The sequence below is a fragment of the Haliotis rufescens genome, unplaced genomic scaffold (genome assembly GCF_023055435.1).
Source record: "Haliotis rufescens isolate VD_foot unplaced genomic scaffold, xgHalRufe1.0.p SCAF_9, whole genome shotgun sequence".
Classification (NCBI taxonomy): domain Eukaryota; kingdom Metazoa; phylum Mollusca; class Gastropoda; order Lepetellida; family Haliotidae; genus Haliotis; species Haliotis rufescens.
The window spans coordinates 44,216,491-44,285,259 of NW_025964383.1; the positions used below are offsets into that span (position 1 = coordinate 44,216,491).

The 68,769-nt window shown below is 41.3% G+C and overlaps 4 protein-coding genes across 9 annotated transcripts; 2 read left to right on the forward strand and 2 right to left on the reverse strand.

Annotated features, from left to right (window-relative positions):
* The first annotated feature begins 2,569 nt into the window (after window positions 1–2,569).
* Window positions 2,570–6,426, forward strand: LOC124145125. The gene is made up of 3 exons (XM_046514805.2): window positions 2,570–2,686; window positions 4,680–4,824; window positions 6,177–6,426. The coding sequence occupies exons 1-3, from the start codon at window positions 2,645–2,647 to the stop codon at window positions 6,359–6,361; spliced, it is 372 nt and encodes a 123-aa protein (XP_046370761.2). The 5' UTR covers window positions 2,570–2,644; the 3' UTR covers window positions 6,362–6,426.
* Window positions 6,427–8,949: 2,523 nt separating this feature from the next.
* Window positions 8,950–20,763, reverse strand: LOC124145148 (telomerase Cajal body protein 1-like). 6 transcript variants are annotated; one of them, XM_046514837.2, is made up of 13 exons: window positions 20,668–20,763; window positions 19,735–20,016; window positions 18,357–19,008; window positions 17,368–17,466; window positions 15,999–16,107; window positions 15,028–15,116; window positions 14,423–14,513; window positions 12,890–13,022; window positions 12,684–12,773; window positions 12,094–12,212; window positions 10,822–10,925; window positions 10,210–10,362; window positions 8,950–9,176 (listed from the first exon to the last, which is right to left on the reverse strand). In XM_046514837.2, exons 2-13 carry the CDS (start codon window positions 19,943–19,945, stop codon window positions 8,999–9,001), a joined length of 2,028 nt encoding a protein of 675 aa, XP_046370793.2. In that variant the 5' UTR covers window positions 19,946–20,016; window positions 20,668–20,763; the 3' UTR covers window positions 8,950–8,998. The 6 variants fall into 6 exon arrangements, with proteins under 6 accessions (XP_046370793.2, XP_046370791.2, XP_048247129.1 ...); XM_046514835.2 differs by having other exon boundaries at window positions 20,551–20,758; XM_048391172.1 differs by having other exon boundaries at window positions 20,595–20,756.
* A 28-nt stretch (window positions 20,764–20,791) lies between these two features.
* On the forward strand, window positions 20,792–38,808 carry LOC124145147 (proline-, glutamic acid- and leucine-rich protein 1-like). The gene is made up of 16 exons (XM_046514834.2): window positions 20,792–20,945; window positions 21,795–21,859; window positions 22,821–22,926; window positions 24,146–24,295; window positions 24,708–24,779; window positions 26,033–26,231; window positions 27,375–27,495; window positions 29,037–29,124; window positions 29,490–29,584; window positions 30,454–30,561; window positions 31,766–31,904; window positions 32,733–32,880; window positions 33,269–33,324; window positions 33,956–34,162; window positions 36,586–37,245; window positions 38,706–38,808. Exons 1-16 carry the CDS (start codon window positions 20,820–20,822, stop codon window positions 38,763–38,765), a joined length of 2,400 nt encoding a protein of 799 aa, XP_046370790.2. The 5' UTR covers window positions 20,792–20,819; the 3' UTR covers window positions 38,766–38,808.
* A 5,398-nt stretch (window positions 38,809–44,206) lies between these two features.
* On the reverse strand, window positions 44,207–59,665 carry LOC124145146 (serine/arginine repetitive matrix protein 2-like). The gene is made up of 4 exons (XM_046514833.2): window positions 59,309–59,665; window positions 50,962–51,035; window positions 49,676–49,849; window positions 44,207–49,016 (listed from the first exon to the last, which is right to left on the reverse strand). The coding sequence occupies exons 1-4, from the start codon at window positions 59,619–59,621 to the stop codon at window positions 45,891–45,893; spliced, it is 3,687 nt and encodes a 1,228-aa protein (XP_046370789.2). The 5' UTR covers window positions 59,622–59,665; the 3' UTR covers window positions 44,207–45,890.
* Window positions 59,666–68,769: the final 9,104 nt, after the last annotated feature.

Below are 68,769 nucleotides of genomic sequence, written 5' to 3' on the forward strand. Positions count from 1 at the left end.
CCTGTTAATGCTGTGATCATTAATCCTGTGTTTTATTCATGTTAATGCTGTTATCATCAACCCTGTGTTTTATTCCTGTTAATACTGTTATCATTAACCCTGTGTTTTATTCCCGTTAATTTTGTCATCATTAACCCTGTTTTATTTCTGTTAATTTTGTTATCATTAATCCTGTGTTTTATTCCTGTTAATGCTGTGATTATTAATCATGTGTTATATTCCTGCTAATGTTGTGATCATTAACCCTGTGTTTTATTCCTGTTAATGTTGTTATCATTAACCCTGTGTTTTATTCCTGTTAATGCTGTTATCATTAACCCTGTGTTTTATTCCTGTTAATTTTGTTATCATTAGCCCTGTGTTTAATTCCTGTTAATTTTGATATCACTAACCCTGTGTTTTATTCCTGTTAATTTTGTTATCATTAACCCTGTTTTATTCCTGTTAATTTTATTATGATTAACCCTGTTTTATTCCTGTTAATTTTGTTATCATCAACCCAGTTTTATTCCTGTTAATTTTGTTATCATTAGCACTGTTTTATTCCTGTTAATTTTGTTATCATTAATCCTGTGTTTTATTCCTGTTAATGCTGTGATTATTAATCATGTGTTATATTCCTGTTAATGTTGTGATCATTAACCCTGTGTTTTATTCCTGTTAATGTTGTTATCATTAACCCTGTGCTTTATTCCTGTTAATGCTGTTATCATTAACCCTGTGTTTTATTCCTGTTAATTTTGTTATCATTAGCCCTGTGTTTAATTCCTGTTAATTTTGATATCACTAACCCTGTGTTTTATTCCTGTTAATTTTGTTATCATTAACCCTGTGTTTTATTCCTGTTAATTTTATTATCATTAACCCTGTTTTATTCCTGTTAATTTTGTTATCATCAACCCAGTTTTATTCCTGTTAATTTTGTTATCATTTACCCTGTGTTTTATTCCTGTTAATTTTATTATCATTAACCCTGTTTTATTCCTGTTAATTTTGTTATCATCAACCCAACATTCCCTCGCTCACTTTCGATGCATTTCGAGGTGGGGTAGCCTCGTGGTTAAAGCGTTCGCTCGTCACGCTGAAGGCCCAGGTTCGAATCCCCACATGGGTACAATGTGTAAAGCCAATTCTTATTGTCCCCCGCCGTAATAGCTAGAGTATTGCTAAAAGCGACGTAAGACCACACTTACTCGTTCGTTCACTCAATGAATTGTCGTGAGAGACTTAATGCATCGGATTCTTAGGCTCCGGCCGTTGATTACAATATTAGTCACTGGGTTGTCTGGTGCAGACATGATTATTATTAGGCCACAGTTCTACAGCTGGAATATTGCGTATGGCGTTAAACAACACTCACACCCACACGCATTCACACCATCTTCCCGAGGCAAGGGAGTTAACTGACCCTAAACGTCCAGTTTCCATCCTTGCCGAACTAGGCTGGAGTTTCTGGGCTCGATCGTAGCGGCACCAGTGGCTATTAAGAGTTATGTCCCTTCCAAGTTCCCCCTATGACCAATCAGATTCCAACTCTCATATCACTGGCATTTGATTGGACTTTTACAGTCAGTTAACACCCTTGCACTCACACACACTCACATACACACTCACTCACACACAAACACACTCTCAGTCACACACTCGCATCTCACACACTCACATACACACTCACTCACACACAAACACACTCTCACTCACACACTCGCACATCCACTCACAAAATTAAAACAAATCTTTCATTGCGCTTTAGAATTAGTTCATATTGTTATTGCTTCACACAAGAAACAAACCCTTTGCATATCTGAGTGGTCAAAATGTCGCATTGTCGCGCTATAATAGACACTGTCTGCTGGTTTTTGTAAGGGCAGCACCGCGACAAAGCCCCTATAAAATTTCCATAAGATAGGCCACCCAATATCCTATTCTTACTTGCCCCATATGTCCGGAAGCGCCACCGCTGGATCATTACTGTTTGTTTGTTTCTTCTTCTTTTTTCATTTAGTCGCCTATCACTCGGATCCCCAATTGGGGTGTGTATTGTTAAGATAGTCTAAATCAATAGGCAATACTATACATCCTTGTTTCGTTAATCCGGACATGTGTTACTCCGGACCATTTCACTGGAAACTGTATCACTTCTTTGAGTGGCATTTAGAAGTTGGAATGGTAACTAAGACAAAATTGTTATGGATTAGCAACTTCTTAGTATCCTTGTGTTAATCCCATACCCATCAATCACTGTACATCAACCCTATCTCTTGTATAAACTTGTTTATCATAACTACCTATCAATCAGTGTACATCAACCTTATCTGTTATATAAACATCTATCTATTGTTATGTATATATATCATGCTCATACCTAGTTTGTACATCATTTGCTTGATAACGGTGTTAGAATCTACACCGAAACGTCGCCCAATTGTAATAAAGAAGTTGCTGATCCATAACAATTTTGCCTTAGTTAGGAAACTGTATCGTCTGGATGAACGAGGGTGTATTCTACTTTAACACCTGTTATTGTTAATACGTCACATTTAATCTCAGGACACTTCTCTCAACCTCCAGATAACCCACTTTTACCTATCTCTGACCTATAACCTAGGAACAAGTCAGATTTTTTCCACAGATTTCGGCAAACATGGCTCCAACATATGTATCTGGATTATTGCTAACTCTTCTCGTAAGTTCACCTTCTGAAACTAGATCAATACTAAGTTTGATTAACACAAACAAAGAGCTATTGTAGCCACTGTTTAAATTTCATATTTATTATTATTTTCCCTCATAACCATAATTTGAAGGAACTCGGTCGCAGATAACAATTATCGCCAACCCGAAAGCCCAGATTTATATACATGTACAACTTAAAGAACACCAGACTTTTTTTCTTCTTAATCTGTCATGGCTGGTGGGTATTGCATAATACAACTTTTCAATTGTGGATGTTCTTTAACTTGTTTTGAGTAGTATATATTGAATATTTCGTCACAATGTTTCACATGTACCAGACATGTGTCTGTTGCGCTACCGAATGCTCTTTTAAGTAAGTGAATGAGTGACTTTCTACAGTAGTCCACTTGCATAACGGCGTGCTTACACGCTACGGTGCTTACAAGCTAAGAATCACAATCAGTGCTAATATGGGGCTCCAAACCACGATCATAAGATTCTGACACGCCTAAGGGGCGCAACTCGGAACACGAACTGTGGCGCTTGAGACAACTGGACCACCCGTGTCTCAACTATAAAGTCATCGGTGTCGTCCCGAAGTGTCTCAAATCTAAAATAGAGGTAATTTGGGGATAAGAAACTTCGATGCTATCAAGTATTTTCCCTGGTTCGGGGTCGGTTAAGGACCTTTGCACTAAGTACTTTCGACATTTCGGTGCTGTCTAAAGAAACCAAGACATATACATATACAGTCACCGTTAATTAATTCAGTGTAACAGCCAGCACGAGTGTATGTCTTCTCTGCTTCCACGAAGTGTGTACAGCTGGTTGAAAACGGATAGAATGTTCCGTCGCCGTCAATCACTTCACAACTTACTTGAATGTTCCAATTTCGTGGCAAAGACAAGTGTCCTCTTGCCGTCCCTATCGTCGCCAATCAGACATCATCGCCACAGTTACTTCGCGCCTTCTGGTTCAAATTCAGCTCGGGTCCTAGGAAAGTTCGGAATAGTCTTGTGTCTGACACGGTACATGATTCGAACAGTGGAATGTTCTGAACAGAGCTCCAGGTGACTTTTTTTAGCAATTGGGTTTTTAGGTTATAGGTTATAGGTTATAGGGTTTTCCCCAAAATTAGTGAACATTCAAACTGTCCTGCAGATTTCGGTCGATTGCAGAATTTCTAAAGCATGTGCACGCCAATTCGTTGTTAACAGAAATTTTCCGGATCTTTTCATGTTTTTAATCAAGGTGCTGTCGTGATTTGATGCACTTCGTGATGTAACACTCGTTTTATCGCTATATAGATCTTGATTATCGATCAGTACGTCTTGACTTGGCGTCGCCATTTTGTTTAAAACAAATGCAAGTGATACGAGAGGTGGAATCTGATTGGTCCAAAGGAGAGGCTTAGTTAGGGACACAACTCGTAGTAACTCGAATACCAGCCTGGATGGGAAACTGGACTTCTAAAATCAGTTAACTCTCTTGCCTCGGGAAGATGGTTTTTGTGGATTTTATGTTCAGTTAACTCTCTTGCCTCGGGAAGATGCATGTATGGTTGTTTGTTTGTTGCTTACCGCCGCACTCAGCAATATTCCACTATATGACAGCGGTCTGTAAATAATCGAGTCTGGACCAGATAATCCAGTGATTGATATCATGAGCATCGATCCACGCAATTGAGATACGATGACATGCATCAACCCAGTCAACGAGCCTGACCACCCGATCCTGTTAGTCGCCTCTTTCGACAAGCATTGGTTCTTTAAGACGTATTCTACCCCGGATCTTCACGGGACCCGTAGTATGTATACAGTACATGTGTACCAGGTTGTTATAATTATCAACTCACGTGATTTGATAAAGTGTTGGACACTCTAGTTAAAAATTGTCTTTTTATTCTTTTCTACTGTATGCAAGATCAAAGAGTGTAGTTGACGTGCGTATTTACCCTGATAATGTCATCAACAATATTTCCGTTTCCATTATGTTGGCTTCAGGTGCCGGTGGTAGCATGCAGTGTGTTGAGCCGTCTTCCTGTACAACAGGTGTGTATGGCCGACACTGACTGTGCCCAGAACGAATGCTGTGGGAAACGGACCGGCCCTCTGATTGTAAGCAAACGTCAGCTCAGCTCCATACAGGGTACGTACATAATGGCATGCGTTTACAGCAGATACATCTGTGAAGCCATTCTGGTTAGAGTGAGTGAGTATGGTTTTACGCCGCTTTGAGCAATATTCCAGCAATATCACGGCGGGGGACACCAGAAAGGGGTTCACACATTGTATCCATGTCGGGAATCAAACCAGGGTCTTCGGCGTGACGAGCGAACGCTGCAACCACAAGGCTACCCGACCGCCCCTAGGTTGGTTAGCCCGAAGAGAATAAAGATAAATATTTCAACATCAAAGTGCGACTATGTTCCATTGTCTTCTTAGAATAGGTCTTCAGCAACCCATGCTTGCAATAAGAGGCGACTATGCTTAGCGTAAGAGGCGACTAACGGGATCAGGTGGTCAGGCTGCTCACTTGGTTGATGCATGTTGATACTCATGATGTCAGTCACTGGATTGCCTGGTCCAGACTCGACTATTTACAGGCCGCCGTCATATTGCTGGAATATTGCCGAGTGTAGTGTTAAACAACAAACAAACATACAAACTTGTGTCAGTAGGGAAACAAAGCGATTTGTAAACGACGTGAATGAGACATATTCTTGGCCTGGCAAGTTACCTAAGCAAGTAACTCCCGACACACGCTAAACAATCCACATGGATGCTCTTCGTAAAGCATTTAATGAGTGAGTGAGAATACTTTTAACCGCTAGGCTACCCTATCGCCTCAAGCAATATCACAGTGGGGGACGCCAGAAATGGGCTTCACAAATGTAAATTGTTAATAACATGACATGCTACATTTTTTTAGAGTTTGACGTTTTCTACACGATGAGTGACCCTGTCTACGCTTTTCACCCACGAGTGTCTGTACTACCAATAAGATACATCAAAAATTCATACACGTTTTCTACTTGACCGTTGTTTTTAAATGTATTGAAGGGCAACTGAGCTGCATAAAGGTAAAGGGGGCAGAGGGATTTGACCTTCATAAAGTCCTCTTTAGTGTTCAGACCCGCCGATCGACAGAAAGTCAAAGAATCTGTATAGCAATATTGACCTTCCATACCATTTGGTTAAACACTCATGTTCAAAGGAGTAGCCCTCTGATTTTTGCAGTTTTCCATAAAGTGGTGTGTTTTCATGAATTGAGAATAATCAAAACTCTTGTCACATCTCACGACAATGAGCTGTTGAGAACGTATCACACAGTATTTTAAATTAGAAGACTATTGGTATGCTAAGGCCGCTTCTTGTGGAACTGAAATGGTTAATGTAAGGTTTACGAAAAGCTTGACGAGAGGGTATAAAGACTGACCATTAAATGGCCATGTATAGCGTGTAATAATCCAATAATTATAAACGTGTTGTCTTCCACAGGAACATGCAAGCCGTACTTACACGAAAATGAGTGGTGCTATGGTCAGTGGAAACAAAATGGCGACTGCGGCTGCGCTCCGTCGCAGACGTGCCAGTATTTCCCGCCGACCACACCCACACTCATCCAAGCCATTGGGAAACGCCGACCAGCGCCTGGGGAATACCTCTGTAAACACAAGCAGTGAGATATATAATATATACATATGTAAACTGGGACCCAAAATAAAATGTTTCCGATTATAAATGCCAACGAAGTAGTATTTTGGTAACATGTAATAAGTACATGGCAAGGGCGGATCCAGCATCTCATTGTCGTAAGAGGCGACTAACGGGATCTTGTGGTCAGGCTCACCGACTTGGTGGATGCCTATCATCGTTTCTCAACTGCGTACTTCGATGCTCATGATGCCAATCAATATTTGTCTGGTCCAGACTCGATTATGCACAGGCCGCCATCACATCTGGAGTAGTGCTGGGTGCCGTGTAAAACAACACACGAACGAATATTGCAGTCATTGAACACTGTGTTGTGGGGTGGTCTCAGTCTATTAGTCCGTGGTTTGCCTGGCTCGATTATGTACCGGCTGCCAACGAATTTCAGGTTTGTACGAATAATTACACATTTCAAAGCATACACAAGCTGATAAAATCTGATCTGTTGCTCTGATAGTATACTCCTCTGGTTGACGATTTGAGGATACCACAATTGTAGTCCGGTCGATCTGAACGAAATAAATCAAACACAGAAAAGAAATATATGCTCAATTGCGCCCCTCACTGGGTTTAGATGCCACGTTGGTCAGAAACAACAGGATGCATACAACATCACAACAATGTAACAGCACGGCTTTATTATTTGCATTTGGAACTTGCCAATCATATTCTTGATTATATTGGAGACATAGCAATCACATTTTCGTGTTTGAATGCTTTGCTCACTCGTACGGAGAATTTAGAATCCCGACGTTGATTACCTGATTAGAAAGTTGATCTTATGCTAGCTCTCCTCCCAGCTTCGGGCAGACAGGGACGCATATATGAAGTAAAAGGTCTGATAAGGGAAGTTTGTTAAATGGACTTTGATTTATGCACTCTTGTCAGATAAATAAGGTTGTCTCGATCCTTCATTAAAAAAGTATTTCAGTTATATCATGGGTGTCAGCCAGGTGTAGGGGAAAAGCCTTAAGTTTCCTACACTGTAGTGTGATGAAATCCACAGGCACTGGTATGGTCCTGACAAACCAATAGTCATCAGGCCGAATCTGGGACTCGAACCCAGGATCCCAGGACAGTGGACACCATTGGGACATACACTAGTGATTGAGTTATACTATGGTTTTAGCAATATTCCATCAATATCATGGCAGGGACACCAGAAATGGGCTTCACATGGAACCCCCAATGATACCAAGAATAGGTGAGGTGAAATGGGGTTTAACGTTGTGTCCAAGATTATTGCACTTATATAGCGACCTGCATGCACCTGTGTGCGTCTGTGTGGTTGCTTGTACTAGTTGGGAGACTGATGTCGATTTATAGTGCTACCATGCCGCAGTTTTAACATGAATACCCACTCAGATACAGTTCACTGACTCCGAGACGTCCAGTCCTTGTTTTAGCCCCTTAATGCCAAGCACCAGACATAGTAAAATCAACAAGTACAATCTTTTAACGTTTTTGGTATGACGCGGGCGGGGATCGAACCCCGGCCTTACGTTGTTTACCGCCACAGTCAGCAATATTCCAGCTATATGACGGCGGTCTGTAAATAATCTGGACCAGACAATCCAGTGATTCACATCATGAGCATCGATTCTCGCAATTGGGATACGATGACATGCATCAACCAAGTCAGCGAACCTGACCACCTGATCCCGTTAGTGGCCTCTTACAAGCACAGTCGCCTGGACCTCAAGCATGTGTTGCTGAAGACCTATTCTAACCCGGATTTAAATGTTGAGTTGTATATCTAACACTAGAAGATGAGGTGAGGAGAAATGGGTAAAGAGTGGTGATTAATTTGGTATGATGCGGCTGCGCAACAACCAACGACCTTGTGCCCTGTGTGCAGACGCTCTATCCACTAGACTAAGCGGAGGTTAAAATTCTAGTAGGAACAATATGACGACAGCAGGACCCAAAAGGAAACTTGTGCTGTGAATCACAATCAACGAACGTTGGGCATCTTTACTTGGGGGAGGGGGGGTTGTAACACTGCCAGCAGGGCACCCCTATCTCGGGGAGGGGCAGTGCACATTCAACGTGGTGGAGGAGTCACACAATGCTCGCAGTTCAACTCTTCCGGGTGTGAGATAGACATGTGAAGGCGAAGGCTGAAGATCCGGGGTAGAACAAGTCTTCAGCAACCCATGCTTGTCATAAGAGGCGACTAGCAGGTTCGGATGGTCAGGCTCGCTGACTTGGTTAATGCATGTCATCGTGTCCCAATTGTGTTAATCACTGTGTTGTCTGGTCGAGAATGGATTATTTACAGAGCGCAATCATATAGGTGGAATATTGCCGATTGGGGCGTTAAACAACAAACAAACAAACAAATGCTAATACACACCTGAGCCCAATCCACAAAGCGATCGTAGTGCAATGGCTGTCGTAAGTCTGCAATAAAAGATGGGGAGTTACGTTCTCCTTAGCACTATGATCACTCTGTGGAACAGGACCCAAATGGATAAACGTACCAGTTGATCTGTCACCCTTGCCTGCAGCTAGCTTGGCTTAGGAAATTACAGTCTAAATTAAAACTCAAAGAAACATATCATATTCATATAAGTTTATTCATACAATGTACAATGCATGTGAAGACATCACGAGGAGGGGGCTTGGTCAGTTGACTGAGGGTAATACCATAGACGGAGGCTGTAGTCGATGCTGCTGCTGCTGCTGCTGGGTGCTGTCTCTGTGTCCGAGTCGTCACTGTCGCCAAGTGCGGGGTAGTGCCTCTGTCCAGAGGTGGTGCACATCAAAGGCATCGTCCGGTGAACACTGAAACACAAAACACAATGGAACACAATGGAACACAATGGTACACAATAGAACACAATGGTACAAAAGGTATAATGATTAAACAAGGTCTTACTGTACTGTAACATAATGTAACCAGGCATCACTCACTATGACTGTAACTGGGTACATTTGTCACAAGGTAACCGTGGTAACACAAGGTAACGGTAATATTGTCACAACATAACAATGGTAACAAGATACCAGGGTAATATTGTCACAAAATGTAACCATGGTAACGGTAATATTGTCACACAACATAACCATGGTAACAAGGTACCAGGGTAATATTGTCATACAACGTAACCATGGTAACACAAGGTAACAGTGTAATATTGTTAACAATAGGTAACACTGTAACACAAACTAGAACAGGTAATACTGTCATGGAACATAACACAATAACCTCAGTTACAAAAAGTAACACAAGGTAGCAAAGGTAACACAATGTAACACTGACACATGGTAACTGACAACCATAAAAATTTCCAGTCCCACCCAAATTTTGTCAATCCCAATTTTGAACAAATACATATCGTATGAAAATTACTTGGTCTTAATTCTTTCAACATCAATTTCAATGCAGTTTACTTCATGGCTGACAATCTACACATCATTCACACAAAGTTTAATCACAATTTTCTCTTTTACTCTGAATATTTCACTTTGGTTCAAGACTAAGTCACTAAAATAAAAATATTTTACCTGGAAGCAAAGTGAAAGATTATTTGATTGCACTGAAAATAGACAACAGAAAAACCCTGATGATAACAGACGAGCTGACTCCATTTGAAAGTATACTTTCTTGACTATCGACGATGTTTTGTTCAACAACAAAGCCTTACAAGATACGTCATTTGCCGGTCCACAGGGACTGGCAGTCCCAAGCATTACCGGTCCAAGCCTTATTTTACCGGTTAAAAACTGGTAACCGGTAAGCAGGAACACTGATAAAGTAACACGTTGAGTGAGTGAGGCAGTGGGTGAGTGGGTGAGTGGGTGAGTGAGTGAGTACCTGAGGCCGTTGACCACGTCGGTGTGTGCCTGGTAGTTCAGCACTGGCTTGAGGAGGGGCTCATCATCCGGCATCCCAGTCTCGGGGGGCTGTAGGGTATCCCAGATACTCACAGTGCCGTCATGGTTACCAGAAAATAGGTATCTCCCAGTGCTGAAATAGACAACGGTCTGAGTGACTTGGTTTTGATAGTCTGATGTCGTATAAATGTGAACAAACAAGTCAAGCACTTTCATCAAAATGCACATACGCTGAGCGCCAGACAAGGTAACAACAAGTACCAACTTTTAACATCTTTAGGTATGACGCGGAGGGGGATCAAATCCCTGACCTTCCGCTCTTCGGGAAGACGATCTACCACTAGACCACAGCGGCGGTCGACAAGGGGAGGGAGGCCAGGGATTTTTTCAAGGGAAAACTTAATATTTCCTCAGGTTTACAAAACAAGAATACATGTTCACTAAACATGTAGGATGTCCTGAAAAAGCGTTTTGTAAAAAACAACAATTCTTCAGCTCCCACCATTCCAAAAAATATTGCATGTCTTGGAGCAGTAACTAAAAATATGCTCTCAAAGAAAACCGAAGAATATTCCTGATTTCATCAACCCACCTGTCCAGGTCGAAGTATATTCGCTGGTTAGTCTGTACTTGTCTCATGGCAACAAACAAAATATTTCCCGGCTTTCTCAAATCCCAGCAAACAATTTCAGGATCCTGCAAAGAAAACAAAGTCACTTTTGTTGTTTGTTGTTTTACAACACAAGTATTGCTGTATGACAGCAGCTTAACAATAATTAAGTCAATTGAAACCAGTGATTGATAGCATGAGCAACGTTCAATGTCGTGGGGGTAGGCTGACCTGCAGTCAAGCAAGCCACTGATACTGACCCCCCAATCCGTCTGTGTGAGTGAGTGTTGTATAACACTGTACTCTATATTCCATCGGGGCGGTCGGGTAGCCTAGTGGTTCAAGCGTTCGCTCGTCAAGCCGAAGACCCTTGTTCGATTCCCAACATGAGAACAATGTGTGAAGCCCATTTCTGGTGTCCCCGCCGTGATATTGCTGGAGTATTGCTAAAAACGGCATAAAACGATACTCACTCATTCACTCACTCTATATTCCAGCTGTATAACCGCGGCCAAATAATAATCATGTCTGTACCGGACAATCCAGTGAATGTTGTGATCAACGACCCACGTCGTCCAGGAATGATGACATCCAAGTCCATCCTGAGAATCTGATGCAGTAAGTCTCTTACGACAATTCATCGAGAGTGAGCAAGTGAGTGTGGTTTTTATGTCACTTTTAACAATATTCCAGCAATATTAAAGCAGGGGAAACCAGAAATTGGCTTTACACATTGTACCTATGTGGGGAATCGAACCCGAGCATTCAGCGTGACGAGCAAACGCTTTAACCACTAGGCTGTGTGTGTCTGCGTCCGTGTCTGTATGTGTCTGTGCATGTGTCTTGTTTGTGTGCATGTATGTTTATCTGTGTGTGTCAGTGTGTCTATGTGTCTGTGCATGTGTCTGTGTGCCTGTTTGCAACTGTGCTCAACAACACGCCGGCCAAATGAGTAAACGATCCATGCTGTGCCACCTGATCCATTTATTTGCCATCACATTTTGTTGCAAGTGTTGCAACTCTACACAGTCAATTCCAGTACCTTCAATGACTGCGTCGAACGTGCCCCCTCATGCCTTAACAATCAAGTCCTTGAAGAAACCAATTTGTAATTTTCAATTTGTCATCACAGAAAAGGATTACAGAAATACCTTATGAAATAGATGTACAGCATCAGTATCAGTGTCTACAACCTCACTAAGCTCGGCATCAGACAGAAGTAGGACTATTTATATACACAAAACCATCAGTCACCTTTCTTCCTCCACTATACAGCTTGTTGCCATCAGGGGAAAACATGATGTGAGTTACTCCCCCTTGCTGACCTTGAAACATGCAGGCCATGTCACCTTTTGGTTCATGATACAGAGCAACTGAAAAAGATATTGTCAAACTTTAGAAAATAAATATCCCTCATCTAGATATTAAAGGTATATATCATGTTTTTTTCAAAATTCAAATTTGCCTCTATCATACCTGATATTATAGGACCGAAGAGGCAGGTAATTCTAATATTTTGCAGGTATATTTTACAAGGTTTATTCTTTTATCTTTTTCTGAAAGATATATCATACAAAAAACCCAAATTCATAATTTATATAAGAATAATAACAACAACAACAATAATAGAGATTTTGATACTTAGTTTTATTTTATTTGCATTGAATGCAATCTCAAAATATGGCATTCAAATACTTCTGAATTTAAGAAAAGAAATAACTAAAACAAAACACCTTTTTTTAACAACATGTTTTTTCTGCCAATTTGCCTGCCAGGGGTCACTTAGTTTAGAATGTTGGACAAACCCCTGCCAGATGGTTGAAGTGTGAACCGTATCTACTCACCACTTCTAGAATACGAGCTGGCAGCATACAGGCCCTGCTCTGTGGGGCTCACAGCAATACAAGAGATAATCCCGCACTGGCCTTGTTTAGCTGTGTAAGGGTAAACACATCTTTAGTTTCAACTGTCTCAACATAAGGGCAACAAATAAACATGTTTAAGATCTATATTCCAGCCAGTAACAGTCTTAACATTGATGTACACTTACCATATGTTGGTCTACTGTGGAAGTCCCGTCCCGGGCGAGCTGTGTCGAACACTCGGATCATCTTGTTGAAGCCGGTGTACAGCTTCCTGCCATCCGGACTGAAGGCCAGACTGTGAGCTGCCGTCACCTCATCCTGCAGGACATACGGGTAATATGGAGGTGAAGGTCATACATAACATACAGGTCATATGGAGGTGAAGGTCATACAGAACAAAGAGGTCATATTGGGGTCAAGGTCATACAGATTTAACAGGTCATATGAAGGTGAAGGTCATATTGGGGTAAAGGTAATACATAACATACAGGTCATATGGAGGTGAAGGTCATACAGAACATACAGGTCATATGGAGGTGAAGGTCATATGAGACATGCAGGTCATATAGGGTTTAGATCATACAGAACAAACAGGTGATATGGAGGTGAAGGTCATACAGAACAAAGAGGTCATATTGGGGTCAAGGTCATACAGATTTAACAGGTCATATGAAGGTGAAGGTCATATTGGGGTAAAGGTAATACATAACATACAGGTCATATGGAGGTGAATGTCATACCGAACATACAGGTCATATGGGGTCAAGGTCATACACAACATATAGTCATATGGGGTCAAGGTCATACAGAACAAACAGGTGATATGGAGGTGAAGTCATACAGAACAAACAGGTCATATTGGGGTCAAGGTCATACAGAACAAACAGGTGATATGGAGGTGAAGGTCATACAGAACAAACAGGTCATGTGGAGGTGAAGGTCATACGGGACATACAGGTCATATTGGGGTAAAGGTCATACAGGACATACAGGTCATATGGAGGTGAAGGTCATACAGAACATATAGGTCAAATGGGGGTCAAGGTCATACAGAACAGACAGGTCATGTAGAGGTGAAGGTCAAACAGAATGTACAGGTCATATGGAGGTGAAGGTCATACAGAACATACAGGTCATATAGGGGTGAAGGTCAAACAGAACATACAGGTCATGTGGATGTGAAGGTCATACAGAACATACAGGTATTATGGGGTAAAGGTCATACAGGTCATAAGGAGGTGAAGGTCAGACAGAACATACAAGTACTATTAGGGTGAAGGTCATACAGAACATACAGGTCATATAGGGATGAAGGTCAAACAGAACATACAGGTCATATGAGGGTAAAGGTCATACAAAACATACAGGTCATATGGAGGTGAAAGTCATACAGAACAAACAGGTCATATGGGGGTAAGGATATGGTTTAAAAAACATGAACTGTAATATTTCATGGCTCTCCTCTTATTGTTGTGATAAATTCACCCTCATCCAATCTTCGCAGTATAACTTTTTCATGACGCCCCCATTTTAATAGTGGGAACAACCTTGTGGTAACAGCATTAGACCCCTCTGGGCTTGGGGAACATAAAGGTTGGTATATCAACATCTTGAGGTGGACAACTTGGACATGGACCTCTAGGGACCAAAAGTAATGAACCTGATTCATAAAACAGACAAATAATTAAAAGATTAAAAGACATATTCCAGGTTCTCACCACTTGGTTGAATGCTCGGTATGAGCACCTGAGTTCTCCTGTGAAGGCGTCCCACATGTGTACAGGGGTCTCCCGACTCGTACTCACAAAGCTGAAAGTAATCAGGGTAAACATCATAACAAGGGTGTCAAAGAGTGAGTGAGTGTCTGTGTGAGTGAGTTTTCGGGTGGGAGAGTCTGCGTGATTGCTTAATTGCTTGATTGCTTGCTTGATTGCTTGCGTGCGTGCATGCGTGCGTGAGTGAGTGAGTGAGTGAGACAGTGAGTGAGTGAGTGAAGGGGGGAATCCATTCAAAGCCCTGGATCTGCCACTGATAGTAACCTCTCCATATTCAGCAATGTTCAGAAACACATCAAGCATCTAAAACACATTATGTTCAACGGACAAATCATTCAAATGAATTTTATCTCAATAGAAAGATTCAAAGGTCAAAATGAAGGCTATGAGTCAGTAACTGTAAGAATCAGGTCACAATATGTGAGAACGAAAATGTGTCATCCTACCGGGTACCCATTCACTGCTGGATGAACAGAAGCACATGTTGAACAAAGTCTCTTACCTAAGGAGACACACTGACAGTTACGTGGACAGACTGTATGACTTACCAGCAGGAAGTTGGGTCTGAGGAATGCATCATGGGATACCAGCAGAAGTCATAGATGAGTTCCGATTCTTTCATCTTCAGGGCTGGAACCTGGGCAGAAAGAACAACTTGTTTCAGCCATTCTTTGATTGGTTCTTTGTTGTTTAACGCCACAATCAGCAATATTCCAATTATATTAAAGAAATGGGTGTTTTAAACTTTTTTGAGTAGTATACCGTAAATCCGGACAGTTTTGTGAGCAGGAAAGTACTGTGAAAACTGCGAGTGACACACACACCCAATAGTTTCATGACACAGTTATTATTGCAGACCAACAACAAACAAGAGACATCAGGAGGCGTATTTATTGAATTCACTTCAACAAGTTGTCAAACCAGCCAGTACATGATTAAACAAATACTCCCTCACATCCTGTGTTTCCCTAATGACACGTAGCCACCTCGCGTCCAGTCTTATAGTCAAAGTTCCCTGACCTGCCACATCTCCTCAAGTTGCTGACATGACACCTACTAATCCAGACATACACCGGCCAGGCTATTCTGTTAGATAAACACGCTACTCCGACCCCAATGTCAACTACAACAACACACGCATCTATAATGCCAATCAAATATATAAGTAATGCCCATCCAATAATTGACATGCATCTATAGTTAAAAATCATTGACAGATGCTGAGTCACCATTTCATCATGCCGCTTCCTGCTAATTAAATATAACACCTGCCTTAAGTAGCTTTGATATTTGGTAGTCTTTTCCAAATTCCAAATTTCTCAAAATTAAAAAAAGCAACCCTAACCCCCCCCAGGTGGCCTCACCTTTTGGACACACCCTCCTTGGCTATCTCACTAAATGGCCAGGCGGGCCTGTGTGCGAAACATGCATAATGTCGGAAAGCGCCCATGAAACAATGTTAAATTTCCAATAGTAAGAAGTGAGGAAGTTCTAGATTTACAGCATACAGGTGACTCACCATGTCCTCGGGAATATCCTGGACATCGGTGTACACGCCCTCTGGAAGGTTGAAGAGACGGAGGATGTTGTCGTTGGAGTTGGTCAGGATGCAGGCACCATCAGGGGACCTGGGCATGTGATACACAAGCGAACGTCTCAGTTTGGACAAGATTCTTGTAATTACTAACTGTTTAACATCCAGCATGTAGACTGGAGATGTGTTTGTTTGTTGTTTAACACCACACTCAGCAATATTCCAGCTATTTGACGACAGCCTGTGAATAATCCTGTGATTCAACACAATTTGACGTTCATAGGTTTTTCACGAGACCTTGTTCTTGAAATGATGTAAACACTGACATTCCTGGGGAATCCCCTGAGAATTCCCTAGCATGAATACATACAGAAGCGTTCTTTCTGATCATTTAGACCCTTTAATCTAGCATACATTGAGGAACGTCAGAGAGTTTGACAGCATGATTATTGTCGAATGTCCTCGCTATGACCCATCCTAGTGAACAAAACGAAGAAATGCACATCCAAACTATCGTAGTATCAACTCGTTCATACAGTTTGGCCCTCACTCTATGAAGGTTCATACTCCAATGAAGTTAATTCTTAATTGCAAGTCTTTGGCGTAGAAAGAATGTAAGGCTGTTTGTAAAACTACATTGTTTATGTAGATTGCATGTCAACATGTCAGTGACGTTTCCAGGCTCATAAGCGGCGGTCGGGTAGCCTAGTGGTTAAAGCGTTCACTTGTTACCCGAAGACCCGGGTTCGAATCCCATCATGGGTACAATGTGTAAGGCCCATTTCTGGTGTCGCCCGCCGTGATATTGCTGGAATATTGCTAAAAGTGGCGTAAACCATACTCATTCACTCACTCCAGTCTCATAAGAAATATATATTTAAAGTATCAGTGTTTGATTATCTTCAATCTACCATTGTAATCCCCACAATAAGGCTTCTAAATTCGTGATAAATTCTGAGCATCAGTTAATTTTTCGGAAATCATGTGAAGCATGCCTTAAGTCATCACTACGGGACCCCCATGTACTTGCCTTGGACCCCCAAACAATACTCCTGAGAGTCCATGGAAATAGAGACACCCTGGTAAATCCCCATCTTACACATCAACCTGTGCCAATCTCGTTTCCTTCGACTTTGGTAGTGGACAAACCCCTCCACACAGACAGACAGACTGCTGCTGCCACTTCTTTAACCCATTGTGTTACCTGTTCCTAGTGTAAACCTAATTCTTTTATTTTTCATCGGCCTTGTGTGGTGATTTCCTGATTTCACAGTTTAGTTACATACAAACCAACTTCTGGGTTAACCTCTGTGTGTCCACTTGGAATTCACCTTGAAACAAGATACCAACTTACCACTTGCATCCCCGGAGGTAGTTCTCAGGCTGCTCAAACTGCCCCCAGCTTCCACACACCTGGTACGGAGTCGAGTCAAACACCAGGTCAGCTTCAGCACTGAAACACACAATCACTTAGTCGACAATCTTTACATGCTCAGGCCTAGAGCATCCACTCTCTCAGACAAGTCACCATCGCTCTATGATGTAAGATAATAAATGGATCATAGTTTGATCAGTTGTTAGCCAGAAAATCTTCATAGTAGGTGGGTAAAAAATTAAATTCTCTTGTACAAGTGCCACAACTACTGGAATAACTTGGTTTCAAAATAAGGCATGAAACTTCATGGGTCCTTGTCTTGACGGTAATGTGGAAAAAAACATAATGGGGTGCCTACATTCAAATATTAAACAGCAAACCTCAAGGTTTTCTCTTACTTTCAAACAGCAAAGAATGAGTGAGTGAGTGAGTGAGTTGGGTTTAATGCCGCTTTTAACAGTATTCCAGTTATATCACGATGTGTCAGCTAAATGCAGGAGGAAAGCCCGAAGTGATGCAGCTATCAGACTTTTACCACTTTGGTGAAACCCACAAGCACGGATATGGTGCTGACAAACCTAGAAACATAATCGGGTCGAACCGGGATTCAAACCCACAATCATAGGTTTCTGGCAGCCTGAGATGACTGGGCCATCCCTGCCCCCTAAACAGCAAGAAGAGTATTGCACTGACCATTTGTTCCAAGAACAATGTAGACAATCCAACAATCTATGCCACCTCCTTGGGAACTGGTCATATACTGAAGGGTGGGTGGGCCAGTAGAGGATTGGTTGGCCTGTTTCAACGCCAACCCTCCCAACCTCACCCTCCAGGCTCTATCCCTACGATGCCAAGCCAAAAAAGATTCATTGTGCAAAGATAAGGTATTCACTGCATTTGGTGGCCTCAAAAGTGGCTTAAACTGTTCCAATAAACTTATCTTCACTAGTAACCCTCTATGACTCTACCTTTCACTCGGGATGCTTGTAGCTTCCTTCTCAGCACAATCAAGGGGGATAACTCTGACATCCTCAGGTTTATCGTCTTGCCCATCAGGTTCCTCAGACTGCAGCTTTGCCCTCTTTGCTGATGGCACATCCTCGTGATCCACAGAATCTGACTTTTCTGGAATGTCTTCACTGACTGGCTTTCCAATCTGTTTAGAAGCTTCATGCTCGGATTGTTTTGTATTTCTCATAACTCTCGGCAAAAACATACTGGATGCAAAGCCTTGAGATGAAGGAATAACACTTGGAGAATCTGATTTATCCAATGAGCTGTGTTCTGATGGAGCCTCCTGGTCCATAGCTGAAGGAGGCTCTTGTTCTATGATGGATGGAGTCTCCTGTGAATGTTCTACGCCAAAAGGCTGGGTTCCTTGTGGGACAGAGAAGGTCTCGACCTCTTTGGATGGATACGAACCTCCGATTCCAAGCAAATCTTCTTCAGATGTATTGACTAACTTGGAAGGGTCCACTTTACCAGACAGGGTTATGTTGGATGATGTCTGGGATTCACATTTGGAAGAGTCTTGTGAGGGTAAGGCAGACAGTTCGTCCATCTTGTCTTGTTTGCTGACCACGTCATGTTCCTCAGGTTGACCTACAACTTCCTCACTCCCTAGAACAAACATAAAAAAGTCCATTCTCCTTGGGCATTGATAAGCAGGCAACTCTTTAGGATTAGCACTACATTGTTCGAGATTCTTCGTCAACTGTTGCTGGAACATATTCAGTTACAGTTTTTCCACCAATTCTACTTATTTAGACTGTTTATAATACACCAGAGTCCACTCACTAAGTGAATACTCATGGCGCTACATTATTATTAGACCCATGAAGATCCGAGTAAAATAGGTCTTCAGCAACCCATGCTTGCTGTAAAAGGTGACTATGCTTGTCGTAAGAGGCGACTAACGGGATCAGGTGATCAGGCTCGCTCGGTTGATGCATGTCATCATATCCCAATTGCGTGGATCGATGATCATGATGTCAATCACCGGATTGTCTGGTCCAGGTTTGATTATTTAGAGACCGCCGTCATATAGCTGGAATATTGCGAGTCCGGCGTTAAACAACAAACAAACAAACATTACTATTAATCAAGTCTTTGGATCAGTGTGCATTTCAATTTTATTCTTAGCTTCCTAGGGGTATACAAACCAATTGAAGCTGCCTACAAGGTGCAAGAAGGTCACAGTCACATTACTAATCATCCTACTGGGTACCCATTCACTGCTGGGTGAACATAGACATTATTTTGAACAAAGTCACTTGCCTAAGGAGACACCTCATGGAAAATGCACACATTAGTTTTTTGCATTGGTTTGGTTAATGTAGGACCCACCTTTTGGGGTGTGTTGTACATCTGGGGACTTCATCTCGACAGCATCCCCAGGTGTGGACCTGTTGTTGCCCTCTGACAGGGCTTGGTCAATGCCCTCCATCAGTTGCTGGGAGTTGAGTTCTGGTTGGGACTGACCTGTACTTGATTTCACTATGTCGTCTATGTCACATATCAGGGCTTGTGTGCTGGGCTGACTACTTTCCTCAGACATGACACTGGGTCTCAATGCTGTCTTCAGGCATTACAAACGGATCCTGTGGGTGTCTTCTTGTGGTTAAATTCCTGAAAACAAAGTGAATAAGTTTCAGCATGTCCTGTTAGTGAGTGAATGTTCTCAGTGTCTTAGACTGCAATATTCAAGCAGTGGACATATATCAGTATATGGTCTCTGATTCAAGGAATATTATCACGGCCTGTAAAATTGTCAAGTCTGGTAAAAACAAACTAGTGATTGACAGCATGAGGTACGACCCATGCACATTTCCAGTGTGAAAAGTAGACCAAGTTTAACATAGACCTTTGATTAAGATCGACTGAGCTGTAGGCTATGTGACACACACAGTTTTACGTAGCCGAGAGACGCAATGGGGTCCTACAGTCAAGACATGACCCTGTCTTTAACTGTAGGACCCCATCGCGGCTCTCGCCTAAGTTGTACCTATAATGACACCTAGGTAATTCTCACAATGGGCCACAATCAGCAATATCCCAGCAACATCACCGTGGTCCGTAAATAACCGACTTTGGGCCACGCTAACCAGTGGTTGACAGCATGAGGAACGATCAATCAATGATATTTAGAGAATGATAGCTGACCACTTCACAAATTGTTAACACCTGGCAGCTTTGTAGTCACTCACAATCTTCTATTTGTAATGCATTTATCGGTAAACTATTTCAAAACATGTTGACAGCACAATCTTTGTAGATTACATCCAATTTCCGCCGATAACGTTTTTCCTAAATTGTTTCAAGTATGCCTCCGCGCAAAAGGCACGTTGTTTACAATTTTCACAGAGTTACGTCCCTTACCACATTTTAACCAATCAACGTACAGTATGTCCTGCTCATGCTGAACTGTTATCATGGCGGATTACAGGGACAACGTGGTTTCTGGAATCCTAACATTTACTAAAGAAGATGGAAATTCTTCATTGGATTCGCATAACATGTTGACAGTAATAGACCATCACCAACTGTTTGGAATTCAGGTAGTGGAAATGTAATTTCCATCTGTGTTTACATTGAATTACCAATGTCTGCACTTTCTGCTTATATCAGTATATCTTGTCATTACTGATGAGTGATGACAGTTGTAATTACGTTTTTAAGATCTTTCTAGTTTTTGTCGTACGTTGTCATTGTTGTTCATCATGCTTATACGCTGAATTACACGTACCCAAATCCACGATCAGATATGACTGACACTTTGTTGGCTGGCTGAACTGTTGTGGCGTCGCACCCTAGAGCCGGCAGAGGATAGCCTCGTCTATGATTTTTTTTGCGTCATTTTTTATTTTTATTGTTATAATTAGTTACATGGTCCTGTGCTGAGAGCCGCGATGGGGTCCTACAGACACATGACCCTACATTTGCCACTGAAAAGTTGATATCGGTGTACTCTCAGATAATTTCCTTATCTGACTCTGTACACATACTTGTCATAATTTAATTACCACAACTTGGGGTAATGACCAGTAACCTGTTCACTTCATGTTTCAACAATAGTGAGCTAACATGTTGACATGGTGTATGCATTCACTAGATTTCTAAAGTCTGGTTCTGCATGGGTTTTCTACAAGCTGCAATGTGCATGTAATTTACTAGTCTCTGTTAGCGGAAAACATGTTGTTTAGTGCGCAGTGAAACTTTAGGCCAAATTAGGGCTCCCCTTACTGATTTCATCATATATCAAGAACAAAAATAAATTTGGGCTTGTGGTTATAAGTTTGCGCACATGAAACATTCTTGAGTACTTACGGCCTGTGAAGATGGTAATGTAAATGTTTGGGATTTCTTAAAGGTGATGAGATATGTATGAGTTTCTTTCGTTGTTTCAGAAAGCGTCCTACCTGCAGGACACTATTGGCCACATACACAGCTGTTTAAACACAGCAGCCAGCAGGTGAGGTTTACTCGGAGAAAGGCTGCCTCCATGGTCTTGGACATCTTACTATGTCTACTTTTCTGAGGTGTAATAATCATAATAATAATAATAAAAACCCTGGCATTTGTCCAGACTGGTACAAGGAGACATGCACACATGCATGCACATCACTATACAAGTGCAATAATTTTGAACATGATGTTAACCCCATTTCACCTTACCTTGCATGGAGCATTGTTAATCAAACTAAGTTGTCCTGAAATATATGTTTCCATTTGACTTTGATCCAAATTTGTGTCTGAATCACAAAATAGGTTCTTGTGTAACATATTACATGGGCATTTGTGTGATCTAAGGCACCACAACTCACTGCAGAGTTGTCTCCCTTAATCATACCAGCATCTGCTGAATCCCAGGTGCATCCTGTTGTGATTCTTGGTTGTTCAGCTTCATATCCATGTTCAGGGGCTAACAAGAATGGTAAACGTCTGCTCGATTATTTACAGACCGCCGTCATGTATCTTGAATATTGCTGTGTGTTCACTACAAAATGTCAAGCAACAAGCACAAACACCCATGATATGTTGAAATGTCAACTCTGTCAATGTTTTTATTTATGATGGATGACACACTGAACAGAAAAGTTAGGGATCATGAATATTTTTGGGATATTTTTTATGAAATTGTGTGCTCAGTCTTCTCTACAAAATCATATCCCCAAAATGTTTCATGATCCCTAACTTGTTTTGCTCAGTATGTATAATTATTTGTGACAGTCCTTGATGAGAGGTTGCTGTGACATGTAAGGTCTGCTTTGTTATCAGTCACATTGCCATGATCTGGCAAGTCAGTGAGGAGGAAAACTTATGATGCTCTGTGGGAGTTTGTGAGTTGAAATATAACTCTGACCTTCCTGGCCCTATGGGTAATTAAGGCATGTTTAATATGGACTGAATACATGTGGTAATTTTGGCACCAGACATGACGGCCTGGTGCTACTGGAGAGAATGGTCGCACAGTGTTCTACAGAAGTATTTACTGCAAACGTCAACACCTGGTTCAAGCTTCTGTTGCAAGTTTTACAGGTAATGAACACTTTGGCTCATTTCTGGTCAAATATATCAGTAATATTTATGTTACATGGAAATGTTATAAGTCCATTATAATGTGCCAAATTCCATTCAACGAGTGAATTGCTCAATGCTATTATTATCACCATGGGCATGGATGAGCGTGATCAGCGTGCACTTGATTTTCATTCTCAACTCCCTGGGGAGTATACAATCCAAGCTGCCTTTGAGGCATTAGAAGGCTAACAGTCACATTACTGCATCATCCTGGATCAATGCTCGTGATGTCAATCACTGGATTGTCTGGTCCAGACTCGATTATTTACAGACCGCTGTCATATTGCTGGAATATTGCTGAGTGCAGCATTAAACAACAAACAAACAAACTACTGTATCATCCTACCGGGTACCCATTTACTGCTGGTTGAACAGAGGCATATTTTGAGTAAGATCGTTTGCCAAAGGAGACACCACATGTGCTTCAGTGTGGGATAACACCAAAATTCTCTTGTGATCCAACTACGCTCTACGTCCAGCGTTGCCTAACCTCACCTGATCTGTGACCTGTGTGTCATGAGAAGGGGGCGAGTAACGGGTTCGGGTGGTCAGGCTCACTGATTTGGTTGATGCATGTCATTGTATCCAAATGGCGTTGATCGATGCTCATGACTCCATCATTTGCAGACCGCTATCATATTGCTGGAAAATTGCTGAATGCGGCTTTAAACAAAAATCAAACAAACCCGTCTGTTGAAGCAGTGTCTGAAATATCTGCCTGCCTGTCCTTTCTGGAAACCTTTCTGTCGGGCTGCATGAAATTTTCCTCCACCTGTCTGACTGTCTGGGAGATAATTTTACGACTACTTCAGTGCTAGAAATTGGCACTAGTCCTATAGTCCTTGCCAAACTGCCCAATAGTTAAGGTATCACAAGGACTAGTAGAAATGTGTCATCATTATAAGGACTAGTGGACTAAAACTGTTAGTTTCTACTGCTGTACTTTCCATGTGTACATATTGAGTTTCATTATAACTTTTTGTAGATTCTCAAATGAATGTTTGCATCATTAAAACTGAATCAAGACGTAATTGGTCTTTGATATTTTGCGATTTTTCAATATTTATAATGCCTGAATGCGGGCAGGTAACTTGAAGATGTATATATTATATTGATATATTGGTATCGTGATGTACGATGGCTTATCTATCCGTTACAATCCTTTAATCACCTTCAGTCCCACGGTGATGTGACAGAGAAGCAGCAATCTTGTCAGATCATGGCGGAAATGATCGCCACATCAAGCAGCTTCCCCGAGATAACCCGTGAGATATCGGCATCCATCATCCCCAAACTGCTGCCTCCACTCCTGGCAGCAACATCTGCTGTAAGTTTTTGTCTAGCAAGATGTAACCATGGTAACTGCTACATAAAATATCACTGTATGATTATATTATATGCAGGGTTGAGAATCTTCCGCGAATTTTAGTGATCACAAACTTAGTAAAATCTGAAAAGGAAAATATCCATTCTCATCCCTCTATATGTGTTTTTCATAATTGTTAATAATTAATAATTTAATAATTTGTAAAATGTATATGGACTGGTAACACAAAGATCATGGGTTGGAATCTGGTTTGCCCTAATTATGTTTCTAGGTTTTTTTAGCACCATACCTGTGGTCGTGGGTTTCACCAAAGTGATAGATATATAAGACATGCACCACTTCAGGCTTTCCTCGCACATCAAGCTGACATGATATTGGTGTTAAACCATCTCACTACCTCCTCTTGTTCCAGTGGCTGGAGGCGGCAACTCGGTGCATCGCTTCGTGTGTCTCCTACTTCCCCGGACCCTGCAGGGTGTTCAGAGTAAGCTGCATCCAAGTCTGTGAGAACTTGACTTACGTATACAGCGAACAGGCTGATGGAGTTAGACCCTTCAATCACAGGGAGTGTTTGTTATTACAATGATAATGATAATAATATACATGTGTGCATAATACACACATACAATGAGCTTCGATTTTATTTCACTACGCGAAAATGTTATCGTGAGCACGTAATGCCGGAAGTAGCATGTCAACAAATCTCTACTGAAGTATGCAAGTTTGTCCTGTTATTACACTACCTGGTGATGAAAGTGTTCAGTGTGTATCTGGACTTATGCTTGTTATCCATTATATTACAAGGTTCTTTCGTCCAAGATTTCATCCAAGTTTGTTTACATTAATTTCATTGAAATCATGAACTGATTGGCAAATCACATCAACTCACCATGAGTGAGCATAACTTGAAAACCGTGAAAAACTTTTCATCCAAACCTGGTACATGTATTCCACAAGGGCTGAAGTGGTTGGTGTCTTTTGCTATTTTGGAATTTTCAAAATTTGTTTTTCCCTGTTTCCATGGAAACAAGTTAGACTTAGTTAAAACAGAGGTAGGTGTTGTATTCCGGGGCAGAACTAAAAACATTATTCAATATTTTTCATCCAAATTTGGTTCATGTATTAATCAGGGGTTGTGCTGGTGCCTTTGCAACTTAGGGATTTTTTTTAATGTTTAAATTTTATTTCCATGGCAATAAGTTTGAATTTTGACTCATTTCTTAGTAGTGTGTACCTGACATAGAAATTCAGAGTTCCGAATCCCTATTCTATGGTATTTTTTTTGATAGCACAATAATTACTCTTGTATAAGGACAGACAGATTAGATTGAAATTCATTCATCAGGTTGGATTTAAAGTACCAGACAGATGATTTGTTCTTTTTCGTATTTGTGAGGGCATCTTCTGATGAATGTTTTGTTTAAAATGGAAATAAAAACAAAACTTGCTGCAGACTTTATGATGATGCGGTGGTGCCTGAGAACCAAGACAATTTTCCTTTTTTAGCCTTATATTTATATCTGTTATTTAATCAATATCAGGGTCCAAAAGTAATGTAAGTCCACTAGTCCGAGCCAAGTAAAACTCAGAAAGTCACAGTTACTTGTCGACTACCACATAGGTAGATGGTAACATTGAACAATTCTTTAGCTGTTAATAATAAACAAGTAACTTTTGAATGCATCATGCATTCATGACTAACAATTTCTTCAGGAAGCATGTTGTTTGTTCCTCTAGTTGAAGATAGAGTCCATGTTGCTGCGTCAGCTAGATCGGCCGAGTCCCAGCAATGCTGGCGTCCGGTGTCTGGCTCTCCTGGCTCGACTAGGACCCAGTCAGGGGGCCAGACAGATTGATGGATGGACGGAGATGTGTCAACGCCTCCTGTCTTCTCTCAATCACTGCCTGTCCTGTCTCTATCAGGGCCTGGAAACAGGTACAGTTTGACTTCACACACTCTTCTTGTCATTTATTACATGACGGATCCCACCGACTCTTCATCTTCTATTTGCTTATTTGAACATATTTCCGTTTGTTTGTTGTTTTAACGCCACATTCACCAATATTCCAGCTATATAATGTCAGTCTGTAAATAGTCGAATCTGGACCTACAATCCAGTGATTGACATCATGAGCATCGATCCACACAATTGGGATACAATGACATGCATCGACCAAGTCAGCGAGCCTGACCAACTGATCCCGTTAGTCGCCTCTTACGACAAGCATTGTCCCCTTATGGGTTGCTGAAGACCTATTTTACCCCGGATCTTCACGGGTCGAACATATCCCCATAACGAACCGGGTTAGAATTGCTTGTGTTAATTGTTAAATGTGTATTGGATAGTTAAGGTTTGCTCCTTGTTAACCTGATGCTGTGAAGATTCGGAGTAAAATTGGTCTTCAGCAACTCATGCTTGTAAGAGGCGACTAACAGGATCGGGTGGTCAGTCTCGTTAACTTGTTGATGTATGTCATCGTATCCTAAATGCGTTGATCCATTCTCATGATGTCAGTGTTGTCACACAACAATAAAATAGATAGTAGCCCTTTGATAAGGAAATTAGGGTTGCTGTCACGTAACAGGTTTCTGATAATATGCGGGCATTAAATAATATTTCTGTCTATTCAGCTGTAAGCTCTTATCATTGATGTTCATATTATGATTGAGAGGCTAGTGATGAGGAAATATGGGTCAGTGGGTCAGGTTTGTTGTGAGAATTGCCTTGGTGAGAGGGTTTCTGGGGACAGACTCGGAGACCTGACGGATGACTCATCGGTGTTACTGGGCAGTGGGGTAGCCTTGTGGTTAAAGCGTTCGCTCGTCATGCCGAAGACAGGGGTTGGATTCCACACATGTTTACTATGTGTGAAGCCCATTTCTGGTGTCCTGCTCTTATATTGCTAGAATGCTGCTAAAAGCTGCGTAAAACCATTTTCACTCACTCACTCACTCACTCACTCACTCAACCCACTCACTCAACCCACTCACTCACTCGTCAGTGTTACTGGGTGGACCAGTTTGTACATGAAGAGATTGGATTTGGACCTCTAAAATTCCTGTTCAACCTGTTTACAGATGAAGCACAGACGTCCGAGGACAGCATCTTCTCCTCTGCCCCCGACACAGAGCCGGGTAGAAGTAGTGTCCTGACTGCCCAGTTCAAGACACTCGGAGTGTGTCTGCAGACACTGCTTGGGTATGTACAGAATAATGTGTTTATACATGTCTATGTTGTGTGCTACACAATTATTACCCCGGTCCGTGGATCAGTGTGCTACACAATTATTACCCAGGTCAGTGGATCAGTGTGCTACACAATTATTACCCCGGTCCGTGGATCAGTGTGCTACACAATTATTACCCAGGTCAGTGGATCAGTGTGCTACACAATTATTACCCCGGTCCGTGGATCAGTGTGCTACACAATTATTACCCAGGTCAGTGGATCAGTGTGCTACACAATTATTACCCCGGTCCGTGGATCAGTGTGCTACACAATTATTACCCAGGTCAGTGGATCAGTGTGCTACACAATTATTACCCAGGTCAGTGGATCAGTGTGCTACACAATTATTACCCCGGTCAGTGTATCAGTGTACTACACAATTATTACCCCGGTCCGTGGATCAGTGTGCTACACAATTATTACCCCGGTCCGTGGATCAGTGTGCATCAAAGCACATTCTCAGCTCCCTGAGGAGTGTATCATGTTCTTCCTACTGGTACAAGATTCTGACACTGCTAGGGTATGTATGTGATAAGTGAATAATAGGTGCATGTTAATGTTGGGATGTATGTATCTATCTGTGTGTATAGATTTATGCCCTTAACCAAACTCTTTACACGGTAGGGATGTTGAGGTAGTCTGGTTGTCACTGGTGATGCCAAAGGCCTGTGTACAATGTGTGAAAGCCCATTTCATCACCATGATATTGCTGGAATATTGCTGAGAGTGGCGTAAGGCAATGGTCTAGCATCGATGTCATCCTCCCCAGGCAAGGGAGTTAACTGACTGTAAAAGTCCAGTTTCCACCCTTGCCAAACTTGGCAGGAATTTCTGGGCTCGATCGTAGCGCCACCAGTGGCTATTACGAGTTATGTCCCCTCTATGTCCCTCCTATTGACCAATCAGATTCCACCTCTCATATCACTTGAATTTGGTTCCAACAAAATGGTGGTGCCCAGTGAAGACGATCTGATCGATAATTAAATCACGTGGGCAACTCAATTAAACACATGAAAAGATTTGGAAAATATCTGTTGATGGCGAATTGGCGGTACACATGCTTTGCAAATCCTGAAATCGACCGAAATCTGCACAGCAGTTTATGAACCAGATATCAAGTTTGATTGGACTATGCATAGACTCATTAGTCCAGCCAAAATATAACTCCATAATTCCAGCCTAGTTCAGCAAGGGTGGAAACTGGACTATTATAGTCAGTTAACCAACCTCCTTGCCTCAGGAAGATGGATGGATCGATGTGCACTCACATCACATTCTCAGGTCCCTGGGGCACAAGACACACACTGCATGATATGAGGTATCCCTGGGATATATAACCTGTCCAATATCTCATGCAGGTAGAGGAGGGAAATGAATCACTTTGTTTGTTCTTTAGAATTGATGGGTTGATTATTCTATGCCATTGAAAGCCCCATCAATGAAATGTTTCTCAAAGACAGACATTTTGTATCTGTTACCATGCGATGTGAAGTATGGAATATGTCTTGCAGTGAGAAGCACACGTCTTCCGTGAAGATACCGGCCCAGGACATACTTGGGGTTGTGTGCCGATGTCTCGCAGTCAACTATAGAATGCTGGTATTTGTATATTGCTGGAATAATGCTAAAAGCAGTGTTAAACTCAACCACTCAACCACTAAACCACCCATTCAAGAGCCAATTCATGACTTGATTATTTACACGCCACTTTGCTGACCTCTCTCATCTAACAGATAAAGGCCCCGTTCGTAAAAGCAATCTTCGCTCTATGACTGCCATAAGTTTAGATTAAAGTATGGGAGTATGATCGTCTTTGTGCTAAGATCGCTTGTGGCAAGCGGCCATAATCAAAAACATTAAGTTATTTTTTAAATAAAAATAAACCAGTTAAATTTCATGATCTAAAATATAATAAAGTGTACTTTAGTTTAATATGAACAATTCGTACCTATTTTCTACTGCAGTTGGCACGCCCCACAACAGACAGAATCCGACTGTTCTCACATCTGCCCGAGCTGCATAAGTCCAGTCTCAATGTTCTCACTGCTCTGATTATGAGGTACGTCACTGCCAAGTTTGGTCATCAGTTTGTATAGCTGGGGACATTAGTGTCCCAATGACCCGTGAAGATCCGAGGTAGAATAGGTCTTCAGCAACCAATGCTTGCCATAACAGGCGACTATGCTTGTCATAAGAGGCGACTAACGGGATCAGGTGGTCAGGCTTGCTGATTTCGTGAATGCATGTCATCCATCACAATTGCGTAGATCGATGCTCATGATGTAAATCACTGGATTGTCTGGTCCAGACTCGATTATTTACAGACCGCTGTCATATAGCTGGAATATTGCTGAGAGCGGCATTAAACAACAAACAACAACATAGTGTCCCAATCACCTGATACACCACAATTCCCTGTGCAGAGTTGCATTCTTTGGGCACACCAGAAATCTATGATCGTGTGTTTGAATCCTGGTTTGTCCAGATTATGTTTCTAGCTTTGTCTACCATACTTGTGCTCAGAGTAGTTAATGCCGAGACCTGCATGGCTCTGGGCTTAACTCCCACATCAAGTTAACATGCCATGATATAAGTGGAATACATTTCAAAGCTTTGTTTATCTCATAACATACTTCACATTGTTGTTTGGTTTGACAAAAAGATGATTTGAAAAGATTTTGGAATATATGTAATTGAGACAGTTGGAATACAGTGAAATAGCCAATTTCAGATTTTAAAAAATAATTGACAGTTTGGTCCGTAGATTCCACCAGGAATCAACAGTGTAGAAAATCTTCAACAGATGCTAGCTTAGACTGCATGTATGTCCTGAGTCCTGCTTTAGTCCTGGCTGTTTTCAGTGTAATTGTCATTGATAAGTCATTTCTAATCTCTAGAGAGTACATACTCTGATGTTCTTCTGCACAGCTGCCGGATGCAGTTACTTCCCTTGAGTGACCTCATCAACAAGCTGTTCCTACAGAGTCTAGCCTTTACCCACCTGGATCGGGTGTACGCCCTGGACCAGCCGCTCAGGTGAGGGAGGGGGACACTATGACACTATGGGGGAACACAGCTAGGGAAGGGGGACACAGCTAGGAAGGGGGGGACACAGCCAGGGAGGGGGGGACACAGCCAGGAAGGGGGGAACACAGCTAGGGAGGGGGGACACAACAGAGAGTGGATCCGGTGTACGCCCAGGACTGACTGCTGAGTGGAGCGGAGGGACACAGTTGGGGGGGGGGGGGGGGGGCTGTTGCCCTTTACTGCTCACAGAGTCCCTTTGTCATACAACAGTAAGGGCAGTAGGGTAGCCAAGTGGTTAGAGTGTTTGCTTATCACACCAGAATTCTTGGTTTTAGTCTCAACATGATTACAATATGTGAAGCCCATTTGTGTTGTCCCTGAAGTTTTGCTGAAATATTCTTAAAAGCAGCATAAAACCCAACTCACTCACACAAAATTGTTCTTCAGCAACCCATGCTTGACGTAACGGGTTCGGGTGGTCAGGCTCGCTGTCTTGGTTTATGCATGTCATTGTATCCCTTTTGTATAGATTGATGCACATGATGTTAATCACTGGATTGTCTATCTAGATGTGATTATGTCAGACAGCTATCACATAGCTGGAATATTGCTGAGTGCAGCGTTCAACAACTAGCACTCTATAAGTTGTAGCAGGATCACTCGGGGTACTTGGGGTTCTATGGGTACCGTGATAGGACGTGGAGGCATGTGGTATAAAACCTACGAGGGACGCATAAAACCCCATGTACCCCGAGTGATCCTGCTGCAACAAATTTATCTTACCGACATGTTTTAATATGAAATTGTAAAAGAATTAAGACAAATTCAAAATTGATAGTCAACAGCTGTTTCATTGGGTGGAGGTTAGCTTGTGCTATGTCACGTGACTTTCATTGCTTGGATGCAGGTATAAGGGATTTATTCTGCCTCTCAGAAATGCCCATGCAGCTCGTGGCGGGGAATAAGGGATTTATTTCCCCCAAGGCAGGATACCTAGTATTTATCAAGATCACGTGGACCAATCAGATCTTATCATTCTTTCATACATTTGTTGACAATCTGTTTGTGTTACGTGTTTTGTTTTATGTTAAATGAATCTGAAAATACAGATATGCTTATGTGTCTTTTTTAAGTTTTTGTAAACGTCCTAGATTAGTTGAATTATATGTTTCATCTTTGTCAGTGCCCTGTAAGATCACCATCATGATTACAGCATCCCGAGGGAGGCGACGTACAGCAGCATGACCCAGTGGCTGAAGGTCGTCGGGGGGTCGTGTCACCTGGTGACGGAGGAGAAGGACCTCGTCAAGGAGATCCTGCATGACGTCACACCTGTCCCAGACACACTCAAGGTTGCTACCACTGTTTGTTTTGTGTGAACAGGTTAATAACTTTTGGAGAATAAAAATGTTATATCAGTCGTGGTTCCACGTTGACATGTTGCATGGATCCAGCATCTGCTGCACTGTGGTAGTTTGAAGATGTTGAATATTTTGCTCTGGGACTGGTCATTTATTATATCATTGGGGACATGAAAAATGTCACATGTATATTGGGGTGGGGGGGTCAAGAATTGTTTTTGCAGAATATAGGATGGCGGTGGTCACAAAAAGCTGTTTCTGCAAATTTGTAACTTCTTACATCAATATGCTTATTCTGGCTCTCAAGTACTGTACCTTTGGCTGGGATTTATATAGGATTTAAACTTTGAAAATTGTTAAACAAACGCTTTTAGGGTTCAAATTTAGGAATTATTAATTATTATTATTTTTATAATTCCGAGGTATATGAACATTGTATTTTAACATTACATTCTAGTACAAAAGAATTTAAGCCTCCTTATGGATGAAGTACAAGTCACATCGACAAAATTGGATGTTTATTGTCAATCTACATCTATGGGGAACATCTCACTCGAAGGCTCTTCCCTCTCAAAAATAACATCGTCCAATAAACGACATCAAGTTGCAAGCACATGTTCGAATCTCCAGAAATGACGTCATGATAGAACAATGTTTTATTGTGAATTAACCACTCTTCGTTCTCCTGTGTTATATATCCCAATAAAGTCATTCCTGTTCTATATGTTCTTCTCAGCATTATTCATTTTCTGTTTGCAATGTTTGCATTGTCCATGGTATGCTGGCATTGTTCAGTTGTATGTTTGCATTGTGTGACAGCTGAAAGGCAGCCAGAAGTGCAACATGGACCCACCTCCGACCAAGAAGAAGAAGCGCACTGGCTACCAAGAGTTGAGTGAAGGCATCAGCTCATACAAGAAGATCTCCCCCACCGCCAACAGCGACGTCACCAACAGCGCCTTGCAAGGTACATTTCCCTGTGGGCATTCTGGGTTTGAATAAGTACCCAGCAACCCCTGCTGGTCGTTAGAGGCGGCTAAATGGATCAGGTGGTCAGACTTGGCAGATCAGCAGATCCTTGTGGGCTAAGGGCCACAACCCATCTGAGACTCCTCGGCCGCTCATGCTAATGTCTGGAGAGTCATTAAAGCGTTGTAAGCAATTAACGGGTCTTGGGGTCCTAGAGGTTTGGCTGCCATAGTATTTGAATCGAGGGACTTGTTTTATTTTGAATATTCACATTATGAGAAGGACCCTGTGACCTTAGTCCATAATTTTGAACAGGAATCTTCCACTTTGTTTAAGTCAGCTCTTTTTCCAGCATTGTTGACAGGATGTGCATGACTCTGTTTCAGTGCTTCATCTGTTTGTATCCAGGTTTGGAGATGTTTTGAAGGACAAGAATTATCAGGTAGAAAATGTTACACAGTTATTTTTTAGTACTACAGAGTCACTATATAAGTGCAATAATCTTGAATGCGACACAATGGTTTCACTGGCACAGATCTTATTGAGTACAAGTCCCAGCTGAAACCGACATTTTTCAAGTCCAGACAAAGTTTGATGTTTGTGAATTGTTCCTGCTCAGATGCGGATATTTTCCCCCAAATATCGGCACCAAATGTCAGTAAAAATTCCCTTATTGGAAATAAGAATGAAAAAATATGGATTTGTTTCTAAATTCGCCTGCCATGGAAAATTAATTTGGAATTCTAGATCATTCCCTCTGGCTCGATTATGGTATAAGGGCACAATCACCTGACAGCTTAGTGAGTTATCTCCCTTGGATCTACAGCCTCGAGTTATCTCCCTTGGATCTTCAGCCTCGAGTTATCTCCCTTGGATCTACAGCCTCGAGTTATCTCCCTTGGATCTACAGCCTCGAGTTATCTCCCTTGGATCTACAGCCTTGAGTGGCAATCAGTCCAAAGTTGCATTTGAAAGTAAAAACTTAAAACGAAGACAATATTGAAAATAGCTACTATATGATACAGGATACACAGAGTATATTGTGATACAATCACTCTCAATTGCCTTTGCAGGATATCATAGACAGTGTGGTGAGCACTGTCCTAGTCATCCAACAGAACGTCTTGGACGCGCCAGTTCCGTACGGCAGTGCCGAGTGTCGTAGGGGTCTGTACAGAACGTTGCTGGCGTGTAGCCTGCAGACTCATCCCAAGGTTGCATCCCCGTTACAAGTTAGTTTGATGCTGTTTCGGACGGGGCTCCAGGATCCCAGTATAGAGGTATGTGGCAGTGTCAGCTTGTGCACGTACTGTCTTCACTGGAAGCGTGAAGTAGGCATGAGTAAGTGTGAAGTAGACATCCAGTTCCAATAAGGTCACGGTGTCAGCTTGTGCAAATGCTGTCTTCACTGGGAACGTGAAGTACGCGTGAAGTAAGCATGTGTAAATGTAAGTAAGTGTGAAGTAAGCGTGAAGTAAGTGTGAAGTAAGTGTGAAGTAAGCGTGAAGTAAGTGTGAGTAAGCGTGAAGTAAGCGTGAAGTAAGTGTGAAGTAAGCGTGAAGTAAGCGTAAGTGTGAAGTAAGTGTGAGTAAGTGTGAAGTAAGTGTGAAGTAAGCGTGAAGTAAGTGTGAAGTAAGCGTGAAGTAAGTGTGAGTAAGCGTGAAGTAAGCGTGAGTGTGAAGTAAGTGTGAGTAAGTGTGAAGTAAGCGTGAAGTAAGCGTGAAGTAAGTGTGAGTAAGTGTGAAGTAAGTGTGAGTTAGCGTGAAGTAAGTGTGAGTAAGCGTGAAGTAAGAGTGAAGTAAGAAGTGTGAGTAAGCGTGAAGTAAGTGTGTGTAAGCGTGAAGTAAGCGTGAAGTAAGTGTGAAGTAAGCGTGAAGTAAGTGTGAAGTAAGCGTGAAGTAAGTGTGAGTAAGCGTGAAGTAAGCGTGAAGTAAGTGTGAGTAAGCGTGAAGTAAGTGTGAGTAAGCGTGAAGTAAGCGTGAAGTAAGTGTGAGTAAGCGTGAAGTAAGTGTGAGTAAGCGTGAAGTAAGCATGAAGTAAGCGTGAACTAAGCGTGAAGTAAGCGTGAACTAAGCGTGAAGTAAGCGTGAACTAAGCGTGAACTAAGCGTGAAGTAAGCGTGAACTAAGCGTGAACTAAGCGTGTGTAAGTGCCCAGTTCCAGGATGTGGTGGATAGAGCACCTGCTGGGAGAGCAGAAGGCAGCAGCATTCCAAATCCCTACTCTACCTAAAGATGTTAGACATGGTTAATAATGGTACTTGTCCTTTCCCTGCCTGGCTCTCAGAATTAAAGGGATAAAACAAGGACTGGTGGGTTTGGAGTCAGTATATTGTAAAATTGCATCATGGTATCTTGCTGGTTTATCGCCATTGAACCGGCATTGATGCAGACTGGGACAAGCAGCCCGACACACACACGCAAGTCTTTGTATAAGTGCAATAAGGACCGCGACATTCCACCCTGTTTCACCTTAAACATTTACATGATAGTCCCTGTTTTCTTGTGTATATTACAGATGTTTTACAGAAAACACAGTAGTGTAGAAGGGTTCAATCATTTTTAGCATCTATCATCAAATGCGTTGATAATCGTTTATGACCCAGGGTAGAATTGGTCTTCAACAACCCATGCTTGCCGTAAAAGGCAACTAACGGGATTGGGTGGAAAGGCTCGCTGACTTGGTTGATGCCTGTCATCGTATCCCAATTGTGTGGATCGATGCTCATGATGTCAATCACTGGTTTGTCTAGTCCAGATTTGATTATAGCTGGAATATTGCTGAGTGCAGCGTTAAAGAACGAACAAACAAAGATAATCGATGATAATTGTTCTGTCCTGTCGTAGTATTAAAAGCAGTTTTATTTTCTGTGCTTTCCCTTGACTGCCAGAAAAAGGCTCATGATTTTGCACAGAAGGTCGTTGTATCTGTATAATTTAAGCAAAACAACATGGTGTTGTTAATAAGGTATTCATGTAGCTTGAGCATCAGTCACATAACAGGATGTGATGTTAGCCACTATTGTGAAGCCCAAGTCAAGTAAAAGTCTGTTCAGTCCAGTAAGGTCAGCCGTATTATCACACTATGATGTACTCAAAATGATGCTAAGGGTCAGGTTCGGGCTAGCTTGTAAAAGTTTTCTGAAAGATTGATATAAAATGAATGTTGTCTATGTGTCAAATTTTATTCCTTTGTTTTCGTTGGCTTCTGTGAATGTTTTTTTTCCATTTTTCATGTTGAATAATTATTCTTCTTGTATCTTTAGAACTAATAAAAATACTGCTTGGTTAGCATTACTACTAAGGCTAAATATTATAAAAGTCTTGGTTCTCAGGCACCGCCCGCATCATCATTACGTTTGCTGCATGTTTTGTTTAAATTTCTATATTTTTTTTAAATAAGAAAATCCTTAAATATTCCAAGTCCATCGGTAGTCAAATACTGTATTCATCAAGGAATACAATGTTATATGAGACCCTTTCCCAGGTTGATTGTGCACATCTGTTTATTTCATTACATACTAAGTTGAACATCACCCCCCCCCCCAAAAAAAACCACACACAAAAAACACACTGCCCGCCAGCACTATATTTTCAAAAGCCATTGCCTGAGAACCTATTCTTATATTTTTTATAAGCCTAATAATAATGATGTTAATATTATTTATAACATTAAATGTTGTCTCCTCCCTCTTCTGTTGCAGGTGTCATACATGTGCCAGGAAGCCCTGACAGTGTGTGAGTGCCTGGTGCACCCCCGGGCCCCCTGTCTGCGGGGACCACGCCTCACACAGACCACCCTCACAGTACACCGCACCACAGTGGTTGAAGCCGACCTAAATGGGAACAACATAGCTACAGACAGTCCCCAAGTATCCAACACACACAGCTCCGATGTACACACAAACTCTGTAACCAGTTCAGTGACTGACACCCATAGGTTAGAATCGGTATCCTCAGGTCATAACACTGTTGATAATTCACTGCATAGCGTGTTGTCAGAGTCAGTTCCTAAAGATTTGAATATATCCTCATCTAGTCTGCATTTGACAAACAGGACTGCTCCTGAAAGTCCTGAGAGTGTAGTAGACGAGGGAGTGACCAGCAGTGATGGAGTGGATGCTGTTGATGATGTTGAGATGCTGGACAAGACGCATGGTCACGAAACGAGTGAAGATATCGGCAGTGAAAAGTCTATGACACAGGAACAGGGGAGATCAGAGTTGGAGGTGGACAAAGAGTTATCTGCCCCTGTGTCAGGGACAGAGATGGTGGAAGATGTGGAGAGTGGGGAGGGGAAGGTGCTGCCATCGGCATCAATAGAGTCATCCCAACATGTCGGTTCAAGCGATCAGGGGATAAGGGTAAAATACTACATATTAATTACTTCTTTAAGCTGATGTGTTATTTGCAACTCAGCAAGTGTCACTGCCATATATTTTGCAATTATTTATCATATTTTGAACATCTTGGTTATGATGTCCCAAGTAGCCTACGTATGTTGCTAGAGCCGACTAAATGGATTGGGAGATCCAGCTCTGTTGTATGGTTCTCTGTGTGTTGTACACTGGTGAAATGGGACGTTGCTCGTAGCATTAATCACAGCTAGGTTTATCTGGTCAAGCCTCACATATTATAACTCTATGATGTACTTAAAATGGTGCTAAGAGTCAAGTTTGGGCCAGTAGACCAGCTAATAAAAGTTTTCTTTACATTGTCATATGGCATTAGGGCTCAGTCACACATTCAGGATTAATACTGCTGTCCTTGCTAAGATCATTCCCGATTAAAGTTGGAAGTTGAAACTGTGATGTTTTCTTAATACTTTTCTCCCTTATTCTCTGCATGCCCCTCAATAATGACACGGGGGGCTCTGTATAAAGAACTTGGTTTAACTTGCATCCTATGTAGTAGGATCATAGGCACGTAATCCACAGTTTGATGACATCAAGCCTGAGAAAGCATGGCAAATTACACGAAACACAGGTATTTGGGATGTATGGCAAATAAACTTTAGAGGTATTGAGATCAATTTTGTGTCAATTTCATCAAAATCATATCTTAGTTCTCGCTACCGCTAAACAAAGATCTGAGGACATCCCATTACGGGTCACGTCAGAATGACCTTTCATCTGACCAATCAGAGCGTCACTTATCAGATCATGAAAGTGACTGCTGGTATGTGATTTTTGATCATGCAACCTCGAAAAAAAACATACTGGGTATTCCGAACGACAGTTAAAGGCTTTATGTCTGTATTCATACAATCTAGATCATCTATTAGCCATTCCAGAATGTTCTTTTGTTCATTTTTTAATCAATATATGTCAAAATATGTTTCAAAGCGTAGTTGCCAGTTTGAAACTCTTGCCGTAAAGCTTGATTAAGCTGCCTTCTGATTGGCTATTGTCGACTTCTTGTCAGTCATTCCATTGGTCGGTCAAAGTTCACGAAAGGTTTGTCTGACGTGACCAGTAATGGGATGTCCTCAGACCTTTGTTTATCGGTTGCGAGAACTAAGATTGTGGGTTCAAATCCCGGTTCGCCCGATTATGTTTCTAGGTTTGTAAGCACCATACCCATGCTCGTGGGTTTCACCGAAGTGGTAAACCTCTGAGACCTGCATCACTTCAGGCTTTCCTCCCACATTCAGCTGCCACGCCATGACTGGAATACTGTTAAAATCAGCATTAAACTTAACTCACTCGTTTGGGGAAAATAATTTTTTCAAACATTTTCTCCAACTATATTAAACTTCCTGCCTCACTCAGAACCCATCAAATAGGGTGACTTTTTCATCTGATATTTTGAATTCTCCTTACAGAGTAGTGAGGTCGACGCCATGCTGTTGAGCTTTGTTGACGCTGGACCAGACTCGGACTAATCGGTGTCAGCAAATCAGTAATAAAGAGATCAAACTGTTCAAACCTTGTTCATTTCAATAATTTGACAGAAGATACAGCGGCCAGGGAGTCAAACCACATCCTTCTGTTCTACGAGCAGACACATGATCCACTACACCGCATACTGACTCCGAGGTGACCATCTCTTAAAGCTGACATGATAACCAGTATCGCCTTTTGGTATGACTATTGAAAGAGATGCAACACTGTACAGTGAATTGCAGCGTTGGGCACGGGTGGCCCAGTCGTTTAAGGCGCCGCGATTTGCTGTGCAGAGTTGCGTCCCTTTAGCACGCCAGAAATCTCTGATTGTGGGTTTGAATCCCGGTTTTATGTTTCTAGGTTTGACAGCACCATACCCCTGCTCGTGGGTTTCACCGAAGTGGTAAACGTCTGAGACCTGCATCACTTCAGGCTTTCCTCCCACATTCAGCTGCCACGCCGTGACATAACTGGAATACTGTTAAAAGGATGTAGTTAGAATTTGTGACCTGGCTAAACGTCTTCATGTGTACTAATCTGCTGATTTGGTTGATGCAAGTCATTGTGTCCCAATTGCATGGATCGATGCTCATGTCTATCACTGGATTGTCTGGTCCGGACTTGATTTTCTCTTTCTCTTGATAATTTCCAGACCACCATCATATAGCTGGAATATTGTTGAGTGTGGCATAAAACAACAAAACAATAAATCTTATTATTCTTGGGTCAGATGGCACAGAACGAACAATACATTATGCAACATTCACGCGCTCCATATAACGCCAGTATAGAAGACACACAAAATCGTTTCAAATCAGGTTTATTGGCTTTAACATGGAATAAATATATGTAATAATCTAATTCATAATTAAAACCCTCCGGCACACTACAAACTGGACATTGTGTCCACTCTCAACACGAAACTGCTGTGAATGTGTGCTTCACGGAGCCACCACAATACGGCTCAACACACACACACAGGCCATATCAGGATGTATTCTGTCAAGTGTGGTCACCTTGTTATCTATCTACACGTTTTGGACAGTACCAGGGAAATGGAAAAGAAACTGTAAACTATAAAATGATGTGAAACATTGGAACAACATCCAAGTAACCAATTAGTAAAAAAAAAAAAAAGCATTAAAAAAAGAATTATTGAATGAAATTAATTCTCATTAATATAATTCACATAAGAAAACAAATGTTTAAGTGCATTAATTTCATCCCTAAAAAGAAAAGTCGTATACTGAATGAAAAAAAGGTTAGGGATCATGAATACTTTGTGTTCTCAGCCTTCACAAAAATATTCAATTTCAAAACAAACAAAATCATGATCGCTAACTTTTTTTGTAAAGTATATATGAACGCAATGTATAAATATCAGGTTACTCACCCCTGTAATAACTTGGGTGAATCTTGGACAAACCAATTATTGACTTGAGGCCCTCTCATGGGCATAACAGTTTGTGTATAAACCTTTTTAACTAGTTTTAACCCCCCTTTTTCTCAAATGGGATTTCAGGAGATATAAGTAACAGTTCATTCTGATATAAGTAACAGTTCATTCTGATGCATACGACTAACAAGGTGGTAAAAAACACCTGATTTTTTTCATTTTACTAATTGTTTTATTTTCAACGCTGCACTCGGCTATATGACAGCGGTCATCAACAAAGTCGCCGAGCCATCACCCGGTCAGTTTGATCACCTCTTACGACCAGCATAGATTGTTGGTACCTATTCTCAGATTACTGAACTCGTCCTATGTCGAAGTCTGTGATGGTATCTCAACTACCCAAGGCCTTGATATCGTTAACTTGCCAGCTGATGTCAAGTAATACCTAGTTAATCCACAAACATCGCCTGCCGCCTGCCGGTGGGGAAGTCATAACCAAGGACCTCAACATTGTACACATGATTCGTTAATCAGGACGGGCTCCAGATCAGATGCATATCTGCATAAACTAAATCACCACAACCCAAATAATGTTGAGTTGCTTGCGTACAAATACGCATGAAGGAATTAGACAAGCCTATAGTATAACAACACTGTAATTGTCCAATGTAGCTTGTTCAGCTTGTGCGATGTCTTTACAGATCTTTACCTGCTGACCATCTTCCAGGAGCAAGTGAGTTAGCTGTCTTTATAAATCCAGTTTCAACCCTTTTCCCAACTAGGCTGGGATTTCTGGGCTCGACCCAGTGGCGATTATGAGTTTTGTCCCTTCCATGACCCTCCTATTGACCAATCAGATTCTACCTCTCATATCACTTGCATTTGCTTTGTAATAAAACGGGTCTTACTTTGCGAAGTGCATAAAATCACATGAGCACCTTGATCAAAAACGTGAAAACATTCGGAAAATATCAACTGATGCTTAGTTGGCGGTACACATGCTATGCAAATCCTGCAATTGATCAAAATCTGCACAGCAGTTTACGAACAGGATGTCCATTTGTTACATGATGGGACCATGCATAAACTCGTGAGTCCAGCAAAAATAGAACTCCATAATTCCAGCCTAGTTCGGCAAGGGTGGAAACTGGACTTTCATAGTCAGTTAACTCACTTGCCTCAGTAAGATGAGTCTGACTGTAAGCAGGTCTCAAAAATATGAACGTGACTGCAGTGAATTCTTCTCCTGTAAAATTGTCGAGAGGACTTCTTGTGACTGAAATACTTCGAACAACAAGTATGTAGATCGTTAGTTACTCGATATTTCAATAGAAACACTTTGTGCAACATTCTACCTTGTTGTAACAGGCAAAAAGCATTTTTCTACCCTTTCCGACAGAACTTTAATTAGAAGTTACCTGAAACAGCACTGAAGTAGAATTATTTTTAACCGAGTCCACACACAAATTTGCAAAACCCAATCGACTGGATCCAAGAGATTAAAAATATAGTAAATAGCCCCACCCACAAAACTACCAATGCCCAATATAAATGATAAGTATATACTCAATGCCTCACACACTATCTGAAGACCTGTTAGGAACTTTGCTAATCCAGACACTAGTGTCCAGATTAACCAGGTTGTACTGTTCATGGTACCAGGTATATTTACAAAGCAGGCAACAGAATTCAATCCATGTACACAAGCAGTATAAGGTACAGCAAAACAATGTTAAGTATGTACTTACTAGGTAAGTAAACAGTTTTCCAAGGAAATATACGACTCAAAAGAAGTTAAAGGACACCCTTTCTTTCATATTACTATTGTTAATCTGTCGCTTCTTTTGAGTAGTATACATATGCAAGTCAAACAAATAAAAAATATAGATTTAGCAAAATCACTATCTAGGTATTCTATACACACTAAACAATCTCATGGAAATCAAATCTTTACTCCAATATGATACCTATGCATGAATATGCGACAACCCCTCCATAGCAAATTATGTCAGGTAAACTTTCTTATAAGTGTCCAGACTTCAAATTTATTTGTACTTGTGCATGCTGAGCCGCAGATCTTATTTGTTTCTTAAAAAGAACCTAAATGGACAGATCCGAATGTAAATAATAAAATATGCTATGAACGAGTGAAGCATTCTGCACAGCATATGTGATTTCTGTATCTTGCAAAAAAACTTAGCAGACAGTTCAACATGCAAATAATAAAGGCCACACATGCCTATATTGCAAACATCTGCATGCCAAAAGGTAGTAACAACACAGGAATATTTGTGTCTTGTTGGTTTTCTGTTGTTGAATTTGAAACTTTTAAATTGAGGTGGTAAAGAAATGAAGCTGAAACATATTACAAAGCTACAACTGATTGGCTTAAGTTCCCATGCATCCTTTATTTGGATTGGGCAGTCAAAGGGTTAATCTGACACGATCTTCTGTGGAAGGCTTTTCAAATCCCACACAGATGTATCGCATCGGAGTAAAAGTTCTGCATTGAAAGAGATTGCGAGTGAAATATATTATGACATTTACAATTACTTTTGAAGTATTTATTGTGCTTATTTTCTTAAAACACAGCTCTAGGGGCGGTCGGGTAGCCTAGTGGTTTAAGCGTTAGCTCGTCACGCCGAAGACCCGGGTTCGATTCCCGACATGGGTACAATGTGTGAAGCCCATTTCTGGTGTCCCCCGCCGTGATATTGCTGGAATATTGCTAAAAGCGGCGTAAAACCATACTCACTCACTCACTCACTAAAACACAGCTCGGCCAATGAGAGATCACCATTTAATCACATGGTCCACACAGTCTACACTCAAATAATGATAATCATACAAATCAGTTTATACACTAACAAGAACATGTTTTTTGTGTGCTTCATACAAAATATGGTATTTAGCAGCTCATTAAAGCAATACTAAGATATTGATACTCTAGACAAAATCCAATGCTTATATATAATTCCATGGCACTTTCAGCATCACAACCTTGTTCTTCAAGGCTATTTCAAATCTCCTGTTACACCGATTATATAATTATTGTTCTGTGAAGAATTCTATGGGGAGGGGGAGGGAGAGGGGGAGGGGGGAAAGCGTTGGCAGAATCTATAATACTATCAAAAGTAACCTCAACATGCAACATTGCATGTCTCTTTCATATGGACTCAATAATGTTTTGTTTAGAAAACGAAAACTACCACAGCGAACATTATCTCGCCCGAAAGCCAAATAGGTGGGTTGGGCTTAACGCTGTTTAGAACCAATTTTCAGTCCTATCATAGCGTATCAGCTGAATCAAACCATGGTGCTGACAAACCAAAGAAAAATTAGGGAAGTCAGGGACTTGAACCCACGAACGGACGATTCCGGCTTCAGATGTTATCACCAGTGCTCCACCGCAAATCACAGGGCCCAGAATATTGTTGGGTTTACTTTGCCTATAGGGAGGCTGTAACATCTCAGCCAATCGTTATGAATATAACACTGAGTAAAATGGTTAACAAAATCCAAAGTTTATCTATCATTCAACCTTTAAATGTATTAACAATGAGAATGATTGTCAACTGTTCACTCCTATTAACTTTCAAACTAGTAAACTGAATTCTACAGTTTCCATGGTGATCAGCTAAATAATCTTTTTTAAAGATCTGAAAAAGTCACTGAATCAATCTAAAATTGAGGTAGATGACATCAAAAATGTCAATTTGACTGTTTTTGTAGGAACTGAATAATGCCCTCAGAAAAATACAGTGTGGTTTTCTCCGCTTTAACATAACATTGTATTAAATGATTAAACTATATAAATTCTTGTCTCTCTTATACTTGTGCGTAATAAAAGTATGTGAGGTCAACCTAAAGGCAAACCAAAAATATCGCACCAATATTGAGCATATTTTTGATAAGCAATGAATGAGTACAAAAAAATCATTAATTAAATTTATGAAATAAAAAATTATCAAAATAATGTCAATCCATGCTAATTTTGAGGCCCACCAAAACTCCCCCCACCCCCTCCACCCACCCCTCCCCTGATCAACCCATTACTTCACCTGCACCCAGGAAAACGAACAAATATGTTGAAAATATATGTGAAAATGTCTGGTTCTCAGGATCTAAAAGCATTTGTTTAACATCACCAGTTTAACATCCTGCCAGACATCCCCAGTTGAACATCCCTGTGTAACATCTGTTTAACATCACTGCCTGGCATCCCTGTGTAACATCAGATTAACATCATTGCCTGACAGCCCTGTGTAACATCAGATTAACATCACTGCCTGACAGCCCTGTGTAACATCTGTTTAACATCACTGCATGGCATCAGCAGTTGTACGTCCCTGTGTAACATCTGTTTAACATCACTGCATGACAGCCCTGTGTAACATCAGTTTAACATCACTGCCTGACATCCCTGTGTAACATCAGATTAACATCACTGCCTGACAGCCCTGTGTAGCATCAGTTTAACATCACTGCCTGACAGCCCTGTGTAACATCAGATTAACATCACTGCCTGACAGCCCTGTGTAAGTCAGATTAACATCACTGCCTGACAGCCCTGTGTAACATCTGTTTAACATCACTGCATGGCATCAGCAGTTGAACGTCCCTGTGTAACATCTGTTTAACATCACTGCATGACAGCCCTGTGTAACATCTGTTTAACATCACTGTCTGACAGCCCTGTGTAGCATCAGTTTAACATCACTGCATGACAGCCCTGTGTAACATCAGTTTAACATCACTGCCTGACAGCCCTGTGTAGCATCAGTTTAACATCACTGCCTGACAGCCCTGTGTAGCATCAGTTTAACATTACTGCCTGACAGCCCTGTGTAACATCAGTTTAACATCACTGCCTGACAGCCCTGTGTAACATCTATTCAACATCACTGCCTGACATCCCTGTGTAACATCAGTTTAACATCACTGTCTGACAGCCCTGTGTAACATCTATTCAACATCACTGCCTGGCATCCCTGTGTAACATCAGTTTAACATCACTGCATGACATCACCAGTTGAATGAACCTGTGTAACATCAGTTTAACATCACTGCCTGACATCCTTGTGTAACATGTTTAACATCACTGCCTGGCATCCCTGTGTAACATCTGTTTAACATCACTGCCTGACATCCCTGTTTAACATCACTAGTTGAATGAACCTGTGTAACATCAGTTTAACATCACTGCATGGCATCCCTGTTTAACGTCTGTTTAACATCACTGCATGACATCACCAGTTGAACATGCCTGCATCAATTGAACATCTCTGCACATGTACATAACATCACCAGTTTAACACAATTACACGGCATCATCAGTTAACATCCCAGTGAAACATCAGTTAACATCACTGCATGACATCACCAGTTAACACCACTGTATGACAGCATCACATTTCCACTTTCTGACTCCAGGTAGCACAGTATTTCACAGTAACAATATAGGGTAACAAATATTTCAAAATGCATAGCCTGAGAACCACATTTCCATTTTGTTTTTCCACTCATGGTATTAATAACAAGTACAGATCATAACAGGTAACCATGGCAACTGTGTTGTGACTTCATCATATTTATCCCAAATCAAAAAAATATCTCTCCCATGATTAATCTTGCCCATCCTATTTGTCCATCAAACAGCTAATTCCATTCAAAGCACAGCGAGAGGCACATTACCAGACTCACAATGGGACTAGAAATAACAGCGAAATCACTCGTAATATCTTGGTTTTCTTCGAAACTGGTACTGCTCCGCCCCTCCCTTGAAGCGTTCGGCCGCTATGCGAAACTTCTGCTCCAAGTTAAACTGCTTCTGCAGCCTCTGCGCCATCTTCCTATCCTCCTCTTCCTGGCTGAACACCTCCGTCGTGTCACTTGAAGCATCTTCATCTCGATCTTCCCGCATGTCAACGTCACTAGGTCCACTCAAGTACCTGACAATAGACTGCTGGTCACTGGTCGTGTGACGACGGCGACCCCTCCCCTCCAAACCTTGCTGCGACTTCCACGCCCTTGAGCTTACAGACTTAGTCCGTTTCTTTTCCAGCTGGGTTTTCCCTTTTCTTGGACTGGGGGAACTTTCAAAAGCGTTGTCTAGGTCAGACACGATACTGGATTTTGCTCGAACTCTTTTCCGTGGAGAGGGTCCGGAACTGTCAGCACTAGACAGTGTGTCGGAACCACCCCGCTTCCGACTCTGTCGTCCCTTCGGCGGTGACGCCCCCCCACTGCTGTTGTTCCTGTGCGTATTCGGGTCCACATTCTCTTCCAGAAGTTCCTCAGTTGCACATTTTTTCAGTTTTGACCTCTTGCTTGGTAGAGGTAGCTCCATTTCTTCCGACAAATTCTTCGTTTTGGTTTCAGATGGACGTTCTAAGTCAGTCAAGTCAGCCTTCTTTGGGGATCTTTTCGGTGGTGTTTTTGCCGATGACTTCTTAGGAACCGTCTTCGTTGGTTTGGGCATAGAAACCATATCACATGTATTTTCATCAGAAGACATCCCATTGTCACTCATCCTCCACTCCTCATCTGTTTTTTTCAACCCCCTTGACCTCCCTCTCCTTTCAGGTTTACAAGCACCTGAAGCTTCACCTTCCGGGTCACATTTAGAATCATTGCCAACATCCTCACCCACTTTTCGACCTTTTCTTTTTCTACCAAGAAATTGCGACTTTGTTTCCCGGTCAGAAAGGTCAAGACTGTTTGTGTCCGTTCCCATCCCTTTCCTCACTTTCCCCAGGTTCTTCTTAGCAGGAGACATGGGTTCAGCATCAGATTCACTGATCCAGTTCTGACTCTCGGGATCAAAGTTAGGATCTTCCTTAGCTTTTCTCCTCCTCGATCTATGAGGAGGAACACATGCTTTTGTTTCAGCTCCTAAAGGTTCAGCATCACAAACTTTTTGGGCAACATTCATACGATGCTTTCTTCCGATTGTAATTTCACTTTCGGATTCACTTTCACTCAAACTAGACTTTGACACTTTAGCACTATCTGTTCCCTGACACTGTTTCACTGTGTCATCAACCGAAACCTCCTGTTCACTTTCGGAACAATCCAATTCGCTGACATTTCTACGTGAATGATGCCGCCGTTTACGATTTCTCACTTTTCGAACACTGGACTGCAACACCAATAGTTTTTCAGGGGTTTTAATCGTTCTGTTCCCTGAAACTTTCCTCCTCCTCCTCCTCCCCAATTTTTCTGAACCTTGTTCGAAGTCGTCATCACTGATGGATTCACTGATAGCCTCCCCCTTCTGCAGTCCCCTACCCTTCCGCCTGCCAGGCTCCGAGGCCCCAGGATCACTAACAAAACTGGAGTCACTCTTCAGGGGACTCACATCAACCTCACTAAGGTGGGCCACAGTCTTATTTCTCTTGGTTCGTTTAGGTCCGCCCTTCATTCGAGTCTTCCAATTCCCAGTCTCCCCATCCCCTATAGTCAACACCTGATTCACTCCCGTGATTGCACCGTTTGTTTCAAGGATGCTCTTCGAAGGCAGCATCACTCCACCAGCATCCCCATCACCTCCCCCTCGCCCACTAGAATTGCACTCGCTTTTCCCAGGCACCTGCTTCACGTTAGCATTTTTGTCCACTTGCTGATTCTCACCGATCACATCCGAATTCTCCTCGAACAAATCTGGAGACTCAGTTTTGCTTTTCCTGTCTGCTGTCTTGAACCAATCTTTTATCGACCGCTGAGGGCTGATAACCTGAGCCTTCAGATCCCTCTGCCCTTTGAGATCATTGGACACGTGTCTCGATCTCTGGAGCCTATTGTGTGTTGGTGTCTTGGATCGAACGTCTAAAGTACTAACTGAAGGTTCCTCTTTCTCTTTTGGGGGTGACGCAGTTGGTGATGTACCTGGATTTCTAATATTAAGTAGCACAGGAGTAATGTCTTCGTAGTCGTGATCTTCAAGGATTGGTTCTAAAGGAATCAACAGCCCGGACCGGGAACCGAGGCTGTCTGGCAGGTCAGTCTGAACAAGAGGAGGAATAGGATCAGACTTGTGCAGAGGTGGACGGGACAAGTCACTTGAAAGTGTTCTCTCTCTACCTAGAGGGTGGGACTTCTTATCATCCCTATGAAGTTCATCATCTGGTCCAGTAGAAGTGGATTTGGATCTTTCCCGAACCAGCTGCTGTCTCTCAAGAGCCAGTTCATTCAACCGTTTCTGCATGATCGGACTCCCGGGTTCCAGGCCCGGACTCGTCACAGCATCGACCGGCGATCCGAACCCGTTCCGGGAGAGATTCCGCGGAGTGGTTCGCACAAAGGGTGGATCCAGCACCTTTCCGTCCGCCAGCTTCCTGGGAGGAGTTCGAGGGCAGGACAGGATGGGCTTGAAGTGGCACAACTCGTTGCTGATGCTATCGTTACTGGCAACACTTTCACTTCGTTCCTTAGCACTGTCACTTCTCTCTCTACCAACATCCGATGAAGAGTCGGATATGGTCATCACTTCATCACTCGGAGGTCGAACCACGGTACTCGACTTCGGAGCATTTGGCTGAGGACAGTAAGAATGATCTACCAGATTAAAGGGATACAACTCCGTTTTAACACTACTACTGCTCAGTTTCCCAATGGAGGAGTTGGACCGTGAGTTGTCTTCCCCTTTGTCCTTGTCGGAAGGACTGATGCAGGGGTATGGGTAGGGGTCGTTAGACGGACAGCGAGTGTCAGTCTCTGCCTTGTATTTGTTGAAGAATGTTTCCAGTGTTCCGCTGTTGCTTTGTCCAGACTTAGTACTCGTGGCAGAGTTGCTCCGCGTCATGCGTGACCTTGACTCTTCCAGCAGGAGGTCAATCGGATCATCTGTGCCAGCCTGGAAGAAACAATGAGCTTTTAATAATATTGCAACAAAATAGAATTAAAGCTTTGTCATAGTTACCTTCCATTAATGATATTTCCCATAATAGAACAAAGAGTTATCTCCCTTTAATCATATCTCCAGCCCAAATGAAAGAAAACATTCTGCTGACATTTTTGGCAATAACACTTTGTGGGAATGCATCAAGCATTTTGTGGGAATTTGTATTAGCCAGGATTGTTGAGCAAAGGCAAATACCCAATATCCACTCACACTATTTCAGTGAGTGAGTGAGTGAGTGAGTGAGTGAGTGAGTGAGTGAGTGAGTGAGTGAGTGAGTGAGTGAGTGAGTGAGTGAGTGAGTGAGTGAGTGAGGGAGCGAGCGAGCGAGTTGTAACATACAGGACATTATTTCTGTTCAGCTGAAGTGAGGCAGTTTTGTACATGTTAACCATTTTGTGAAACCCACAAGCACAGAGTGGAGAGGACAAAGTTTATAATCAGTATAAATCTGGGCGTAAATCAGCTGATCCTGGCATGGCCAAGGGACACAACTCTGCATGATGAATTCAGTGTCTTAACATGTAGGTTAAGATAGTTAAAAACAATAAAAAAATAAGTGTAAATAAAAAAAAAAAACGAGTGACAAATAATTAATCCATCCCACAGCTGACCTCATTAATGACCTTGTCCAGTTCGCGGGCGAGTGCCTCGTCCGTCTCGTTGGCCTGCAAGGCCTGCAGTTGGCGGTGGTGACGGTCTTGATCTTCCTCTTCCTGGAGACGCCGGATCAGCGCCTCACTCTCCAGCTCCTCGCGGCGCCGCTCCTGGTTCAGCTGTTGCCGAAGCTGTAACACGGCAAGCAGCGATGATTACAAACAGATGCATAGAAATCTGGCTTATAATAGACATATACAGTCATGGGGGCAAAGATCCCATGGCCAGAGGGCCGAGACACATCAACCTTTTTTAGTACACACAAGCAATACTTGCTGTCACTAAATGTCCTGCTTGTCCTGGAGTGTAAAATCACTTGTCTACATCAACATCATGACTTCCCTGTTTAGGGCGTAGTGTAACTGCCTACATCGATACTGACGCCTATCTTGCTTCTGCTGCTATCATCTATAAGAGCTAATGTATTTCTGGTCATGTGAACACTTCTTAGTTTACTTTCAAAATGGAGGCATGTTCAAATCATTGAAGAATATTTCGACATGTTTTCAAGAGCCATCGCTAAGCCAAACTGTCTATCACAGAATGATGACGTGAATGACATAACTATGGCTAATACTGTCAGCAGTCCCAAAAGGCTTTTATAAGATGCAGGTGTAGGTGGGGATGGTGGAATCAGGGAATTAAGCATTGGGATGCAAGACGACCGAGATTACTTCGTCCGCTAATTGTCCGTGTCTGATCGTAATAAATGAATCGGAGATCCAAGCAAACTCAAAAAACAAACATTGGAATAAAGTGAAAAGGCAGGTGCACTGACGCGTTGAAGGTAATTGGCTGAGCAAATTCCAGTGATGGTCTTTCGACAAGGGTAATTGTTCAACATGTTCAATGACTTGTCTTTATTGCAGCAAGTGTTCAAAGTTTGTTGTTCAGACACAATATAACAATTGGAATGTTTTCCATCTTGTCTTGTTATTTAAAATCCAAAATATAAATTTGTTCGTAAGCCTACATCAATGTGGCTCCCCAAATTGTAATGTGACTCCTTAAACTTTGAAATGGCACCCAGAAAAATATTGTCAGGAGCCAAGTGGCTCCCAGCAAAAAATCTGAGCTTATAATGCTGCAGATTCAGTTTTTTATAACGTAGATTAGATACATCTGTAATAATAATGAAGCTGTCTATAACAGATGCAGCTGGTTATAACGTAGATTAGATACATCTGTTATAACAATGAAGCTGTCTATAACAGATGCAGCTGGTTATAACACCCTCCCTCACCTTGTTCAGCTCCTCCTCGTACTCCTTCCTGATCTCCCCCGGGGCTGCCAGATGGACTGGCCGATGAAACGTCACTGAAAACACAAACACCAACATACATCAGCTTCATCTACGACATAAACTGTCCTCACAATTCACACGTGGTGAAACTGACTGTCACAGGGAAGTGGACACAAAAGAAGGCAAAGGAGTCTGTGATTTTGCTGGAATTAAGACATTTTCCTTTTATCAATTCTTGATAGGACATGCTGAAAAACCTAGCAGACAATCTCAATTTGTCCAAAAACAGCCTACATTGCAGAGTGCTAGCGCTAATCCCTGCAAGTGACAACTGAATGAAGACACGATTGACATGTGTGATACTACAGATGAACCAAAGCCAAAACTATCTAAAACTAAATCAGTGCGAACTCCCTGTAAATGGCTTCTTCCAAAGTACAAATCGTGGTTAATATGTGACCAAGATAAAAGTTTATTTTTTTGCAAAACTTGCAAAGAGTATGGTCAACCAGTTGGAAAAGATGGACAAATAGTTTTCTTCTTCAATGGTGCAAGGGGCTTTAGAACTAGCAAACTTCAAACACATGTACAATCCAGTGTACACTTAACCTATCAGGTGTTCATTATGCATTTTTGACAAAACCAGATAAATAGCAGTTGGAAGAAGGTTTAATTGTCTCAAATAAAAAAAACCAGAGGGAAACATGGAAAACATTAGTCATAGTCATTGAGTAATATAGACAGGCACACCCAAATTGAAAATTTACAACAGGAAGTTGTTTAGCAATAGTAGGACAGGCACTTTATGGGGAAAACTCTCTCACTTTACAGTTTCATTTTGTCAAGACATGGAATAAACATTAGCGAAAGTACTCTCAATGAACATGACCATGCCCCCGAGGCACTGTACAGCAAATTCAAGCATGCCATTACTTTTTTATGTGTGCACTCGGCACGGCACTACTATTCCAAGACCTGTCCTCTTAAACTGAAAAGGAGCGCCAGTGAGATGGAATGAACCTGTATAAAAATCTAGACTTGCTTCATTTAGGGCTATAGCTTTACAGTAAGCATGGGAAGGGACATTAATATTCTTCAGGGACTGAGACAGTCTACAAACACCAGGATGTACTTTGATATTGAACATATTCCTTCCGAAACTTCTGATAATACAGGCCTCAAAGTTGAGACTATAACAGTCGCCAATGAACCCAAATTTCAATTTGTCTACTTTCTAAAATTTAGAGTTAATCAAATGACTACCTTGAAAAAAGTATCCTGTGGCGACTAAATTCTATTGCTACACATATGTAGACACAAAAATAAACATGTCTGCTACTAACTGTACTCGCAAATAATTCCTCCTTAAGTCAACAATGAACCGAAACACATAAATATTAATGTAATCAGTATTTTGTTTTAGTTGATAGTTTATTGGATAAGCAAAGGGTATACCTATATAATCAAGTAACATAAATTGCATCATTGTTCGAGTCACAAATAACAAAACTAAAGTACAGTTTCCACTAATATACAATTCCAAGACTAGTGCTATGACTTGTACAGATAATAGTTATTTCATAAAAGACCATTTCAAAGGCTTTTGGCTACCTACAATATTGTCTTGATTTCTTGGTTTTACCATTGGCTACGTGGAAAAAGATACTTGTAGCCATATGGCTACTTGGTAAAAATTTAAATGGAGGGGCGGGGGGGTTAATATCAAAATATTCGTATATTTTATTTTGACATGCCCTAAATATCCTCCGGGCAAACAACAGTCAAAGAATACATTCCTGTTTTTCCTTCTGGGCAGATAACTTCCTATTCTTGATTTACCATGTTCACAGATGATATCATATTTGTTATAGCAAAGTATGCTGTTTTCTATTTATTTATTTTTATCACGTTTTTGTTAAATAAACCTGATCAAACACCTATAACATGATGAACGCCTGCGATACAAACACTCATAAACAGTATAAAATACTGATAAAGACGTGAAAAAAATGGGTTGCACATGTTGCAAGTGAAAAGTTTTCAGGAATACAGAAATATTTTTCCAAACCTAAGATTCTACACTGAGCAATGCAGTACCACTGAAATTGTCGTTTTCATCCCCTCCAAAATATCATGAAGTATGGAACCATGTCTTGGGATACCATTCTCAAGATTCTTGTCAGAAATGTATTTATTTCAACTTGTCCACAAACATATCTGCTACCAAGATGCCATCTATTTTAAGGTAATAAAAGTGGTAGTCGACAAGGAAATGTCACTAGTCCTTCCTTAATTCTACACGTCTCAGACTATGAGACTTTTAATGTCAATCTAGTTACACCTTAGTTACTGCATTGCTCCTATTTATGTCACGGCTTAGAAGCAAATACACCATTGTCAATTTCCATCAATAAACTGTCCCTTACATACGTATGTCCTGCAAGCAATTAATTCAGCTTCCATGGATACACCTCTCAAAACAAACAGACTTCCTCAGATAAAAGGCTACACCAAAACACACAGTGAACGGGTATCTATCAAAATAGCCCACTAACTGGTATACTGTCAACACTGGTTAGCTGCATACTCCACCGCAGTGCTGGGCCAGACAGTGGAGGAAATACCTTGTGGAACTGGCTCATGATGGATGACAATACACTGCATGGAGCCAAACTTCTTCATTCTATTTTAGATGATCTTGACCGTGTTGATCAAACAAAAATACCTTTACCTTATATGTTATATATTTTCTATTTTTGACCTTTTTTATGACACAGAAAAATAATAATAGGCTTAATGTGAAAAAGACTAATTTGTGCTACCATTAACCATAGTTACAGCCCCCACCTCCATGTTTTAGCAGAAACTATCACTGACTGAAATAGATATAATATATATTCAAAGTGTGTCACAAACATTTTGCAATACATGACTTATTGAAAACCTTTGCCATTTTAACATGGATACCCCACTCTAACACAGTATATTGACTCTGAGCAGACCAGTGCTTGTTTTATCTACCTTAATGCCGAGCAGTTGCTAGGGTAACAACAAGTACCACCTGTTAATGTCTATGGAATGACTCGACCTGAGATCGAACCCCAGACCATCTGCTCTATCCACTTGACCAATGAAGGTGGTCAAAATATGATAAGGAATGAGTGTGTGTAATTGTAAAGATGCAGAATTCCTACATCATGCAAAACCCTGCCAAAGTGAGTGAGTTTGTGAGTAAGTATGTTTTTAGCCGCTTTTAGTAATATATTCCAGACACCGGAAAATGGGCTTCACACATTGTACCCAGGTGGGGAATCGAACAAGTGTCTTTGGCGTGATAAGCCGACGCCTTAACCACTAGGCTACCCCAACAAACCGACTCCACCCCACTCCCGCCAAAGTACCTATGATAATTCAATTAAAGAACAAGTTGAAATTAACAGCGAATAATATTTCATTCTGCAATTACTTCTCTCAACATGTCAAAGAATCTTAGTCAAAGAAAAATAAATTTCATTTTATTTGAAGTCAAATAAACAGAATAATCCAGAGTCCGGGCACATGTAAAGCCAACGAAGCAACTACGCAACAGTGACAACCAGAATCAATTGATCAAACACTCTGTACGTGAGCGCCCATCTTTGGTGCCTCTTTGATATAACAGTAAATAAGGACAGCAGTGTCGGCTCCAGCCCAGCGTCACTTTCACTATTGATGAATCACGGCGTAGTACAGGGTGTGTAAACACTGAGGCAATGCGATACCAGGTGGGGCACTACATCTGCTCCCATGTAGGAAGTAGGCAAGGAAATATGCTGAGACCATCATTATTTCTCTTCTGCAATACGAGACAACCATTGAAGCTATTTTCTCTCTCAGCGGTGTGGGATTAAATACGGACAGCATGGGAAGGATGAGCTGGTGGTGGTATTGCGACATAAAAGCTCACAATTAATCAAGAAATTGATTATTGATACATTTGTTTAACATAGCTCTATATAATCAAGCGACATTGGAGTCACCTGCCCTTTCCCATTCATAATTACTAACAACCCACTTGAATAGCAATATATTCCCATATGATTAACTTTGATGCCAATTCTGGTACTAAAATTGCAAGTGAAATTATAAAGTTTATAAAAGGACTTATAAACATGATAAATGTATTCAGCTGACCAAGATCAAGGATTTATCTAGGATTCTAAATTAAGTGCTTTTGGCAAGCAGATTCGAATCAATCACTATTTTCTTCAAAATCTGGATTGTGATCAGTTCTGTCTTAAATGCAGAGATCTTTAACACTGTATGTCCCCATTACATCAAGGCAATGATGTAAAACTTCTTCCTTACTGGCCCCGTTATTAATAAAACACAAGTCACATCACCAAAGCTGTGACATTAGTCATAAATATGCAGTGTATGTACAAACTTAATCATGGAACTACTTATTTATTATTGAGTTTGGAATTTTGGACGAATATTGTCCTCCAAGCAGGCCCAGATAAACATGATAAATCAACAAAATGGATTAGTATCATATCTGCACTCTGAATACCATAAGGACAATCTACAAAACTTGATTTTTGTCATCAAGCATTATATTATGGAGTGGTGTTTATACAGGAAAAATTGCAAAATGTTGTTTATATTGATAAAATGTATCAATGTCACGTCCAGCAATCAGAATTACCTAATATCTCTGGATCAATAAAATATTCAAAAACATAAAGAATGATAAAGAATGATAAACAACAACAAAATTACAAACATAATTTATCTCATCCTCTGACATTGAACTGTTATAAATGTGTTGACAATGCCACCAGCCTTGGGGTGAAACGATACATGATACGTTTTTTCTGTATCGATACCAGACTTAAACATGTTAAAATAAAAAAAATAAAAAATTACTCACTACTTGTTTAATGACCCAGCAATATCTTGAGAGGAGTGTAACTATGATTTGAAGTTCACTACTAAAAATAGCCACTACCAACATGCGTCTGCAGCTTGCTTTACCTATTGAACCTGCTCTGAAATACTATTAGTCAAGAAGTCTCCACATGATTTGATGTAAATATGCATATCACGATATGTATCGTATTGTGACCTATGTAGTATTAATGTTGTAAATGCGTGACCGTAACTTGACAAATACTAGTTTTGTTTTTTTGTACAAAATTCACAAATTGGCTAAATACGGCCATACATATGTACAGTACGAAGCATGATTCCGAACATTGAATAGGCTTCATCTACATGTGCACAAAGTAGGTCACTGTCAGTGACAGATCAATGGCGGCAAATGTATTTTCAATATTTCGTGGTTTCATCAAAGCGTCCATAAGTTGGTTGGTTGGTTGTTTAACGCCGCACTCAGCAATATTCCAGCTATATGACGGCAGTCTGTTAATAATCAAGTCTGGACCAGACAATCCAGTGATTGATATCATGAGCATCGATCCACGGAATTGGGATCGATGACATGCATCAACCAAGTCAGCAAGCCTGACCACCCGATCCCGTTAGTCGCCTTTTACGACAAGCATGGGTTGCTGAAGACCTATTCTACCCCGGAATCTTCACAGGTCGCATCCATAAGTGAACTACTGAGTTGGGATGCTGTTCTGATCTTACAGAAAGATTTTGTTTGGCCTGAAGTTATCTCTATCGCTAAACAAGGATCTGAGGGACATCCTATTAAGGGTCACGTCAGAACGACCTTTCATCCAACCAATCAGAGCGTCGCTTACCAGATCATGAAAGTGACAGTCGGACTGTGTTTTCTAATCATGCAACCACGAAATATTTAACACGGGTTATTCCAAACGACAGTTACGGGTTTTATGATTATATCCATACAATCTAGGCCATCTATAAGCCATTCCAGAGTGTTCTTCTTATCAGTTTTAACTTTTTTAATCAAGAATACATCAAAATGTTTCGAAGCGTAGTCGCCAGTTTGAAACTAGTGTCATAAAGCTCGAGAAAGCTGCCTTCTGATTGGCTAATGTCGATTTCTTGTCAATCATTTCATTGGTCGGTCAAAATTCGCGAAAGGTCGGTCTGACATGACCTGTAATGGGATGTCCTCAGACTTTGTTTAGCGGTAGCAAAACCTAAGGTGTGATTTGAATGAGATTGTTACTTGTGTTTGGTGGCCACAAATCCAAAATCTACTGGAACAAGAGATCTGGTGAAGGGTAGTTGTTATTATAAACAAGGAACTACTTCAGACATTCACAAAGCCATGCACAGGTACTGTAGCGATGCAACTTTACTCTAAAAGGCACCTTAAAGTCTGTGTAATGCTTTTGACACTCTGATGCGAGGTGAATTAAAAATTTAAAAATCTTATCTTAATATCAAAATAACTGTTCCAGCAACTGCTGTGGCAAATCTTTAGATTAATTGCTGTATACCCCATCTCTCAATCAAGATCTGATTAGCATTAATAATATTGACTTATTGGTAATTTTCGTGCAGACTTATATATAAGAAAAACAAATGATATTATGAATAGATAAATCTGATTATTAATAAAACCAGTTGACTCCAAATAGTCCAAAGGCTTTCACTGAGGAGCCAAATGTCTCCCAGGATGAAAACATCTGGGAGAAGTCTTTATTGTGGTATAGGTTGTCCTTTATAATTCAAATAAGAGAAAAGGCCTCAACTGTCTTTTGTACATGAAGCTTTCAGAAATATGTTGTTTAAATATTAGCGTTCCTGTTTACCGGTAATTACCAGTTTTTTACCGGTAAAATTAGGCTTGGATCGGTAATTCATGTGACTGCCAGTCCCTGTGGACCAGCAAATAAAGTACCTTATAAATCTTTGTTGTTGAACAAAACATCAGTGATATTCATATAAGTACATTTTTCAAACAAAGTCAGCTTTTCTGTTACCATCAGGGTTTCCCCTTGTCTATTTCTGGGTTAAATATCCATTTGTAGCGTCTTGAAATATTAAAAAAAAAGAGAGAAAATTGTGACTGTTTGTGTGAATATCATAAAGATCTTACTTAGTTACTTCAGGATGACATCTTTGCACTGAACATAATGTAAGATTAAAAATTAAATCAAATAATTTGCATATATTTTTTTATTTGTTGAAAGTTGGGATTGGCAAAAATTATGGGGGACTGGTAATTTTTAGAGTTTTTAAAAGCCAGCGGAAACACTGCATAATGCAGGGGGGGGGTGGATCTGCAATATGCTCATAATGCTATATTTTACTGTTTAATTGCCCGGTAGCTTGCAATCAAAGAACTGAAAATGTTGCATGACCAGATTACAGATTACTACCTATTAAGGGTGCTTATATATTACGTGAACACTGCTGAGACATGTGGCTGTGAGAATGGTACTTGTCAACTCAATGCCCAGACTTAAACCAAGGTTTTCTTTCTTGTTTCTCTGGGTTTTTGTTCATTATTGTCAATACTAAATAAATTCATAGTTTATCATTTTAAATAAAAAAAATGATTGGAATTAACACAAGTACCAAAAATGAAATAATTGCAAAGATTTTATTTTTTGCTAATGTTAAATGTGTCACTGCAGTACATTCTTGATAAAAAAAATATATTAATGACACCAATCTGATATTTTACAGACGTAGATCCCTGACCCTGTGACACTTGGTGACCATAGCAACACTGTTAGGCTGCTGATACTCAGCATTGCTTTTATTCTTAACTGATTTTACTCACTTCATGTATTTTGTGCATCATATGAGACAACTTGGCATATTTTCATGATAATATTATATTATTTTATTGGAATTGAACAGCATCAGGTTACTGCATGTTTATATCTCATCCTCTCAGTCCTATGTTCCAAAAGTATTTCTAAGATGTGAATGTTTGAACATAAATTTAGCAAGTTTAAATGAGAAAACCCATCTCTCTCACACTGATACTGATAATGTGAGCTAAATATATTCACCATCAGGTCTGTAACATGTCCTAATTTTCACCAGAATCTTTGAACCAACATAAATACATGACCAAGATTGCTACACGTATAATAATAAAGAATGAGAAAGTCAGAAACGAAATCACAGCTAAGATTGTTTAGGCCCTGGATCTTAAACTATTTGTGCGTATTAAACATCAACATTGACGACCAGCTATTAACTGTCAATATTGATAACAAAGTTGATAATGATTTTGACAACATTTTGAAATATAAATCTGACACTAGGGTTTATACATACAAAAAGATTAGAGGATACTTTACTTCATACGATATAACTTATGATGTAACGTTAGATGTGTCCTGTCATTTTGCAAATGTTGACAGTCGTGACAGCCAACATGACTACACATAAGTATAACATATTTTACCATCGGCACTGTCATCTTCTTCATCTTTACCCTCAAGTCTCAACCGAACTCTTTTGGGGAACAGTTCCTGGATTTGTCCCCACCGTTGCTGATTGACCAATGTTTTTGTTTTGGATGCATGACGAGCCCAAGTTCCGATTCTTGTCCTACACATCGGACATAACAGACTGGCCTCCTCGACATTTTGTTTGAAACACGGTCTACACAGTTCATGATGGCAGGGCATCGTGACCGGCTCGATAAGAATACACATACATACTGGACAGGTACAATCTTCCAAGGAAACTCGCGATGTTTCCACAGAACAGGCCATTTTCTGTCAATTTTCGCCATACGAACTGGCGCGCACCAAACCGGAAATGCTGATGAAGAATCCTGGGATACACTTCCGGTTTAGGGAGTAATCATTGAACGAAATCAATGGCGACACACCATCACTGTTTGCAGTTGCTATAGGTGTGATATTTAACCCTCCTAAATGTAAATACCGTGAATACACAGTTTGGTTTTGAAGCAAATATGCCGTTATGTTTCCAATATCATATTCAATATTCGCAATTTCGATTGAATGAAAAACATGAAATTGTATAATGTACATACGTTCCTCGTTAAATGAATAAAAAACAATGGACGGCTTTGTATCACGAAATTACAGTGTCTATCCATTCATACTAAAGTGAATGTCGGTCGAACTAGAACTGTGCACTCCGACATTTGGGGCTGTTCACCATACTGTCTGGTAATAATTACTGGACTGTCCGATGGTAAATGGCCATCATTATTTTGACGTCATAGTCACTCCGTTATTTATATATGGACTGAGTATTTAATCCTATATATAGATACTATTTTCCCAGTAGCTAATCCCACAGCATATACATGAATACCAAAGAAACGTGAAGCTAAAGGGGCCCTTGAATTTCTTTTAAAACGAACAACAGGTCAGCAGTACACCGACATGATTCTTTGTGAGGACGGTTAACAATCCTCACTTATGCAGAAACTATTTCTCAATATTTTCTCACAAAACACTCGAAGATATAGTTAAGGATTACTGTCGACAATGCACACATACTTTTCAAAAACAGAAATCTGTCGTAACTAACAACACAATTTATTCTGCGGAGTGTATTCATCACTCTCACGCACACGTGCGGTGTAGTAGACTTGGGAGACAATGCAGGCCTATGTGGCCGCTCACTGGGCGTGTTGGGTGATATTTCAGGTATGCGCCATGTTTACTTACAACCAGCGAGGTCGCCATGTACTGCTCCCCGTGACGTAAATGTACGTCAATTTGTGAATGAACAGGTGCTCCCGTCCTAGTCGGAGCCACGTGAACTGCTGTATGAGTGGCAGTTCTACTACAGTTCGTCACTATACGTCCTGCGGTTGGGTAGCTCAGTGGTAAAAGCTTTCGCCTGTTACACCGAAATCCCCGTTTCGATTCCCAAAATGTGTCCATATTTTTCGTGCCAGCCCGAACCGTGGTGTGAGTGGTAGGTCTATTATGGCTCGTCGCATTACACCATGCTTCTGGGTAGACTAGTGGTTAAAGCGTTCGCTTGTTACTCTGAAATCCCAGGTTCGATCCCCCCAAATGTGTTGAGTTTTGTTAGTGAATAGTAAATCTACAATAGTTCGTTGTTAACTACAAATTTAACCCGCAGTTGGGTAGCACAGTTGTTATAGTACTCGCTTGCAACACCGAAATCCCGACTTCGATTCCCAAAATGTATTACATCCGATATAAGTCCATATTTTGTGTCCACCTGAAACGTTGTGTGAGTGAGTGGTAGATCTACTATTGTTCGTCTTATAACTTGCGCTTGGGTAGCTCAGTGGCACGGATGGCCCAGTCGTCTAAGGCGCCGCAATTCGCTGTGCAAAGTTGCGTCCCTTGGGCACGCCAGAAACCTATGATTGTTGGTTCGAATCCCGGTTTGTCAACATCATCACCGAAGTCTGATCCCTGCATCACTTCGGGCTTTCCTGCAACATTTAGCTGACACGCCGTGATACAACTGGACTACTGTTAAAAGCGGCGTTAAACCCAACTCACTCACTCATTGTATGCATTGTTGTATGCATTGTTGATGGTTTCTCTGCCAGAACCAAACTCGCGTTACACAATATACTCCCCAGAAACAACCAACAAAATACCCAATTAAATATACAAACCTACAACAACAACGGTACTTATTACAGTCACCATCACCATGGTGACAATAATAATAAACCGAACGAAGATGAGAATGTTGATGACACCACCATCATTACCCGCATCAACACCACTACCCAAACCGGCTTCATGGTGTGGTTGTTATTGGTTTGTTCGCTCCAGGATCAATCTTGCGCTTCCACATTTTCGCGCACAATATAACCACAACACTTCACTGTCTGCTGGGCCGTTGGGGTAGCCTAGTGGTTAAAGCGTTCGCTCGTCAGGCTGAAGACCCGGGTTCGATTACCCACATGGGTGCAATGTGTGAAGCCCATTTCTGGTGTCCCCTGCCGTCATATTGCTGGAATATTGTTAAAAGCGGCGTAAATCCTCACTCACCTCACTCACACACTCGATCACTCACTCACCCCATTCACTCGATCGATCACTCACTCACAGGCCGTGTATGATACAGTGTATGACACTACAGACAGAACCGCCTCCGTGGTCAAGTGGATAGACTGTCTGCCTTGAGAGCGAAAGGTTGGTGGTTTGATTCCCGGCTGCGTCATACCTATTTAAAGGTGTTAAAAGATAGAACTTGTTACCTGCTTGGCGCTCAGCATTAAGGGGATAAAACAAGAAATGGTCGGGTCGGAGACAGTGTGCTGTGTGTCAGTTGGTTATCCTTGTTAAACTCATTGGTATATCATTGGTCTACCACCATATAACACCAGCATGTCCTGGCTAACTGTTTGATTGGCATTCTATTAGTTGAGGAGTAAGAAAACGTACAACTTTATGGATAACAACTTCTGGTTTATTGCACCGCGACGTTTCGATGTGGATTCTTACACCGTCATTCCAGCTTGATAACGATGTAAGAATCTACAGTAAACTACGGTTATAACGAACTCAAAGGGACCACTAATTTTAGTTCGTTATAACCGTAGTTCGTTATAAGCATATATATACAGCATATATACATCAAATGGCCGGGACTAAAAATAAGTTCGTTATATCGGTCAGTTCGTTATATGCGTGTTCGTTATAACCGTAGTTAACTGTACATCGAACCGTCCCTATATGCGATAAACCAGAAGTTGTTATCCATAAAGTTTACGTTTTCTTACTTATGCCCTGACTAGTACAAGAAGACACACACAGGGCCGCACGTACGTCTCTATGTAAATGACGCGACGTTAAATCTCGCCCCGACTCACCTCACCTCACCTCACCTCACCACAACAAACACCTAATCACAAGACTAGTGAATGCTTGGTGCGTACGGGATATCACTCTACCTCATTCATAGATCATAGTAAAAATATCATGAGCTGATCTAACATTAATTCTCTATGGTGCAGCCAAAAGGAAAATGACTGAGCACATGTGTATTAAGCAAGTCTGTCTGTGGCGCACCTCTGTATGAAGATACTCCCTAACGACCTCAGAGAAAAGCTGAAACTATATCGCTCATCACTGATTCGGTGTCCGGACATAGAAACCGATCTCAGGGCGATAGACAGTGTTGAGGCATCAGTGGTTCAGATCCAGCTCCCAGACGAGAAACATAACATGCAACGCCCTTAAAGGTCAGTAGGTCAACCACGTGATGTATTGTTTGCATCCCTTCTGACGCAGATGCTTAGTCTGGGTTTTCTTGTTAGAACATATTGCACTTGGACGCATATATCCTATTAACGAACGGTAAGACACGGGCCCAGTCTATCGAATGTCAATTTTGCTTAATTCTGACACATGCGAGGCATATTTAACCGCCTTCGTTGGTTTATGTATATAACGCGTACACGTGTAATGATACTAGTATGTCCGTGTGATGTCCCAGTTCACGGCATTGGAGTGATTCTGTTCTTTGTTTTACACACACGAGTCAAATAACTGTAAATGTTTGACACCGCCGCGAGAAGTACGGGATTTTGTTGGCTATACCTTGTTATTATACTGGCAATTAAAATAAAATTACACTGCTTCACTTAGATAGTTTGTCTGTTGTTGAACGCCGCATACTCATCAATACTCCAGCTATATGACGGCGGCGTGTAAGGAATGGTCATGTATTCGGGTCTGGACCAGACAAGCCAGTGATTGACATCATGAGCATCGATCTAAGCACTTGGGATAGGATGACATGCAATCAACCAAACCACCGATCCATTTAGTCGCCTCATACGAGAAGCCTGCATGGTGTGCTGAATGGGGACCTATATTTTTACCCGGAATGCCCACGACTTATCTTATATGCCCTCTGGATATATCGTGTATGCGGATTATGTACAAGCAAACTCGGTTGTATCACGTCACCTTTTATGCACATTAATAGTCTCAGGTTCGGGCTTCGTCATTTCCAACTTTAATATGATTATTTCTCCCATGGTGAGACCGGTTGTCATTATGACTGAGTGAGTGAGTATGGCTTACGCCGCTTTTAGCAATAGTCCAGCAATATCACGGATGGAACACCCGAATTTGGCTGGACACATCGTATCTATGTGGGGAATCGTCTTTGTGAGAGAACGCTTTAACCACTAGGCTGTCCCAACGCCCCTAGTCACAAAGACCGTGGACTATTGACTGTCTTGAATGAGTTAGACCCGTTAAGATCCGGGGTAGAATAGGTCTTCAGCAACACGTGTTTGCTGTAAAAGGCGACTATGGTTGACGTAACAGGCGACTAACGGGATCGGGTGGTTAGGCTCGCTGAAATGTCATCGTATCCTAATTGCCATCACTGGATTGTCTGTAGTCTGTCTTACAGACCCTGATACAAATATATATCACATACAGCCCATGCAAGTCTATAATGTTTGGCAAGTCTAGATCACTGCAGGAAAATTAAGAGAGTCACTGGGCTCCTTTTTATTATATTTTTTTTAAGGTAACTAAACAACTGGTTTTTCATGTACGATATGTTCATTTCAGAGACTAGATTTTAGTCTAGATTGTCTGGTCCATACACGATTATGTACAGACTGCCGTCATATAGCTGGAATATGTCTGAGTGCGGCGTTAAACAACAAACAACAACTTGAATGAGTTACAACAAAGAGAGACCCGTCACTCGGGCTGAACTAGAGTGATCAAGATTACTATGCTCATGTCATCAGCCACCGGGCGGACCGCACCATTCCCCACCTCACTCACTTTTGATTCCTCTTTGTACTTTGCTCTGAAGACGGGGTATTGCTTTTGTGTTGTAGTGAGCTATGCCACCGAAAGTTGTTTGGTTGGTTGTTTTGTTGTTTAACGCCGCACTCAGCAATATTCCTGCTATATGACGGCGGTCTGTAAATAATCGAGTCTGGACCAGACAATCCAGTGATTGATATCATGAGCATCGATCCACGCAATAAGGATCGATGACATGCATCGACCAAGTCAGCGAGCCTGATCACCCGATCCCGTTAGTCGCCTCTTACAAACAAGCATAGCCGCCTTTCACGGCAAGCATGAGTTGCTGAAGAGCTATTCTACCCCTGATCTTAACGGGTCGCAACCGAAAGTAGAGAAACGATCCCGAGGTCACATGGTCTGTTTTTCGTAAATTCAATTAAAAAACCTTTATTTTTGAAAAATAAAACTGCCATGAAGATAGAATACGACATACGATCGAATTTTTTGTTATACGAATATTTCTGGCAATTACTATAGGATATGTATGTTAAATGCTCTAGGACATGACTAACAAATAATATAAGTGCATCCAAATATGCTAGAGAACACCGAGGCAGGGATTATATATCCCCCCCCCCCCCCCCCCCCCCCCTATGTGCCACGCCCTCACATTATATATCACCGCAGACAAAGCAGCTGGCGAGGGGGTTATGGTTATCTAAGGTCCCACCCATCCGGCGAACGGGTGACTTTGATGTGTGAAAGGTTGAATTGTGTTCATACAATGAATGCTCCCCGCGGCCTAGGCATCAATCATGTGTTTGCGGTATTCACATTACAGATGAAGGGGTTTTCGTCCGCTTTACTGTAGCAGTACGTGACTCAAGAGTTCTGATCGTCGATTATATATATAGACTGTGTAAATTGGGTTAGCGTTTCAAACCATGCAACGTTTAATAAAAGTAGGAATTGTTGAAGAATAATCCATGGCAATGCCTGACAACGTTTTTCTTTGAAGCTGTGTTCGCATTAATATTTGCGTTTATTTTGATACATGCAGTGTTCGAAACAGCTGTTGCCCGCAAGCCAAATGCCAGTAACTTTTAAATTTGGCAAGTAACATTTCCATTAAGCTGGCCCGATTGTCTAGTTGAAAACTCCATAGTCAATACATATTTCTTCCTTCGAGCAAGAGCGCCTCCGTGGTTTAATGGTAGAGCGTTCGCCCGGAGAGCGGAAGGTCCGGGGTTCGATCCACAGCCGCGTCATACCAAAAGACGTTAAAAGATGGTACTTGTTGGTACCCTGTCTGGCGCTCGGCATTAAGGGGCTAAAACAAGGACTGGTCGGCTTGGAGTCAGTATACTGTGTCTGAGTGGGGTATTCATGTTAAAAACTGCGGCATGGTATCTCAGTGAGCTAGCACTATAAATCGGCATCGGTCCGGACTAGTACAAGCAACCACACACACACACATACACGTGCATCCACGTCGCTATATAAGTGCAATAATCTTGGACGCGACGTTAAACCCCATTTCACCACCTCCTTCGAGCCAAGTCAGTTAAAGCATCATTGTCAATTTCCTTTATTTCGTAGATTATCGGAAGTGTTTGGGGCTAGTGGAATATGAAGAGGGCTTGCAATATAACAAACACTCCTGGCCAGTGAACTTAAAGAAATAATACAATGTTTACATGAAATGCAAATCTCAAAGGAATGTTTCAGTGTATTAAGCCGATGCGTTTTAATGGATATGCGTTATGGAAGGTCCGGGATTGAACAGGTCTCCAGCAACCTGCATTCCGTAAAAGGCGACTGTGCTTGTCGTAAAAGGCGACTGTGCTTGTCGTAAAAGGCGACTGTGCTTGTCGTAAAAGGCGACTATACTTGTCGTAAAAGGCGACTGTGCTTGTCGTAAAAGGCGACTATACTTGTCGTAAAAGGCGACTGTGCTTGTCGTAAAAGGCGACTATACTTGTCGTAAAAGGCGACTATACTTGTCGTAAATGGCGACTGTGCTTGTCGTAAAAGGCGGCTGTGATTGTCGTAAAAGGCGACTGTGCTTGTCGTAAAAGGCGCCTAACGGGATCGGGTCAGGCTGGTTGGCTGGGTTGATCGTATCCCAAATGCGTTGATCGATGCTCAAGATGTCAATCACTGGATTGTCTGGTCCAGACTCGATTATTTACAGACCTCTGTCATATAGCTAGAATATGACTGATTGCGGCGTTAATCAACAAACAAACAAACAAACAAAACAAACACTACACTGAATACCTGCGCAAGAAAAAGAGTCCGTTGTAAATACGCATTTCAGTCAAGGTAATATAGAGATAAACGTATCCGTTTACAAATGTGGAGGTTGTTCGTCGTTGAGTAAACACAGTAACACGATAACGCGTTCGGCTTTAATTGACATTTAGCAGCGTTAAATCAACGATTAACCACCTCAAAATTGAAAACAGAATAGGTTTATCTCCTAATTGATCCATGATGTTAAAATTCTAATTGTAAAACTATTAATTATAACTGTAAGTCAGATATGTATTTGTTTTGCTTGAAGTATGAATTTTTCATTAATCAACATTTCTAAATTTGCATGTTTTCTCTTTTCACACAAGACCTTCAAAGTGATAAGATCCGGGTTACAATTTGACTCCAGCTACCTATGCTGCCGTTAAAAGTTTACTTAATGGACCGGGTGGGCAGGCTCGCGGTGACTTTGACTTTGGGTTTTCGTTCCAACTTAGGAAACGCCGTGACAAAACGGAAATATTCTCTTTAAGGAGGAAATAAACCAAGGTCGAATCTTCTCTTTCCATTACATCACTGCTGTGTTATTTTTCAGGTGCTAATAAACTTAGAACTAAATATTATATTGATTTGTCACTCTTTGCAAGAAAAAAGGTACCAGGTAACATCCAACGTACTGCACTGTAGTATGCGGAATATACCAAAAGACGTTAAAAGATGGTACTTGTTGTTATCCTGTCTGGCGCTCGGCATTAAGGGGCTAAAACAAGGACTGGTCGGCTCGGAGTCAGTATACTGTGTGTGAGTGAGGTATTCATGTTAAACTGCGGCATGGTATCTCAGTGAGCTAGCACTATAAATCGGCATCAGTCCAGACTAGTACAAGCAGCCACACACACACGTGCATGCACGTCGCTGTATAAGTGCAATAATTTTGGAAGCGACGTTAAACCCAATTTCACCATACCTAGTATCCGGAATACCACTCAGTCCTCATTCACTGTCGCGCGTCGCTGCCCATGACGTCACTGTTCTATGTGTACGCAGATTTATCCTGAGGTTTCATTCAGTGATATTCTCGTTCCATACCTAACCAGAGCGTTTCGGGTCTGCGCATAGACTGGTTACCTGCAGCTTTTGCACGGCATCCCGTTTTGATGTGTATAGACAGACTGTTGTCGTTATATTTTCGGAATATCCCATATTTCGTCGACAAGCACCACTCACCCCTTCTAGGTTATTTTCTTGAGTGGTGTCAGTCCGACAAGAGTGATGTCCCTTCTTTAATGTCTGTATTTGTATCTGTTTCCCATCTCCCGCCCGCACTGAATTTTCATTCCGACGTAAAATAATATAAATGTCTTTTATCTCAATTTTCCCCGTCGCTCTGAAAATGTATGTCCCAATGTGATAAATAGAATACTCCTACCATTGCTCTCTCATACACAAAACCTAGGTCAGCTTGATCTTTCTTAAGGTATATTTATTAAAACTTCGTTTCCGAAGCAAAGCGCTCCGATCTACGTCATAAATTAATTTAACGACGATTTCCAAGTGTTCTAAACTATAAAATTCCATAAATTAAGTTACACATTTTCTTTTTTTCTATTTATTCCGCCCACACACTTGTTGGTTGAGGTTGGAGATGGGGGACACATGAAAAAATAAGGATGGCGTGATGTAAGGGACACGAAAACTATTTCTTATGATAACAACGAGATATCATCTCTGTATTTTGTAGAGGTCCATCTGTGTGTGCAGGAACGTGGACGAATATGTTCGTGTTCAAACGGAACAACACGTCAAGTGTCAATCCAATGAAGCCACAGTAAAATATAATCTCTGACCTCCAGAAAATTCTATTATGTGTTGTTCTTGTTGATAGTCTGTCACACATACATACGTC

What these genes read in the sequence shown, in the direction of transcription:
- LOC124145125 (XM_046514805.2), top strand. Translation starts at nt 2,645, where the DNA reads ATGGCTCCAACATATGTATCTGGATTATTGCTAACTCTTCTC. An exon ending in GATTATTGCTAACTCTTCTC is followed by an intron (nt 2,687 to 4,679) that starts GTAAGTTCACCT and finishes TGTTGGCTTCAG; the next exon opens with GTGCCGGTGGTAGCATGCAG. An exon ending in TCAGCTCAGCTCCATACAGG is followed by an intron (nt 4,825 to 6,176) that starts GTACGTACATAA and finishes TGTCTTCCACAG; the next exon opens with GAACATGCAAGCCGTACTTA.
- LOC124145148 (XM_046514837.2), bottom strand. Translation starts at nt 19,945, where the DNA reads ATGTCTGAGGAAAGTAGTCAGCCCAGCACACAAGCCCTGATATGTGAC. An exon ending in AGGATATTCCCGAGGACATG is followed by an intron (nt 15,117 to 15,998) that starts GTGAGTCACCTG and finishes CTTTCTGCCCAG; the next exon opens with GTTCCAGCCCTGAAGATGAA. An exon ending in TGTATAGTGGAGGAAGAAAG is followed by an intron (nt 10,926 to 12,093) that starts GTGACTGATGGT and finishes TTTTCTTTGCAG; the next exon opens with GATCCTGAAATTGTTTGCTG.
- LOC124145147 (XM_046514834.2), top strand. Translation starts at nt 20,820, where the DNA reads ATGGCGGATTACAGGGACAACGTGGTTTCTGGAATCCTAACATTTACT. An exon ending in GACCCTGCAGGGTGTTCAGA is followed by an intron (nt 24,780 to 26,032) that starts GTAAGCTGCATC and finishes TTGTTCCTCTAG; the next exon opens with TTGAAGATAGAGTCCATGTT. An exon ending in TCCAGGATCCCAGTATAGAG is followed by an intron (nt 34,163 to 36,585) that starts GTATGTGGCAGT and finishes CTTCTGTTGCAG; the next exon opens with GTGTCATACATGTGCCAGGA.
- LOC124145146 (XM_046514833.2), bottom strand. Translation starts at nt 59,621, where the DNA reads ATGGCCTGTTCTGTGGAAACATCGCGAGTTTCCTTGGAAGATTGTACC. An exon ending in AGAAGATGACAGTGCCGATG is followed by an intron (nt 51,036 to 59,308) that starts GTAAAATATGTT and finishes TTGTGTTTTCAG; the next exon opens with TGACGTTTCATCGGCCAGTC. An exon ending in ACGAGGAGGAGCTGAACAAG is followed by an intron (nt 49,850 to 50,961) that starts GTGAGGGAGGGT and finishes GCCGTGTTACAG; the next exon opens with CTTCGGCAACAGCTGAACCA.